The following is a 66,143-nucleotide window of genomic DNA, read 5'->3' as shown; positions in this document are numbered from 1 at the left end:
ACATGAATAAGTACTTGTTTTGCAGTAATGGAGAATAGGTTGGGGTTTTGGAGATGCTCCATCTTTTGAATCTCTGCTTTCCTACTGTCTTCTTCTTCAAGCACGCAAGGCTCCTTCCATGGCAAGCTGTATGCAAGGGTTTCACCGTTGTCAGTGGCTACCTCCCATCCTCTCAGTGGAAATGTTCAACGCACCCTGTCACGGCACGGCTATCCATTGTCGGTTCTCAATCAGGCCGGAATAGAATCCAATGATTTTTTGTGTCTGTCACTAACGCCCCGCCTTCAGGAGTTTGAAGCTCGTCACAGTCATTCAATCATTGAATCCTACTCAGAATACCACAGACAAGGTTTAGACCTTCCGGATTCTCTTGAATGCCGCCATCAGTTCTAGCTTATACCACGAAGATTCCGGTTAAAGAATCCAAGAGATATCTACTTAATCTAAGGTAGAATGGAGGTGGTTGCAGGCCACACGTTCATAGTTGAGAATGATGAATTGTCACGGATCATCACATTCATCGATTTAAGAACAAGTATATCTAGAATGGAAGCAAGATGATTGAATGAAAACAGTAGTAATTGCATTAATCATCAAGACACAGCAGAGCTCCTCACCCCCACCATGGGGTTTAGAGACTCATGCCGTGGAGAGTACACAAAGAAACGTGTAAGTGTCATGAGGTACAGATACAATGTCAAAGATCATATTAATAGTAAACTAGTAACCTAGGGTATACAGAAATGAGTAAATGACGTAAAAATCCACTTCTGGGTCCACTTAATGTGTGCTTGGCTGAGCATTGAAGCTTTCATGTGTAGAGACTTTTTCTGGAGTTAAACGCCAGCTTTTATGCCAGTTTGGGCGTTTAACTCCAGTTTAGCCAGTTCCAGCGTTAAACGCTGGAAATTCTGAGGCTGTTTGCCACGCCGTTTGGCCATCAAATCTCGAGCAAAGTATGGACTATTATATATTGCTGGAAAGCCCAGGATGTCTACTTTCCAATGCCGTTGAGAGCGCGCCAATTGGGCTTCTGTAGCACAGAAAATTCACTTCGAGTGCAGGAGGTCAGAATCCAAGCATCTGCAGTCTTCTCAGTCTCTGAATCAGATTTTTGCTCAGGACCTCAATTTCATCCAGAAAATACCTGAAATCACAGAAAAACACACAAACTCATTGTAAAGTCCAGAAAAGTTAATTTAACTCAAAACTAATAAAAATATACTAAAAACTAACTAGATCATACTAAAAACATACTAAAAACAATGCAAAAAGCGTATAAATTATTCGCTCATCAGACGACATGATGAAGTCGGCCTCCCACAAACAAGTTATAAAAAGTAATCCTAAAAGAGACCCGACAAAGGTCCAAAAAAAGAGGATTACCAGAAATAACGTAGAAGATGCCGACATGATGAAGTTGGCCCCCCGCAAACAAAGTTATAAAAGTAATCCTTAAGAAAGACCTAACAAAGGTACAAACAAATGGATTACTCTAGACGAAGTAGGGAAGTCGACATACAAGTTGGACCCAAACATCCAAAACTCAAAATCAAGTCACAAGTATGAAAATAAGAGGCAATCACAAGAGTCAGACAACAAGGCTCCGACATCCCAAAAAGGTACTAGACAGATGCAGACAAACATGTTATGAAAGGAAACGAAGTTAAATATCAACAAGGCTCAGAGAGACCACCCAAAGTCGACCTCAAAGAAGCCTAAGAAAATACTTGTTTTTCCCAAAATAAAGTAGCTAACAGCAAAGCAACTAAAAGTGTTCAGAGAACAAAATAACAAAACCACAAAACAAAAAGAGTTTGAAGACCCACAGATCGGGTGGTGCACGAAATTGCAATCACACTTTTGCAACTCCGCACAACTAACCAGCAAGTGCACTGGGTCGTCCAAGTAATACCTTGCGTGAGCAAGGGTCGATCCCACGGAGATTGTCGGCTTGAAGCAAGCTATGGTTATCTTGTAAATCTTAGTCAGGATATCAGAAATTATCAGGATTGGTTGTGAAAAAGAACAAAAGAACATGAAATGATTACTAGTTTTGCAGTAATGGAGAATAGGTTGAGGTTTTGGAGATGCTCCATCTTCTGAATCTCTGCTTTCCTACTGTCTTCTTCTTCAAACACGCAAGGCTCCTTCCATGGCAAGCTGTATGTAGGGTTTCACCGTTGTCAATGGCTACCTCCCATCCTCTCAGTGAAAATGTTCCTATGCTCTGTCACAGCATGGCTAATCATCTGTCGGTTCTCGGCAGGCCGGAATAGAATCCAATGATTCTTTTGCGTCTGTCACTAACGCCCCACCTGCTAGGAGTTTGAAGCACGTCACAGTCATCCAATCATTGAATCCTACTCAGAATACCACAGACAAGGTTTAGACCTTCCGGATTCTCTTGAATGCCGCCATCAGTTCTAGCTTATACCACGAAGATTCCGGTTAAAGAATCCAAGAGATAACTACTTAATCTAAGGTAGAACGGAGGTGGTTGTCAGGCACACATTCATAGTTGAGAATGATGATGATTGTCACGGATCATCACATTCATCCGGGTTAAGAACAAGTATTATCTTAGAATGGAAGCAAGCATGATTGAATGAGAAAAGTAGTAATTGCATTAATCCACCAAGACACAGCAGAGCTCCTCACCCCAACCATGGGGTTTAGAGACTCATGCCGTGGAAGATACACAAAGAAACGTGTAAAGTGTCATGAGGTACAGATACAATGTCAAAAGATCCTATTATAGTAAACTAGTAACCTAGGGTATACAGAAATGAGTAAATGACGTAAAAATCCACTTCTGGGTCCACTTGGTGTGTGCTTGGGCTGAGCAATGAAGCATTTTCGTGTAGAGACCTTTTATGGAGTTAAACGCCAGCGTTTATGCCAATTTGGGCGTTTAACTCCAAGTTTTATGCCAGTTCCAGCGTTAAACGCTGGAATTTCTGAGGCTGATTTGCCACGCCGGTTTGGGCCATCAAATCTTGGGCAAAGTATGGACTATCATATATTGCTGGAAAGCCCAGGATGTTACTTTCCAATGCCGTTGAGAGCGCGCCAATTGGGCTTTTGTAGCTCCAGAAAATCCACTTTGAGGCAGGGAGGTCAGAATCCACAGCATCTGCAGTCCTTTTCAGTCTCTGAATCAGATTTTTGCTCAGGACCCTCAATTTCAGCCAGAAAATACCTGAAATCACAGAAAAACACACAAACTCATAGTAAAGTCCAGAAAAGTGAATTTTAACTAAAAACTAATAAAAATATACTAAAAACTAACTAAAATATACTAAAAACATACTAAAAACAATGCCAAAAAGCGTACAAATTATCTGCTCATCACAACACCAAACTTAAATTGTTGCTTGTCCCCAAGCAACTGAAAATCAAGATAGGATAAAAAGAAGAGAATATACTATAGACTCCAAAATATCAAGGAAACATAGCTCCAATTAGATGAGCGGGACTAGTAGCTTTTTGCCTCCGAACAGTTTTGGCACCTCACTCTATCCCTTGAAGTTCAGAATGATTGGCATCTATAAGAACTCAGAACTCAGATAGTGTTATTGATTCTCTTAGTTGAGTATAATGATTCTTGAACATAGCTAGTGTATGAGTCTTGGCTGTGGCCCAAAGCACTCTGTCTTCCAGTATTACCACCGGATACATACATGCCACAGACACATAATTGGGTGAACCTTTTCAGATTGTGACTCAGCTTTGCTAAAGTCCCAATTAGAGGTGTCCAGGGTTCTTAAGCACACTCTTGTTGCCTTGGATCACAACTTTATTTCTTTCTTTTTCTTTTTTTTCTCTCTTTTTTTTTCGAAATTTTTTTTTGTATCCACTGCTTTTTCTTGCTTCAAGAATCAATCTAATGATTTTTAGATCCTCAATAACAGTTCTCTTTTTCCTCATTCTTTCAAGAGCCAACAATTTTAACATTCTCAAAACAACAAGTTCAAAAGACATATGCACTGTTCAAGCATTCATTCAGAAAACAAAAGTATTGTCACACATCAAACTAATTCAACTAGTTTCAAGGATAAATTTCGAAATCCTGTACTTCTTGTTCTTTTGTGATTAAAGCATTTTTCATTTAAGAGAGGTGATGGATTCATAGGACATTCATAGCTTTAAGGCATAAAATTTCAATTTTATTAACTATGAATTAAGAACAAGGCTCAAAGATAAATATAAGATGAGACTAAAAAAATTAAAAATAGAAAACAAAACAAAAAAAAATGCAAAAACATAGGCTCCTAATGATAGAGTTTTTCACAGAGTTAGGACTCAACAACCTTGATTTTGAGAAGTGGATGCTCCCTCAGCTTTGAGAGGAGAACTTTTGGCGTTTCATCTCTTGGAGTTCACGCCCCTGCTTCTCTTGTTCCTTCAGCAATTTGCAGAGCATGCAGTTCTGATTCTGCTGTTCTTCCTTCAGTTGCTCCATAGTCTCTTGCAATTTGGTAATAGATGCTTCTAGGCTGGTCCAGTAGTCAATTCTTGGGAATTCAGGGAGGAATTCCTGCGCCCTCCTCTTGATAGAGTTGTCTTGCATTTGTCCTTCCATTAACTTCTTGGTGATTGGGTGTTCAATGGGTATGAACTCATCTACTCCCATCTTCACCCCAGCCTCTTTACAGAGCAAGGAAATCAAGCTTGGGTAAGCTAATTTGGCTTCAGTGGAATTCTTATTTGCAATTGTGTAGATCTCACAAGCAATCCCATGATGAACCTCCACTTCTTTTCCAAGCATAATGCAATGAATCATCTCTGCTCTCTTGATGGTGACCTCAGAACGGTTGCTAGTGGGCAATATGGAACGCCCAATAAAGTCTAGCCAACCTCTTGCAATTGGTTTGAGGTCTCCCCTCTTGAGTTGGTTTGGGACACCCTTTGAATTGGTTATCCACTTAGTTCCAGGGAGGCATATGTCCTCTAGAACTTGATCCAACCCTTTATCTGCTCTCACCATCCTCCTATTAAAGGAATCAGGATCATCTTGCAGTTGAGGTAGTTTGAAGATTTCTCTTATTTTGTCCAGATGGAAGTACATAACTTTCCCTCTGACCATGGTTCTGTAGGTATGGTAAGCAGTTCCAGTCATTCTCTGCTTATCTGTTAGCCACAGATTTGAGTAGAATTCCTGAACCATGTTCCTTCCAACCTTTATTTCAGGATTGGTTAGAACTTCCCATCCTCTGTTTCAAATTTGCTCTTGGATCCCCGGATATTCATCTTCTTTTAGATCAAATTTAACTTCCGGGATCACTGACCTCAGACCCATTATTTTGTGATAATGGTCTTCATGTTCTTTGGTTAAGAACTTCTCTTGATTCCAAAGATTCTTTGGATTATTCTCTTTCTTTCCTCTTAAATTGGTTTGTTTTCCCTTAGGAGCCATGATCTTGATGAATCTTGGCTTAGTGATCACGGAAAAGCACACCAAACTTAGAGGTTTGCTTGTCCTCAAGCAAAAGAAAAGAAAGAAGAGAGAGAGAGAGGAAGAGGAAATTCGAATGGTGTGGTGGAAAGAGGGATCCAAACGTGTATTTATAAGGTGGGGAGGGGAGTTTTCGAAAAAAAAGAGAAATTTGAAAGGAGATTTGAGAAGATATGGAAAGAAATTGAATAAAGGGTGATTTTTTTTGAACAAAATTTGGGAATGATTTGAAGAGTGATTTTAGATATTTGAAAATTTGAAAGTGAATGATGAGAGATTGAAATGTATTTTTGCAGAAAAATATGGGTAAGAAAGGGAAAGTTTGAAAAAATTTGATTTGAAAACAAAATTGTGGTCCCCCCACCTTTCTGACGTTAAACGCCCAGAATGGCACCCATTCTGGCGTTTAACGCCCATTTGGTGCCCCTTTTGGGCGTTTAACGCCCAGCCAGGTGCCCTGGCTGGCGTTAAACGCCAGAAATCCTTTATCACTGGGCGTTTTTCTGAACGCCCAGGATGCTGCACACCTGGTGTTAAACGCCCAGAATGGTGGCCATTCTGGCGTTTAACGCCCAAAATGGCACCATTCCTGGCGTTAAACGCCCAGAATGGTACCCATTCTGGCGTTTAACGCCCAAAATGCCCCTTACTGGCGTTTTTTTCGCCAGTAAGCTCTTTTTTTCTGCTTTTTGAGCTGAATCCTTCTGTAACTCTGTGAATTCCTTCATTTTTGATACTTGCCTCTGTAAGAACAATTCATACAATCTCCTAATGACTGGGTTGCCTCCCAGCAAGCGCTTCTTTACTGTCTTTAGCTGGACCTTTACTGAGAATCACTCAAGTCTTAGTTTTGAGCATTCCTGCTCAAAATTGCCTTCAAGATAATGCTTGATTCTCTGTCCATTAACAATGAACTTTTTGTTAGAATCCATATCCTGAAGCTCAACATATCCATATGGTGATACTCCTGTAATCACATACGGACCCCTCCACCGGGATTTGAGTTTTCCTGGAAACAGTCTGAGCCTAGAGTTGAAGAGCAGAACTTTTTGTCCTGGCTCAAAGACTCTGGTTGACAACTTCTTGTCATGCCATTTCTTTGCCTTTTCCTTATAAATTTTTGCATTTTCAAAGGCATTGAGTCTGAACTCCTCTAGCTCATTTAGCTGGAGCAATCTTTTTCACCAGCTAACTGAGCATCCATGTTTAGGAATCTGGTTGCCCAGTAGGCTTTATGTTCCAGTTCCACGGGCAGATGACAGGCCTTCCCATACACCAGTTGGTATGGAGAGGTTCCTATAGGAGTCTTGAATGCTGTTCTGTATGCCCACAGAGCATCATCCAAGCTCTTTGCCCAATCCTTTCTTCGGGCTATCACAGTCCGTTCCAGGATTCTTTTTAGCTCTCTGTTAGAGATCTCAGCCTGCCCATTTGTCTGTGGATGATACGGAGTTGCCACTTTGTGGCTAATTCCATATCTAACCATAGCAGAGTATAGCTGTCTATTGCAGAAATGGGTGCCCCATGAAGTCAATGCCCCATACATCAAACAACTCTATCTCTAATATCCCTTGTTGAGGCATGGCATATCCGTGAGGCAAGTTACCAGCTCTTTGGCAACTGTCACAGTTACGCACAAACTCTCGGGAATCTTTATAGAGAGTAGGCCAGTAGAAGCCACATTGGAGGACTTTAGTGGCTGTTCGCTCACTTCCAAAATGTCCTCCATATTGTGATCCATGGCAATGCCATAGGATCCTTTGTGCTTCTTCTCTGGGTACACATCTGCGGATCACTCCGTCAGCACATCTCTTAAAGAGATATGGTTCATCCCAGAGGTAGTACTTGGCATCTGAAATTAATTTCTTTCTTTGCACGCTGCTGTACTCCTTGGGTATGAACCTCACAGCTTTATAATTTGCAATATCTGCAAACCATGGAGCTTCCTGAATGGCAAAGAGTTGCTCATCTGGGAAAGTCTCAGAGATCTCAGTAGAAGGGAGGGACGCCCCAGCTACTGGTTCTATCCGGGACAGATGGTCAGCTACTTGGTTCTCTGTCCCTTTTCTGTCTCTTATTTCTATATCAAACTCTTGCAGAAGCAACACCCATCTGATAAGCCTGGGTTTTGAATCCTGCTTTGTGAGTAAGTATTTAAGAGCAGCATGGTCAGTGTACACAACCACTTTGGATCCCACTAGATAGGATCTAAACTTGTCAATGGCATAAACCACTGCAAGTAACTCTTTTTCTGTGGTTGTGTAGTTCTTCTGTGCGTCATTTAGAACACGGCTAGCATAATAAATGACGTGCAGAAGCTTGTTATGCCTCTGTCCCAACACTGCACCAATGGCATGGTCACTGGCATCACACATTAATTCAAATGGCAATGTCCAATCTGGTGCAGAGATGACTGGTGCTGTGACCAGCTTAGCTTTCAGGGTCTCAAATGCCTGCAGACACTGTGTGTCAAACACAAATGGTGTGTCAGCAGCTAACAGGTTACTCAGAGGTTTTGCAATTTTCAAAAAATCCTTTATAAACCTTCTGTAGAATCCTGCATGCCCAGAAAGCTTCTGATTGCCTTAACATTGGCAGGTGGTGGTAATTTTTCAATTACCTCTACCTTTGCCTTATCCACCTCTATTCCCCTGCTTGAAATCTTGTGCCCAAGGACAATTCCTTCAGTCACCATAAAGTGACATTTCTCCCAGTTTAAAACCAGGTTAGTCTCTTGGCACCTTTTCAGGACAAGTGCTAAGTGGTTAAGACAGGAGCTGAATGAGTCTCCGTATACTGAGAAGTCATCCATGAAGACTTCCAGAAATTTCTCTACCATATCTGAGAAGATAGAGAGCATGCACCTCTGAAAGGTTGCAGGTGCATTGCACAGACCAAAAGGCATCCTTCTGTAGGCAAACACGCCAGAAGGGCAAGTAAATGTTGTTTTCTCTTGGTCCTGAGGGTCTACTGCAATTTGGTTGTAGCCTGAATAGCCATCCAAAAAGCAGTAATAATCATGACCAGCTAGTCTTTCTAGCATTTGGTCTATGAATGGTAAAGGAAAATGATCCTTTCTGGTGGCTGTATTGAGCCTTCTGTAGTCAATAGACATACGCCACCCTGTGACTGTTCTTGTAGGAACCAGTTCATTTTTTTCATTATGAACCACTGTCATGCCTCCCTTTTTGGGGACAACTTGGACAGGGCTCACCCAGGGGCTATCAGAAATAGGATAAATAATCCCAGCCTCTAGTAATTTAGTGACCTCTTTCTGCACCACCTCCTTCATGGCTGGATTTAGCCTCCTCTGTGGTTGGACCACTGGTTTGGCATTATCCTCCAACAGGATTTTGTGCATGCATCTAGCTGGGCTAATGCCTTTAAGGTCACTTATGGACCACCCAAGAGCTGTCTTGTGTGTCCTTAACACTTGAATCAGTGCTTCCTCTTCCTGTGAATTTAAGGCAGAGCTTATAATCACTGGAAAAGTTTCACCCCCTCCCAGAAATCTATATTTCAGGGATGGTGGTAGTGGTTTGAGTTCAGGTTTGGGAGGTTTATCCTCCTTTGCTTCCTCTAGTTCTTCTTGATCAGGCTGAGCATCCTTGAAGATGTCTTCAAGCTCTGATTCTAGGCTTTCAGCCATATTGATCTCTTCTACTAGAGAGTCAATAATGTCAGCGCCCATGCAGTCATTTGGTGTGTCTGGATGCTGCATGGCTTTTACAGCATTTAACTTGAACTCATCCTCATTGACTCTCAAGGTTACTTCCCCTTTTTGTACATCAATGAGAGTTCGTCCAGTTGCTAGGAAAGGTCTTCCTAGAATAAGAGTTGCACTCTTGTGCTCCTCCATTTCCAGCACCACAAAGTCAGTTGGAAAGGCGAATGACCCAACCTTGACAATCATATCCTCTATTATGCCTGATGGATATTTAATGGAGCCATCAGCAAGTTGGAGGCATATCCGGGTTGGTTTGACTTCTCCAGTCAACCCAAGCTTTCTGATAGTGGATGCAGGTATTAGATTGATGCTTGCTCCAAGATCACATAGGGCTGTCTTGGTGCAAGCACCCTCTAATGTGTATGGTATCATAAAGCTTCCTGGATCTTGAAGCTTTTCTGGTAAGCTCTTTAGTATGACTGCACTGCATTCTTCAGTGAGAAACACTTTTTCAGTTTCTCTCCAATCCTTCTTATGACTTAAGATTTCTTTCATGAACTTAGCATAAGAAGGTATTTGCTCAAGTGCCTCTGCAAACGGAATCTTTATTTCAAGAGTCCTTAGATAGTCTGCAAAGCGGGAAAATTGCTTATCCTGCTCCGCTTGGCGGCGTTTTTGAGGATAAGGCATCTTGGCTTTATATTCTTCAACCTTAGATGCTGCAGGTTTATTCCTTACAGAAGTGGTTGAAGAAGCCTTGTTAGAGGGATTACTGTCAGCACTCTCAGGTGTCTGATCATCCCTTGGCGTATGAACGCCAGGATTGGGTGGAAAATGGGCGTTTAACGCCAACTTTTCCCCCTTTTCTGGCGTTTGAACGCCATAACTGGGCAAGGAATGGGCGTTTAACGCCAGCTTTCCTTCCCTCTCTGGCGTTTGAACGCCAATAACATTCCTCTCCGGGCTCTTACTGTCCTCAGAGGGATTTTGAACAGTGGTTTGGTTGTCCCCTGTCAATTGTTCATTGTTTGGCTTTTTGCTACCTTGAGCAGTGTTATTCAGTGTCTTCCCACTCCTTAGTTGAACTGCTTGACATTCCTCTGTTATCTGTTTAGATATTTGCTATTTTGCTTGATTCAACTGCAGTTCTATGTTCTTGTTAGCAACTATAGTTTCATAGAGCATCTCTTTAAATTCTGCTAACTGTTCTGTCATCAGGAGCAATTGTTGATTAAGCTCAATCATCTGTTCTTGAGGATTAGTGTCAGTGACTATTGTCATGACCTCCTCTTTTGGAGAGAACTCATTGCTAGAGTACAAATATTGATTTCTAGCAACAGTGTCTATAAGCTCTTAAGCTTCTTCAATTGTCTTCCTCATGTGGATAGATCCACCAGCTGAGTGATCTAAAGACATCTGAGCTTTTTCTGTGAGCCCGTAGTAGAAGATGTCTAGCTGTACCCACTCTGAAAACATTTCGGAGGGGCATTTTCTTAGCATACCTCTATACCTCTCCCAGGCATTATAAAGGGATTCATTATCCTCTTGTTTAAAGCCTTGGATGTCCAGCCTTAGCTGTGTCATCCTCTTTGGAGGGTAAAAGTGATTCAGGAATTTGTCTGATAACTGTTTCCATGTCTTTATGCTTGCTGTAGGTTGGTTATTTAACCACCTTTTAGCTTGATCTTTTACAGCAAATGGAAACAGTAATAGTCTGTAGACATCCTGATCCACCTCTTTATCATGTACTGTGTCAGCAATTTGTAAGAATTGTGCCAGAAACTCAGTAGGTTCTTCCTGTGGAAGACCGGAATACTGGCAATTTTGCTGCACTATGATAATGAGTTGAGGATTTAGCTCAAAGCTGCTTGCTTTGATGGGAGGTGTACATATGCTACTCCCATATGCAGCTGTAATGGGGTTAGCATATGACCCCAGAGTCCTTTTGGACTGATCAATTCCACTTAGATCCATAATGGATTGCAATAGATATATTTATTTTATTTTTTTTTTTGAATTAAACGAAAAAAAATAAAATAAAATAAAAGGAAATTAAGATAAAAATTCGAAAATCAAAAAGAAAATAAGATCAAAGCAAACTGAGAACTGAATCAATTAGTTAATTAAAAAGATTTTGAAAAGAGCAATTAAAAAGATATGATTGAAAAATTTTTATGAAAAAGATTTGATTTTTGAAAAGAGGAAAGAGAAAAACAACAAAATGACACCAAACTTAAAATTTTTAGAAAATCAAACACTAATTTTCGAAAATTTTTAAGGAAAAACACAAAGAGGACACCAAACTTAGAATTTTTAAAGATCAAAAGGAGACTAAAAACATGCAAATTCAAAAATTAAGAGAAAAACAAAAGCATGCAATTGACACCAAACTTAAAATATGAAACTAGACTCAACTAAAAGACTCTAAACCAACAAAACAAAATAGTCCTAATCTAAGCAACAAGATAAGCCGTCAGTTGTCCAAACTCGAACAATCCCCGGCAACGGCGCCAAAAACTTGGTGCACGAAATTGCAATCACACTTTTGCAACTCCGCACAACTAACCAGCAAGTGCACTGGGTCGTCCAAGTAATACCTTGCGTGAGCAAGGGTCGATCCCACGGAGATTGTCGGCTTGAAGCAAGCTATGGTTATCTTGTAAATCTTAGTCAGGATATCAGAAATTATCAAGATTGGTTGTGAAAAAGAACAAAAGAACATGAAATGATTACTAGTTTTGCAGTAATGGAGAATAGGTTGAGGTTTTGGAGATGCTCCATCTTCTGAATCTCTGCTTTCCTACTGTCTTCTTCTTCAAACACGCAAGGCTCCTTCCATGGCAAGCTGTATGTAGGGTTTCACCGTTGTCAATGGCTACCTCCCATCCTCTCAGTGAAAATGTTCCTATGCTCTGTCACAGCATGGCTAATCATCTGTCGGTTCTCGGTCAGGCCGGAATAGAATCCAATGATTCTTTTGCGTCTGTCACTAACGCCCCGCCTGCTAGGAGTTTGAAGCACGTCACAGTCATTCAATCATTGAATCCTACTCAGAATACCACAGACAAGGTTTAGACCTTCCGGATTCTCTTGAATGCCGCCATCAGTTCTAGCTTATACCACGAAGATTCCGGTTAAAGAATCCAAGAGATAACTACTTAATCTAAGGTAGAACGGAGGTGGTTGTCAGGCACACGTTCATAGTTGATAATGATGATGATTGTCACGGATCATCACATTCATCCGGGTTAAGAACAAGTATTATCTTAGAATGGAAGCAAGCATGATTGAATGAGAAAAAGTAGTAATTGCATTAATCCACCAAGACACAGCAGAGCTCCTCACCCCCAACCATGGGGTTTAGAGACTCATGCCGTGGAAGATACACAAAGAAAACGTGTAAAGTGTCATGAGGTACAGATACAATGTCAAAAGATCCTATTAATAGTAAACTAGTAACCTAGGGTATACAGAAATGAGTAAATGACGTAAAAATCCACTTCTGGGTCCACTTGGTGTGTGCTTGGGCTGAGCAATGAAGCAGTTTCGTGTAGAGACCTTTTCTGGAGTTAAACGCCAGCTTTTATGCCAGTTTGGGCGTTTAACTCCAAGTTTTATGCCAGTTCCAGCGTTAAACGCTGGAATTTCTGAGGCTGATTTGCCACGCCGGTTTGGGCCATCAAATCTTGGGCAAAGTATGGACTATCATATATTGCTGGAAAGCCCAGGATGTCTACTTTCCAATGCCGTTGAGAGCGCGCCAATTGGGCTTCTGTAGCTCCAGAAAATCCACTTCGAGTGCAGGGAGGTCAGAATCCAACAGCATCTGCAGTCCTTTTCAGTCTCTGAATCAGATTTTTGCTCAGGACCCTCAATTTCAGCCAGAAAATACCTGAAATCACAGAAAAACACACAAACTCATAGTAAAGTCCAGAAAAGTGAATTTTAACTAAAAACTAATAAAAATATACTAAAAACTAACTAAAATATACTAAAAACATACTAAAAACAATGCCAAAAAGCGTACAAATTATCCGCTCATCATCGGGCCATACACATCCAAAAAAATTCATAAAAACTACATAGGGTTCAGAGACACTCCAGCGGTAGCATCTCGGGGCGAAGGAGGCCGAGTTTGAAGGGGCACTGCATCTACTGTTCCATCATCTCGGTTCAGAATTTAAACATCGAGATCAGACTCCGGTTGAGCAACTTCAGCCGAAGTAGAGGAGGGCAGAATATTAGAGGTTTTTGCAGAAGAAACAACAGGAGGGCCGACATCATCATCATCATCAGGATCATCAGGAACAATCTTACCATCCGTAACAATGTTGTCCAGGCTAAAAAGGGAAAGGTCAAGCTCCGGAGTAAGAACTCAAACTTGCTCCTTCAGATTCTCATAAGCAGCATTAACACTGCCTACAAGGTGACCTTGGAGTTCGGTATAATCAGCCCGGACAGATTCCAAGCTGTTCCTGAGATCCATCATCTCTCTATAGGTGGTAACATAACTCTCTTTATGTTTCAACAATGTGTCCTCAGCTAATCTCACAGAGGCCACCAAACCAATAGCCCGAGTCTTCTCCCCCTCCAACTCCTTCTCCAGCTTGGTCACTTTCACCTCAAGCTCTTCTTTTAAACCCTTAATCCGGTCAAACTCTGACTTGGCCTCCTCTATAAAGGCCTTTGTAGCATGGATAGGAAGATCTTGAGTGGTCCGGTATAAAACTGCTCCCATGTGTGCCAATTTAATGCCACTCCGAGTGATAAAATCCAAATGATGAAGAATGGATACATCATCAGTAGGCATGACACCATAAGGAGCAATCTGTTGATCAACAAACCCGACAGCATCAAAGTCAGGAGCATCCAGATTAAAAGGCTCGACAGTCCGGGGTCTTTTTAGAGGAGGAACGACAGTAAGAGAAGAAGTAGCAGCAAAGGTTTGGGGAGGATTAACTTAATGGACCTGAGGTGTTGGGATCACCTTCCTCGGCCCAATAGAACTCGAGATTGGTCTCTTAGGAGGAACTTGAGAAGATCCCTCCCCTACAGCCTTGGCCGAGATATTCTGTGCAGCAGTAGCTTTCCTCGCCTTTTTAAAGGCTTTCATGGAATCATTGGTCTTGGCCATCTCTGAAAAAAGAAATCAAAACAAGTTACAAAACTGGAGGAAAAAGAAGTAAAAACAAAACATAACAAAAGAAGTCGGTCTCTACCCAGTTCGGCTCGGACAAGAGAAGGGTCCCCCAAGAATCTCTTTGTGTCAAGATGGGGATGTTCCCCCAAACATCCTCCAACACAGTTACAAAGGCCTGCTCGACCTCATCAAGCATCTCCCACGAATATCGAGACACTACAACATTCTTCTGCCAACACAAAGGGAAAGCAGGTTCACGATTCGCTTCTAGGAAAAAAGGTCGAGCTCCCTCAACAACTCGAACCTTGAAAAAGTAGTTCTTAAAGTCCCTAAAGGACTCATCATACATGAAAAAGACTTTGTGCCCTTGGGCAGACCTGAAAGAAACCCAAAAAGCTTTCTTTTTGGTAGTCCCAGGCTTAGTCAGAACAAAGAGGTAAAAAAAGAGAGTTTGAGAAGGTGTAACATCTAATTCTTGGCAGAACAACTGAAAGATCTTGATAAAACCCCAAGAGCTCGGATGGAACTGGGATGGAGCAACGTTACACGACCATAACAAGTCGGTCTCAAAGGAAGTAAAAGGGAAAGTAATGTTCAGCTAGCTGAAAAAATAGTCATAGGCATAAAAGAAGGGACGCTCCCCCTGAATCGAGGTCGGGAAACAAACCCTCTCATCGGAATCAGGCGCTACAAGCTCATAGTCCTTCTCCTGGGACCGACTACTACAAATCCTATGATGTTTCCTCAGCTCTACGCAGTACTCAGCATTTACCACAGAAACACACATCAACACAAGGGAGTCCAGCCAGTCGGACATACCCTCAAGGACCTTGGAAGACGTCTCAACAATATTTTTACGAGAAGACATGGCCAACTAGTCCTACAAAGCAAGAAAAGAAAATGGATTACTAACCAAAACAGTTCGGGTGAAATCAAAACAACTCGGACAAACATGACTTGGGGCAATACAAGTAGTAAAAAGGAAAACCCCAAGACACACAACAAAGTCTAGGGGCATCCTTTGGAGGCAAAGACAGGACCCAGTAAAACTCCTGGCAAAGAAAAATCCCCTTCCAGCCAAACGACAATACGAAGAAGAAAATTAAAGCTATCCCCACAAGGAAAAACCTTCTTTTAATCAACACTCTGAAAAAAGAACCTCGAACTATAGATTCAATCTACAAAGCAAAGAAACTACCAAGCAACATGCCAAAGCAGAAATCATAAAAATCATAAGCCTTTTACAAGAATCAAGCAAAGCCATTACCCCAGAAAAGCTACAAAATCAGAGGGCAACAAAACATGAAAGCCCTAAAAAGCCTCAATCAAGAGAAATACAAGGAGTACGCATAAAGACGAAAAGGAAGCCAGAAAAAATACATCACAGTGACAAACAAGCACAAGAGTACAAAAAGGAAGCTTTCTATCATACAGGCAAAATCAAAGCTTTACCAAAAAATAATAAGAACAACAAAAAGAAGAACCAACCTGAATAAAGGAGAAAACTTCGAAGAGATTGAAGATGGAGAGACGGAATCGCCTTTCGAGCAACGAAAAACACCAAGAATCACCAAATGACGTCGCGGAAAGAAACGCAAAAATGCAAGTCTCAGGCAAAAACTGAAAGCAAGAAAGAAAAAGGGGAAGTTACAGCAAAGAAACAGAGAAGAGAAACCGTTTTTGTGAAAAGTTCAAAATGAACGAAGAAATGGAGCATTAAAAGTATTAATGAGGTTATTAAACCCTCGCACATTCCCAAAGCAAGGAGACGCGCGTTTTTAAAAGAATAAAAATTAAAAAAAAAAACGTTCCGCATTCAAAGGAAACTCTACAAAGAAGAAGTCGATAAAATGCTCGAGTTCGGCTTCACCATAAAAGGATCGAAGTCCTAAAACTGAAGACTCGACCTCAAAATAGAAGACCGAGCTCAAGCAGAGGCACTGTTCATACCCTGGGTCGAGCTGTCTGACCTGGGATGTTCTACTGACAAGTTGACCGACCTCTTCAGGTCAGGACAATCTGACCTCTTCTCAAAGAGCTCGATCAAATCACCAGAAAAGCCCAAAAAGGGCCCAAACGGAGGACCATGCCCCAAATCCTAAGGCAGCCCAAGCTTACAGAGAGAAGGACGGTTCCCTTGAAGATAAGATGACCTCAATTGAAGATAACATAAAGATAAAATAACTAACTTATCTTATCTAAGAAGGTCACTCTACGCCATTATAAATACATTGGAGCACCCAGGTATAACTCATACTCTGATTCTACTAAAAACCTGCTTAAGACCCTTGCTAACTTAAGCATCAGAGTCCCTTGCAGGTACCACCACCCTCTGGTGATGAAGGATCAGCACCATCACCAAGTCCAACAAGCCGGACACGGCGGCTCCAGTTGCCCTCATCAAGCCAAACTCCACAGCAGTACAAAAGATCTTGTTCGAGATCGACCTACAGTTTCAGGTAACCCTCAGAACAAAAGGCAAGAGCACAAATCAAAATGGCGCTAAAAGGTCATCCAAACAAACTATAAAAGGATTTCCATCGGAACACTACCTAAAAAGTTGTTGGATTATGACTAAAAAGCCCGAACAGTGAAGACAAACAAATCAGAAGAAGACTGAAAAGCCCCGTCAACAAACTAAAAGGGGCAATACCAGACTCGCACAAGGAGAAACTACTCAAAGTCAGGATGCTTGAGCACAACTTCCCTAAAGAGATCGAAGCTTTGAAAGCACGATCTCATGGAAATGTCTGAACCTCTTAGAAAGGACCGACCTCTTAGAAGGACCGGGTTTGAGCTATAAAGGACCGGGTTGGCCAACCTGTTAGAAGGTAGGCCTATGACCGACCTCTTGGAAGGTTGGCCCATGACCGACCTCTTGGAAGGTTGGCCCATTACTGACCTCTTCTCAAAGAGCTCGGCCAAATCGCCATAAGAGGCCCAAGCAGGCCCAAACGAAGGGACACAGCCCAAATCTAAAGGCGGCAAAGCCTAAAGAATGATAAAGCGGTTTCCCTTAAAGATAAGATGACTTCACTCAAAGATAAGATAAGATAACTATCTTATCTCCAGAAAGGTCACTCCATACTATTATAAATACACTGGAGCACCCAGGTATAACTCATACTCTGATTCTACTAAAAACCTGCTTAATACCCTTGCTAACTTAAGCATCGGAGTCCCTTGCAGGTACCACTACCCTCCGGTGATGAAGGATCAGCACCACCACCAAGTCCAACAAGTCAGACACGGCGGCTCCGGCCACATCATCAAGTCAGACTCAACAGCGCCGACCAGTACAGAAGATCTCATCCGAGATTGACCTACAGTTTTAGGTAACCCTCGGAACAGTTGCTCTTCTGGACATATTCCAACGATGGTAAGCATGTGAAGTGCTGGAGCTCACCGGAGATGTCATTGCTACAGGTGGAGAAGTCACTGAAAGCATTTAAGAGGTCAAGAAATTCCTCATTAAGAATGGCTAAAGTGGGCTTGATGACATTCTTGGAGGCAAGCTCACCGAGGCGGATGTATTGAATTGGTCAAGGGTTCAAAATGGAGAGTCTCCAACATGACGTAGTTTTGTAAAAGGATCTAAGGACTAATTTGTCTTCTATGAACATGTGGATATCTGACTACCACATGTACTAGTTTAGGTCTCCATGTCATCATTTTTCATGTGTCATTGACAGAGAAATAAGGCTAGAGACTGATTTGTCCGCCGGAGTTAAAAGTGGGGGAGTTTCTTTTGTATTTCAAAGAGTAAGGGCTAGTACGTAGTACGTATGTCATTAAGTTGTTTCAAAGTGATTTTTCAGGACTCCATCTTTCGATGTGGATCGAGGTATCATTCTAGAATTGAAATTGGATATTTATTGTCAAGGTAGAATTTTATAGTAAAATCAGTTATCTTTTTGGATTTTTTAAATAAAATATTTTGAATATTTTATTTATAAATATATGTAATTTGAACACAATTTATGTTTTTATGTCTTATTACTTATTTCATTTACAGTGTAAATGATTTAATTATGACTATATCTCGTTTACAATCTAAACAAGATAAGTCACATTTTACATGCATAAAACAAGTTCAACTGTGAGTACAATGTAAACGAGATATTACCATGATTAAAACATTTACACTGTAAATGAGATATAGTACGACAGATTTAAATCAACTAAAAAAAGAGCTATAATTATTATCCTTCCTCATAAACATATCACTCTTTTTTCTCCATTCTTCATCTCCGTTCTTTTAATAAGTTTAGTAAAAATGGCTAGTTGTGAATATATTTTTATGAGTGTATATCCTATGATCACACAAGAAATAGTGATAATGGGTTGTATTTGACTGTAATAATTCTATCCTTTTGTGCAGTTGTTGTTTAAGTTTTTTATTTGAGTTAAAGAGCCTAATCTTGAAGAGCATAGTACTAATAGAAAAAAGGAGGTTAGAAGCGTTGGGTATAGGTTGTTAACACCGATAGGAAATAGAGTATTTTGTTTTTGTGTTTTTTGTTCAATGTTGATGAGCATGTACGCATAATATTTGATGTCTACGGGAGAATCATGGCCCAATAATTAATGGAACTTTCTGTAGAGGTTAGTGACATATATGGTAGTGGTTTTGGGCATTCAAATTTTGTCCAAGATGACCCACCTCTTGCACCGCACCTTTTACATTGGCTAGTCCAGCAGAACACATGGACGTGGATATTGATAAGTTGGATAAAGAGTATGTAGTGAAAAACAATGAAAGGATGATAATGAGTTTGTACATGAGAGGTAGGTGGATTAGTTTGATACCTTTTGCTTGTCCCACAACCAATTCTAGAGTTGTCAGTTGTAGCTAACTACTATCACACGTTGAATCTTGACGCAATGCATGAGGATATTTCGTTTTAAAATTTGTGGGAAGATGATTACAACACAAACAATAGCATGGAGTTTTACATTGGTTATAGATTCAAGAGCAAGGAAGCTATCATGCTAGGTGTGAAGAATTACAGCACACGGAAGAGTGACGAGTATAGGATTGTGGAGTCTGATCGAGCAAAATACCATGTGCATTGTAGACAATATACAGCAAGATCTCCTTAGAGTCTCCGTGTTGCACTTCAACAAAATCTTGGATATTGGTAAGCCACATATTGATATCTCAAGTAAGTTTATTGTTGTTTATCATGATTATTGTAGATAAACATATAACGATTCCATTTTAATCTGATAGGGAGGTGAGTAAGTTTAGAGGACGGCACACTTCTCTAGCCTCCACCATATCTCAAAACCATCGACAATTGGACAACAATTTTATTTGTAGTGTAATCATGTCCCTCATACAGCCTAATCTATCTGTTACTATTCCTGTCTTATAAGGTGCAGTTAGACAGAGCTATCACTTCAAATTCTCATATAGAAAAGTTTGGATGGCTAAGTAAAAAGTAATTGTCCATATCTATGATGATTTGGAGGAGTCATATAACAAGTTCACACTAAGATACATATTAAAATAAAATTTATTAAACAATTATTTTAAATGTAATAAATCTATGGTCATTGGTGCACGAAATTGTGATCACTACTTATCACAACTCAATTAATCCCCAGTGATGAACCCAAAAACTTGGTGTTTAATACCATGGCATAAACACAACTTCGCACAACTAACCAGCAAGTGTACTGGGTCGTCCAAGTAATAAACCTTACGCGAGTAAGGGTCGATCCCACAGAGATTGTTGGTATGAAGCAAACTATGGTCACCTTGTAAATCTTAGTCAGGCAAACTCAAATGGTTATGAATGATGAATAAAACATAAAGATAAAGATAGAGATACTTATGTAATTCATTGGTGGGAATTTCAGATAAGCGTATGAAGATGCTTGTCCCTTCCGTCTCTCTGCTACTGTCTTCATCCAATCCTTCTTACTCCTTTCCATGGCAAGCTGTATGCAAGGGTTTCACCATTGTCAGTGGCTACCTCCCATCCTCTCAGTGGAAATGTTCAACGCACCCTGTCACGGCACGGCTATCCATCTGTCGGTTCTCAATCAGGCCGGAATAGAATCCAGTGATCCTTTTGCGTCTGTCACTAACGCCCCGCCCTCAGGAGTTTGAAGCTCGTCACAGTCATTCAATCATTGAATCCTACTCAGAATACCACAAACAAGGTTTAGACCTTCCGGATTCTCTTGAATGCCGCCATCAGTTCTAGCTTATACCACGAAGATTCCGGTTAAAGAATCCAAGAGATATCCACCCAATCTAAGGTAGAACGGAGGTGGTTGTCAGGCACACGTTCATAGGTGAGAATGATGATGAGTGTCACGGATCATCACATTCATCAAGTTAAAGAACAAGTGATATCTTGGAACAAGAACAAGCGGAATTGAATAGAAGAACAATAGTAATTGCATTAATACTCGAGGTACAGCAGAGCTCCACACCTTAATCTATGGTGTGTAGAAACTCCACCGTTGAAAATACATAAGTGATGATAGTGATCATTGGCTTCGGCCCCAGAGAGGGAACCAGAAGAACCAAGATGAAAATACAATAGTAAAAGGTCCTATATATAGAGAACTAGTAGCCTAGGGTTTACAAAGATGAGTAAATGACATAAAAATCCACTTCCGGGCCCACTTGGTGTGTGCTTGGGCTGAGCATTGAAGCATTTTCGTCTAGAGACTCTTCTTGGAGTTAAACGCCAGCTTTGGTGCCAGTTTGGGCGTTTAACTCCCATCCTTGTGCCAGTTCCAGCGTTTAACGCTGCGAATTCTGAGGGTGACTTTGAACGCCGGTTTGGGCCATCAAATCTTGGGAAACGTATGGACTATCATATATTTCTGGAAAGCCCAGGATGTTTACTTTCCAACGCCGTTGAGAGCGCGCCAATTGGGCTTCTATAGCTCCAGAAAATCCACTTCGAGTGCAGGGAGGTCAGAATCCAACAGCATCTGCAGTCCTTTTTAGTCTCTGAATCAGATTTTTGCTCAGGTCCCTCAAATTCAGCCAGAAAATACCTGAAATCACAGAAAAACACACAAACTCATAGTAAAGTCCAGAAAAGTGAATTTTAACTAAAAACTAATAAAAATATACTAAAAACTAACTAGATCATACTAAAAACATACTAAAAACAATGCCAAAAAGCGTACAAATTATCCGCTCATAGAAAATACCTATGATGCTCCATTCAGAAAGCATGTCAGAAGGACACTTTCTGATTAATTGTTTGTATCTTTCCCAAGCTTCATAGAGGGATTCTCCTTCCTTCTGTCTGAAGGTTTGGACTTCCACTCTAAGCTTACTCAATTTTTGAGGTGGAAAGAACTTTGCCAAGAAGGCATTGACTAGCTTTTCCCAAGAGTCCAGGCTTTCTTTAGGTTGTGAGTCCAACCATGTTCTAGCTCTGTCTCTTACAGCAAAAGGGAATAGCATAAGTCTGTAGACCTCAGGGTCAACCCCATTAGTCTTGACAGTGTCACAGATTTGCAAGAATTCAGCTAAAAACTGATGAGGATCTTCCAATGGAAGTCCATGGAACTTGCAATTCTGTTGCATTAGAGAAACTAATTGAGGCTTAAGCTCAAAGTTGTTTGCTCCAATGGCAGGGATAGAGATGCTTCTCCCATAGAAATCGGGAGTAGGTGCAGTGAAGTCACCCAGCACCTTCCTTGCATTGTTGGCATTGTTGTTGTTTTCGGCTGCCATAGGTTCTTCTTCTTTGAAGAATTCGGTCAGGTCCTCTAAAGAGAGTTGTGCTTTGGCTTCTCTGAGCTTTCTCTTCAAGGTCCTTTCAGGTTCAGGGTCAGCCTCAACAAGAATGTTTTTGTCTTTGCTCCTGCTCATAAGAAAGAGAAGGGAACAAGAAAATGTGGAATCCTCTATGTCACAGTATAGAGATTCCTTTAGGTGTCAGAGGAAAAGAAAAGTAGAAGACAGAAGTAGAAAATTCGAACTTATCAAAGAAGATGGAGTTCGAATTTTGCATTAAGGGATAGTGTTAGTCCATAAATAGAAGGATATGAGAAGAAGGGAAGTGGTTTTCGAAAATTAAGTAAGAAATTTTGAAAACATTTTGAAAAACCTTAATTGATTTTCGAAAATCAAGGGTGGAAAGAAGTCAAGTGATTTTTGAAAAAGATTTTGAAATTAGAAATCAAAAAGATTTGATTGAAAACTGTTTTGAAAAAGATGTGGTTAAGAAGATATGATTGGTTTTAAAAAATTTGTGATTGAGAAAATATGATTTGAAAAACATTTTAAAAAGATTTGATTTTGAAAATTAAAAACTTGGCTAACAAGAAAAGATATGATTCAAACATTAAACCTTTCTCAACAGAAAAGGCAACATACTTGAAATGTTGAATCAAATCATTAATTGGTAGCAAGTATCTTTGAAAATGGAAAGAAATTGATTTTGAAAAAGATTTGATTGAAAAATTGATTTGAAAAAGATTTGATTTTGAAAAACTTTGAAAACTTGAAAAAAATCTGATTTTGAAAACAAAATCTTCCCCCTTGTGCCATCCTGGCGTTACACGCCCAGAATGGTGCACATTCTGGCGTTTAACGCCCAAAACACTACCTTTTTGGGCGTTAAACGCCCAACCAGGTACCCTGGCTGGCGTTTAAACGCCAGTCTGTCCTTCTTCACTGGGCGTTTTGAACGCCCAGCTTTTTCTGTGCAATTCCTCTGCTGTATGTTCTGAATCTTCAATTCTCTATATTATTGACTTGAAAAGACACAAATTAAAATTATTTTTGGATTTTTAATAATTAGGACAAATCAAAATGCAACAAGAATCAAATAACAATGCATGCAAGACACCAAACTTAGCAGTTTGTATACCACTGACACTAACAAAATGAGAATGCATATGAGACACACAAAACACTCAAGTCAATTGAATTTAAAGATCAGAGCACGAAAATCATCAAGAATTACTTGAAAATCCTTAAGACACATGAATGAATGCATGCAATTGACACCAAACTTAAGATGAGACACTAGACTCAAACAAGAAATTTTTGGATTTTATGATTTTTTTAATTTTTTTGTGTTTTTCGAAAATTAAATGGAAAAAGTTATCAAAATTCTTAATGAGAATTCCAGGAATCAGTGCAATGCTAGTCTAAGACTCCGGTCCAGGAATTAGACATGGCTTCACAGCCAGCCAAGCTTTCAAAGAAAGCTTCGGTCCAAAACACTAGACATGGCCAAAGGCCAGCCAAGCCTTAACAGATCACTGCTCCAAAAGCAAGATTGATAAAAATCAACAAGCTCTTGTGATGATAAGTTGAAACCTCGGTCCAATGAGATTAGACATGGCTTCTCAGCCAGCCAGACTTCAACAAATCATCATGAAACTCTAGAATTCTTCTTCAAGAATTTCGAAAAAAAAATAAATACCTAATCTAAGCAACAAGATGAACCGTCAGTTGTCCAAACTGAACAATCCCCGGCAACGGCGCCAAAAACTTGGTAGCGCGAAATTGTGAACAATACTTTTCACAACTCTCATAATCCCCGGTCATGAACCCCAAAAACTTGGTGTTCAATACCATGGCATTAACACAACTTCGCACAACTAACCAGCAAGTGCACTGGGTCGTCCAAGTAATAAACCTTACGCGAGTAAGGGTCGATCCCACGGAGATTGTTAGTATGAAGCAAGCTATGGTCATCTTGTAAATCTTAGTCAGGCAAACTCAAATGGATATGGTGATGAACGCATAAAAACATAAAAGATAAAGATAGAGATACTTATGTAATTCATTGGTAGGAACTTCAGATAAGCGCATGAAGATGCCTTCCCTTCCGTCTCTCTGCTTTCCTACTGTCTTCATCCAATCCTTCTTACTCCTTTCCATGGCAAGCTTATGTAGGGTTTCACCGTTGTCAGTGGCTACCTCCCATCCTCTCAGTGACAATGTTCCTATGCTCTGTCACAGCATGGCTAATCATCTGTCGATTCTCGGTCAGGCCGGAATAGAATCCAGCGATTCTTTTGCGTCTGTCACTAACGCCCCGCCTGCTAGGAGTTTGAAGCACGTCACAGTCATTCAATCATTGAATCCTACTCAGAATACCACAGACAAGGTTAGACCTTCCGGATTCTCTTGAATGCCGCCATCAGTTCTAGCCTATACCACGAAGACTCTGATTTCACGGAATGGTTGGCTCGGTTGTCAGGCGAGCACTCGGTTGTCAGGCGATCAACCATGCATCGTGCAATCAGGAATCCAAGAGATATTCACCCAATCGAAGGTAGAACGGAGGTGGTTGTCAGTCACACGTTCATAGGTGAGAATGATGATGAGTGTCACGGATCATCACATTCATCAAGTTGAAGAACAAGTGATATCTTAGAACAAGAACAAGGGAATTGAATGGAAGAACAATAGTAATTGCATTAATACTCGAGGTACAGCAGAGCTCCACACCTTAATCTATGGTGTGTAGAAACTCCACCGTTGAAAATACATAAGAACAAGGTCTAGGCATGGCCGAATGGCCAGCCTCCCAATGATCTAAGAACTAGATGTCCAAAGATGATCTAGAGATCTAAAGTGATCAAAAGATTCTAAATACAATAGTAAAAGGTCCTACTTATAGAAAACTAGTAGCCTAGGGTGTACAGAGATGAGTAAAAGACATAAAAATCCACTTCCGGGCCCACTTGGTGTGTGCTTGGGCTGAGCATTGAAGCATTTTCGTGTAGAGACTCCTCTTGGAGTTAAACGCCAGCTTTTATGCCAGTTTGGGCGTTTAACTCCCATTTTGGTGCCAGTTCCGGCGTTTAACGCTGGAATTCCTGAGGGTGACTTTGAACGCCGGTTTGGGCCATCAAATCTTGGGCAAAGTATGAACTATCATATATTGCTGGAAAGCCCAGGATGTCTACTTTCCAACGCCGTTGAGAGCGCGCCAATTGGGCTTCTGTAGCTCCAGAAAATCTACTTCGAGTGCAGGGAGGTCAGAATCCAACAGCATCTGCAGTCCTTTTTAGTCTCTGAATCAGATTTTTGCTCAGGTCCCTCAATTTCAGCTAGAAAATACCTGAAATCACAGAAAAACACACAAACTCATAGTAAAGCCCAGAAAAGTGAATTTTAACTAAAAACTAATAAAAATATACTAAAAACTAACTAGATCATACCAAAAACATACTAAAAACAATGCCAAAAAGCGTACAAATTATCCGCTCATCATTGCCTGTGCTGTGTTCTTGTATGACAGGTAGGAGAGGAGAGACATCAACTCCTCCATATACCGAACCAGAGAGGACCCTTCATAAACTTAGAACGGAAGCAAGAAAGAAGAGAGTACTGGGAGAAGAAGAATCTGAAGGAGAATCTGAGGACAATTTTGAGGAAGCTCTAGATCTCAACATGGACAGAGAAGTTCACAACCATGAGAGGGCTGATGGAAACAATGCCATTCCCGAGAGGAGGGTTCTTGGTTCATACATAAACCCAACCTCTGGGAATTGTGGTAGCAGCATTCAGAAACCACCCATTCAGGCCAACAATTTTGAACTCAAACCACAGCTAATATCACTGGTGGAGGCTCATTGTTCATTTGGTGGGAGTGCTAATGAAGATCCAAACCAACATCTCACAAAATTCCTGAGAATTTGCGACACTGTGAAGTCCAATGGAGTCCAGGAAGATGCCTATAAACTGCTCTTGTTCCCATTTTCACTTAGGGACAAGGCAGCTAAGTGGCTGGAATTATTCCCAAGGGGGAGCCTAACAACCTGGGATGAGGTGGAAAGCAAGTTTCTGGCACGTTTCTACCCCCCACAAAAGGTCAATAGGCTTCGATCTGAGGTTCAGACTTTTAGACAACAAGATGGTGAAACTCTCTACGAGGCATGGGAGAGGTTCAAGGATTTGACAAGGAAATGCCCACCAGACATGTTCCATGACTGGGTGCAATTGCATATTTTCTATGATGGACTTTCTTATGAATCAAGGAAGGCTGTAGACCATTCATCAGGAGGTTCATTGAACAGGAAAAAGACTGTGGAAGAAGCCATTGAAGTGATTGAGACAGTGGCTGAGAATGAGTACTACTATGCTTCAGAGAGACACAACACTAAGGGAGTCATGGAGCTGAACCATGTTGATACAATTCTAGCCCAAAACAAGGTGTTTGCCAAGCAACTAGCAGAGCTCACCAGGAAATTAGAAAAAAATCAAGTGGCTGCAATACACACACAAGATCAAGAGGAAGTAAGCACTGAAGGAGGTGATTGGGAAGAGGCCAACTATGTGGGAAATCAACAAAGGCAACCATATGATCCACATTCCAACACTTACAACCCAGGCTGGAAAAACCACCCAAACTTTGGGTGGGGAAACCAGCAAATCCAACCACAAAACCACAAACCTTACAACCCCAACCAACATAACAATTCTACATACCAAAACTCCAACCAAAGATCATACCAAGCCACACAAAACACTTACTCCCAACCACCATATCATGGCCAAAATAATCAACCTGCCCAACCTAATCCGAACTGACAATTTCAAGATCAATTAAACAGGATAGAAGGAATGCTTGCAACCATGGGTCAAGACATAACCGAATTGAAAGCCTTTAAGGAAGAAGTAAATTCTAACTTGCAAAACCAAGGAGCTGCCATCCAGAAGCTAGAAAATCAAATTGGGTATTTGTCTAAGCAAACCCCTGGGCCAAGCGTTTCTCATGCTGCCAAGGCTATTGCAAGGGAAGAATGTAAGGCCATAACCCTCAGAAGTGGAAAGAAGCTAAAGGATATCTCAAAGGAAACCACAGAGGATGAAGCAAAGGAAAATGTGAGAGACAAGGAACAGGGACAATCTTTTACACCGTCTGCAACAAAAGAAAAAGAAAAAGAGGTCCTGAAGCCTTATACACCCAAAGCACCATATCCTCAACGTTTGATGAAAAGTGAAAAGGATGGCCAATTCTCCAGATTCTTGGAGATTTTCAAGAAGCTTCAAATCAACATTCCGTTTGCTGAGGCAATAGAGCAAATGCCACTCTATGCAAAATTCTTAAAGGAATTAATGACCAAGAAGAGAAGCTGGAGAAATGAGGAAACTGTGTTGTTGACTGAAGAATGCAGTGCCATCATTCAACACAAATTGCCTCAGAAATTGAAGGATCCAGGCAGTTTCCAAATCCCCTGCATCATAGGAGAAGTCATGGTGGAGAAGGCCTTGTGTGACTTAGGGGCCAGTATCAATTTGATGTCTCTAACAATGATGAGAAGAATGAAGATTGAGGAAGCCAAACCAACAAGAATGGCCCTCCAATTGGCAGATCGAACTTTTAAATTCCCTCATGGGATAGTTGAGGATTTGTTGGTGAAAGTGGGAGATTTTATATTTCCTGCCGACTTTGTGGTGTTAGATATGGAGGAAGAAGCCAAAGCTTCAATAATCCTGGGAAGACCCTTCCTGGCTACTGCTGGAGCCATCATAGATGTCCAAAAGGGTGAACTCACTCTTAGACTACATGATGAGCAATTGGTGTTTAACGTATTCAAGGCAATGAGCTATCCATCAGAATCACTAAAGGAATGCATGAGGGTGGATGTAGTGGACATTGCAGTACAAGAAACCTTTGAGGAAACAACAAAGGAAGTGGCAGAGGAGGAGTTCACCAAGGATATTGAAGTTAGTGACATCAAGGCTGCTGAAACAACTATACCAAGCATGCCAGAGAGAGTGAAAGAAGAGAAGGAAGCACCAAAACCTGAGCTCAAAGCATTGCCCCCTAATCTCAAGTATGCATACTTGGGTAGTGATGAGAGCCATCCTGTTATCATTAGCTCTGCCCTGAGCCAAGAACAGGAAGAAGAATTGATCAAGGTGCTACAAACTCATCAAGATGCCATTGGATGGACCCTAGCTGATTTGAAGGGGATAAGTTCATCCATATGCATGCATAAAATCTTGTTAGAAGAGGATGCTAGACCCTCCATTCAAGCTCAGAGAAGATTGAATCCTGTCATGAAAGAAGTGGTACAAAAGGAGGTCATGAAGTTATGGCAGGCAGGGGTAATCTACCCCATTTCTGATAGCCCATGGGTTAGTCCCATCCATGTAGTTCCCAGGAAAGGTGGCATAACTGTGGTACCAAATGAGAGGAACGAACTCATACCCACAAGAACTGTCACTGGGTGGAGGATGTGCATAGACTACAGGAAGCTCAATGAAGCCACCAGAAAAGATCATTTCCCACTCCCATTCACGGATCAGATGCTTGAAAGGCTTGCAGGACATGCTTACTATTGCTTTCTGGATGGATACTCAGGCTATAATCAGATAGTAGTTGATCCAAGAGATCAAGAGAAAACATCATTTGTTTGTCCATATGGAGTTTTTGCTTATAGACGTATGCCCTTTGGATTGTGCAATGCACCTGCCACTTTCCAAAAATGCATGCTGTCCATCTTTTCGGACATGATTGAAAAATTTATTGAGGTTTTCATGGATGATTTTTCTGTGTTTGGAGATTCTTTTCCTAGCTGCCTACACCACCTTGCCTTGGTGCTTAAGAGATGCCAAGAGACCAACCTAGTATTAAACTGGGAAAAGTGTCATTTCATGGTCACAGAAGGAATAGTCCTTGGCCACAAAATCTCTAATAGAGGCATTGAGGTGGACAGAGCTAAGGTGGAACTCATTGAAAAACTACCCCCACCAAGTAATGTCAAGGCAGTTAGGAGTTTTTTGGGACACGCTGGCTTTTATAGAAGGTTTATTAGAGACTTTTCTAAAATAGCCAAACCTTTGAGTAACTTGCTTGTCTCTGATACACCCTTTGTATTTGATAAAAATTGCATGCTAGCCTATGAACTTTTGAAGCAAAAACTTTCCTCTGCACCTATCATTGCCCCACCTGATTGGAATTTACCTTTTGAACTGATGTGTGATGCATCAGACCTTGCTGTTGGGGCAGTGTTAGGACAAAGGAAAGACAATTTGGTACGTGTGATTTATTATGCCAGTAAAGTCTTGAATGATAACCAAAGGAATTACACAACCACTGAAAAAGAACTCTTGGCAATAGTATTTGCATTTGACAAATTTAGATCCTATCTCATTGGATCTAAAGTCATTGTCTTCACTGATCATTCAGCTTTAAAATACTTACTTGCTAAACAAGAATCCAAACCAAGACTTATTAGATGGGTTCTTTTGTTGCAGGAATTTGACATTGAAATCAAAGACAAGAAGGGTATAGAGAACAAGGTGGCAGACCATTTATCAAGGATACCATGTGAAGAAGGAAGCATACAAAGCACACATATAAATGAATGCTTCCCTGATGAACAACTCATGGTAATTCACAAAGCACCCTGGTTTGCAGACATAGCAAACTTCAAGGCCACTGGGAGTCTGCCGTTGGAATTTAACAAGCATCAAAGGAAGAAATTGGTAAATGATGCCAAATACTTCATCTGGGACGAACCATACTTGTTCAAAAAATGTTCGGATGGCATACTCAGAAGATGCATATCAGAGGAAGAAGGAAGGGAAGTCTTATGGGACTGCCATGGCTCCACTTATGGAGGACATTTTGCAGGAGAAAGAACAGCAGCTAAGGTGTTGCAGTGTGGTTTTTATTGGCCCACTATCTTCAAAGATGCAAAGGAACTAGTGAAGCACTGCCATGAATGCCAGAAAGCGGGGAATCTGCCAAGAAGAAATGAAATGCCACAACAATTCATTCTGGAACTTGAATTGTTTGATGTATGGGGGATAGATTTCATGGGACCCTTTCCCACCTCATACTCAAATAATTACATTCTTGTGGCAGTAGACTATGTCTCCAAATGGGTTGAAGCAATAGCAACTCCAACCAATGATAATAAGGTAGTCATGAACTTCCTCAGAAAACACATTTTTTGCCGTTTTGGGGTTCCAAGAGCAATCATCAGTGATAGAGGAAGCCATTTCTGCAACAAACCATTAGAGGCATTGCTTCTAAAATATGGAGTCAAACACAAGGTAGCCACACCATACCATCCACAGACAAGTGGGCAAGCCGAAATATCTAATAGGGAGCTCAAAAGAATCCTGGAAAAGACTGTGGGAACTTCAAGGAAGGACTGGTCGATTAAGCTAGATGATGCTCTTTGGGCATATAGGACAGCTTTCAAAACACCAATTGGAATGTCTCCTTACCAACTAGTATATGGAAAAGCTTGCCATTTGCCACTGGAGTTGGAGCACAAGGCATTCTGGGCCTTGAAACTCTTGAACTTGGACAGCAAAGCTGCTGGAGAAAGAAGGATGTTGCAAATTCAAGAGTTGGAAGAATTCAGAGCTGAAGCTTATGAGAATGCCAAAATTTACAAAGAAAGAGCAAAGAAGAAGCATGACAGCAACATAGCCCCAAGGAAATTTGAAGAGGGACAAAAAGTATTTCTCTACAATTCTAGGCTGAAGCTATTTCCAGGGAAGCTAAAATCAAGGTGGTCTGGACCATTCCTTGTCACCAAGGTCTCCCAATATGGACAAGTAGAAATCATGGAAGAAAAGTCACAACGAACCTTCACTGTGAATGGTCAAAGACTCAAACATTACTTGGGAGATGTGGAGGAGAAGGATAAGGTTAAATATCACCTCAACTGAGGAAGCTGACCGTCAAGCTAATGACGTTAAAGAAGCGCTTGTTGGGAGGCAACCCAACCTGAGGTAATACTCCTTTGCTGTTTCTTTTATTTGTTTCAATAAAAAGGTGAAGTAGTTTCTGTGCATTGCAAAGAATTAAGTTTGGTGTTTCACACCAAACAATGAATTCGTGGATCAATAATTCAAAGGGGAATGTGTGACTCTAAGTTTGGTGTTCCACCATACAGAGAACACAACAACCTTTGAATTATATGAAAGGAACAACCATTCTAAGCAATCACAGAAATGCTTAAAATCCTTAGCCGCAACTTCATTCCAAGGAGAATTCAAGGATTCAAAGAGCAGAGGAGTAAGTAGGAGACTAAGTTTGGTGTTCACACACCAACTTAAGACTCAGACACGTGCCCATACATAGTTGAGCTAACCACTCAAGTGCTTGAGAAGCAAGCAACTTCATCACTCTTTGCAGGAAAGGAAACAAGGATCTTAGAAAGAACATGAAGCAACAACTAGGAGAAGAAGGAGAAATCAAATTGTTCCTGGCAACAAAGAGAAAACAAGAAATTTCACAAGGTGGTGTTGTTCCTTAACCATTCTTTAAAAGGCAAACAAAAGCATGCTTGTTCTGGTTTAAACTGTAAATGTTGAATCTTTCTGGAATGTGAAGTTTTTAGTATGAGTGTTGGTTTACTGCTTTGAATAAAGTGAATGCCTAGATGTTTAGATATAACTTCACCTTCTTAAACAAATGCTTGCCATGCTTGTTCTGTTTCCAAAAATAAAAGAAAAGTTTGAACAAAAGTAACTTGGCTCAATTAGTGACAAATCAAGTAGAATTAAGTGGTGGTATGCATGCTTGATTGTTTAGTCAGCTCACTGGAAATTGAGTGTAGAATTATCATTTTTGTGTAGAAGTTGAATACTGTCTATGGATCTTGATGAATAAATGTCTTTGGCCATGAAAAAGAAAGAAAAAGAAGAAGAAAAAGCCACTGAAAAAGGGAAACAAAAAAGAAAAGAATTGAGAAAATAAGCTAGGCACCAATGGTTTGAACTTCTGAGACAAATGCCTGTGGTGTTTATGTATTAAGGATATGCTTGGATGAATAGGTTCTGAGGAGTGTTTCAACACTTGGTAACTTGGGTTAACTAACCCGGGATTATCAACCAAAAGTCCATTATCAAGAGCAACCTAAATACAAAACATTTAGTCACACAAAGAGGTGCTGGGCACCAATATCTCAAGAAGAAATGTGAACTAAAATGCCTATAGTGGATATGTGTAGTGCACTGATAAGAAAAAGAAAATGCCAAAGGCTTGTGCAACACATGACACTGAGCAAACAAGGAGCAAAGGAGCTCTAAGAAAAAGAAAAACAAAGAAAGGAAAAGTGCCAAGGACATAAGAATAACAAAAGGCCATAGCAGTGTTTGATGGATGCAATGAAAAAGTGATAATCTTACCTGATAAGAATGAAAAAGTGATGCTGCAACTTTCTGCATAAAACCCTTCTGATGAACTTCAAATGCTTGCTAATATAGCCAATGTAATTGCTTTCTGTTTCATACTTTCTTCTCAAATAACTCAGGACTTGCTTAGGGACAAGCAAGTATTAAGTTTGGTGTTGTGATGCCAAGGCATCTTAGGCTAGTTTCACTAGCATTTTTCTGTTAGTTTTAGTTGTTTTATGCACTTTCTTGAGCTTAAAGTAACCAAGAATGGTTAAATGAATAACAAAGCAATGAACCATCCAAACAGTATGATTTTGATGCAAATTCCATGAGTTTTTAGTTATATTACTTGAATGCTATGCATGGAAGAATTCTCATGAAATTTTGCAAGACTTTGATGCAGTTGTTTGGATGATTTCAGGGAAGAAGAGGCTAGGCAAGGAAGCAACAAAATCAATAAAGGAAGCTTGAATATCACATGTGGAGTTTAAGTTCCAGTTTAAGCTTAAACTGGAACTTAAACTACCAAGCCATATAATGCTGGGAAGTGGCGTTTAAGCTCCAGTTTAAGCTTAAACTAGAGCTTAAACGCCAAAAATCATGAAGGCTGAGAAGAGCTGAAACTGGCGTTTAACCTCCAGTTTAACCTTAAACTGGAAGTTAAACGCCAGAAATGAGAAATGCACCAGGAGCATTCCCACGTTTAAGCTCCAGTTTAACCTTAAACTGGAGCTTAAACGTGTTCGACTATTTTTCTACTCCAGGGTTTGCTTTCTCATTTCCACGTTTAAGCTCCAGTTTAAGGTTAAACTGGAGCTTAAACGTGTTCGACATTTCACCCTCCAGGAAGCATTTCCACATTTAAGCTCCAGTTTAACCTTAAACTGGAGCTTAAACGTGTTCGACTCAATTTCTCCTCCAGGGTTGCTTTCTTCATTTCCACGTTTAAGCTTCAGTTTAACCTTAAACTGAAGCTTAAACGTGTTCGACATTTCACACTCCGTGGTTGCCTTCTTCCATTTCCACGTTTAAGCTTCAGTTTAACCTTAAACTGAAGCTTAAACTACAACTTAAACACCACTATTGAAAAGGTTTCTGGGCCAAAGATATTGCAGTTTAAGTTAGCATTTGAGCACAAACATTAACTTAAACGTACTCTGGTATGAAACCCAATTGAATATCATGGTTTATGGGATTGGGCCTGAAGAATTGATGAGTTTGGAATTTCAATTTGTTGAGTCATGTGTCATTACTTGTTTATCACTAAGTTTGCTCAATGAATGTTACAGAATTGGATCAGCAGCCTCATCAGGATTATGGATCATAAACCCAAAGCAAAAGGAAATCAAGGAAAGGCCTCAAAGCCCAAGAAACACAGCAGAAGCTCAATTTAGAAAGAGTATAAATAGGATAGAATTGAAGTTAAAAAAAACTTTTGACGGGACTTTAGGGATCATTTTTCTAGTTTTCATACTTATTGTAATTGAATTCAGAGCTATGACTCACTAAACCCCTTTCATTGGGTTAGGGAGCTCTATTGTAATTCAATGAATCAATAATAGTTTTTATCTTCTTCTTCAATCTTTTCTCTTGAATTTTGTTAGAAAGCTTCTCGATCTAATTCCATTGGTTAGTTGTCTTGGGAAAGAAACTATCCATAATTGGAATCCTTCGGAACCTTGGGAAAGGAATGGAGGATTCATGCTAGAGAAGCTTTCTCACAGTGAATTGGATTGGGGGTTGGATGGATATTGTGACATGTAATCCTACCAATTTGTGGTTCATGAAACTGTGTGGTATAATCAGTGATCGAGCATCATCTCTTCTTATGAACATTTAAACCAAGGGATTGGGAATTTGTTTGTTTTTAGAGAGAATTGGTGAGCCAAGGGATTGGGATCCAATCATATAAGATTGCCAAGCAAAATTCAATGAATGCATTGGTTAAGGAAGGGATAAAAATGTTTTGATTCGGAGATCTCAATATCTCCTGAAACCCAATGAATTCCCCATTTCTGATCTACACTTTCTCTTTACATTCTGCAATTAAATTCATGCAATCACCCCGATCCCTTTTTAATTTCAGCAATTTAGCTTCTCGCTCTTTAATTCATGCAATTTTACATTCCGCAATTCTCATCTAAATCTTGATTCTGCTCAACTAGAACACACTTCTAATCCGAATTGCTCACTCAACCAATCCTTGTGGGATTCGACCTCACTCTATTGTGAGTTTTTACTTGACGATAACCGGTGCACTTGCCGGAAGGAATTTTTGCCGATTGTGCAACTTCCTAAAATCGTAGTTATCAGTGTGTAGAAACTCCACCGTTGAAAATACATAAGTGATGATAGTGATCATTGGCTTCGGCCCCAGAGAGGGAACCAGAAGAACCAAGATGAAAATACAATAGTAAAAGGTCCTATATATAGAGAACTAGTAGCCTAGGGTTTACAGAGATGAGTAAATGACATAAAAATCCACTTCCGGGCCCACTTGGTGTTTGCTTGGGCTGAGCATTGAAGCATTTTCGTGTAGAGACTCTTCTTGGAGTTAAACGCCAGCTTTGGTGCCAGTTTGGGCGTTTAACTCCCATCCTTGTGCCAGTTCCGGCGTTTAACGCTGGGAATTCTGAGGGTGACTTTGAACGCCGGTTTGGGCCATCAAATCTTGGGCAAAGTATGGACTATCCTATATTTCTGGAAAGCCCAGGATGTCTACTTTCCAACGCCGTTGAGAGTGCGCCAATTGGGCTTCTGTAGCTCCAGAAAATCCACGTCGAGTGCAGGGAGGTCAGAATCCAACAGCTCTGCAGTCCTTTTTAATCTCTGAATCAGGTTTTTGCTCAGGTCCCTCAATTTCAGCCAGAAAATACCTGAAATCACAGAAAAATACACAAACTCATAGTAAAGCCCAGAAAAGTGAATTTTAACTAAAAACTAATAAAAATATACTAAAAACTGACTAGATCATACTAAAAACATACTAAAAACAATGCCAAAAAGCGTACAAATTATCCGCTCATCAGTCATACATTTATTTTCTAAATAAAATATTTAAAAATAATTATTAAAAAACTATTAATATTCAGTAAAATAAGTTCCTAAAAGTATATACCAACAACTAATGAAAATTAAACTAGTACCTAACTTATATTATGTTCCTAACACAACATCTACCCTAGTTATAAATATTACAATAAAGCCAATCAAACTACCACGATTATATCTTCTTTATTAAAAAAAGAATATAACAACACTAGTCTCAATATTGATTGCTGTAGCGATATGTCACGTCATGTTCAGCCTGTTGATATCGTTCTTCTGTACATTTGCACGCACGATAATGTCTAACCAACTCAAATATCGCAAGAACAGATCTAAAAAGGAGAAGAAAAGTGCAACTTTAGTGAAAACGACATTCATGCAGCACTGTGAATGATTTGTATATATTAGCGATGTTCATGGGCTGAGCTGAGCTGGGTTTAAGTAGACCCAGACCCAGTCCTAGCCCTAAAAGGCCAACATGTCTAATTTGACCCGACCCAAAATAAATCGGTTTAAATTGAATTGACCCGATATAAAACTAGTATATACAAATTTGTAATTTTATTATAATAAAGTAATAAAATTTTATTTTTAAAAATTAAATATAACAAATGTTATATCATATGTATATCAAAATAAATTATTTTAAAACAAAAATAACACAGTATAACATAAAAAATATTAATTGAAGTATAAACATATAATATAAATTATTAATTTCACTCTAAAATATATATTTTTTACTGTAAAAAGTAACTTCGGATCAAGACAGGCGGCCCGAAGCATAACCTAAATCCGACTCGTAAATAACAATAGGCAGAAATGATAAATTCGAACCCGACAAAATATGCCTCGGGTCCGAACCGGGTTTCAAACCGGGCAGGTCTTAAACACCGCTAATAAATAGGCTCCTGTTCATACCCTGGCTCAAAGAAATAAAGCCAGACCCAATAAGGATAAAGGCTCACCCAAAAAAAATGACAACTTTTACTTGCCCAACCTATTAAGAAGTCGGGTACGACAAGGGAGTTCTAACTCTGCTTATCTAAATAAGTAACTACCTCCCTAAATATCTCCTACTATCTCTGCCTCATCTAGAAGGTAGATCTCAACAAACTCCCAAGATAAAGGAAACAGTTATCCGCCAACAAAGGTGGAACTACTCCAAAAGGTGGTTATCTATTCTACTATAAATATACTGACACCCCTCAGGTATATTCAAGTCCCAATATACTAAAAACCTACTTAAAGGCCTTACTAACTTAAGCATCGGAGTCTCTTGCAGGTACCACCCCCCACCTCCTCACAAGAAACTCGGACGATGACACCTCGGTACTAAAACAAGTCAAACGCTACCTCAGAAGGAGTCTGGACCTGATGTTTAGGCCCAAATCACCATTTCATGTAATCCTCGGAATATTGGCGCCGTTGTCGGGGACCTGGAAGTTTACATCTGCCTGACAACCAACATGAAGACGGTCACACGATGTTTGAGATGGAACCAACGCCCCATCATGACGACCTGACGCTAGCATTACCTCCACCTCGAGAAAGAACGAATACCCCCCATGGGAAAGGAACACCAAAAAACCCTCAACCGCATCAGATTCATTCAGAGGTCAACCCGCCCAAAGATAAGGAACCTCCTCATCCGAAAAAAATATTGGGATTAGTTCACGGCCACCGTAGATAATTAGAACAACTCAAGCTGGAAGCTGAGTGATGCGTGAGCATCTTTTCTATAATTTCTTAGTATTTTAGATTCGGATTTATTAAGTTTTTATGAGATTTTAGTCTTTCTGGCCTGTTTGGATGCTACTTTGATACGCATTGTGGTTTTATTAATTTCAGGAAAGATTCGGGCGAGTTTGACAGAGTTCATACAGAAGATGAAAGAGGAAATTTGATGCTGTCAAGTTGGCGCTAAACACCACAACTCGACTCGGCGTTTTGCGCCAGGTGCATCGTAAAGTGCCCCCAGAACCACATGCTAATGGCACTAAATGCCAACCTTGGCATTTAACACCAAGAGAACAGTAACTTTCACAATTCTTTATGCTTTATCGGCGCTAAACGTCGAGCTTGGCGTTTAGTGCCGTTAACGTGTTTTGGAGTTCCAAAGAATGCTTCGTAGCTTTAGTTTATTTTTAGTTTTTTATTTATTATTATTTTCTTTTTATTATTAGAAAATAAACCACAATCTTTTAAGTTTTAGAATTTATTATTCTATTTTATTTTCAAATTAATTAGGTTAGATATAAAAGGAGAAAAGATTCAGCCCATCGGGCTCTCAGTTCTTCTTCTTCCTCATTTCGCACTTTACACAATTTTAGAACCCTAGTTTTTCTCTAAGCCATGAGAAACTAAACCTCCTCTATTAAGGTTAGGAATTTTGATGGATCAATGCTATTGTCATTCTACTTTTAATTAATGCACTAATTTACATTCAAGGATTGCTTTCATTTTTCATCCTAGGAATTAGGGTATGTTGGAAGATAACTCTTTTTCTACTTGAATTCTTGTTGAATCTTGGAAAAGTTAACTCACTTGAATAACAGCTTGAAAGTAATTTCTCATAAATCTCTAATTACCTGGACTTAACGTGATACATGACATATAATCATCTTATCTCTTGGTATTTAGGGTTTGTGTAACTAATAAACTAGAATTGGACTTAAACCTTTAATCTAAATTAAGTTACCAAAGAATTGGGGGTTGATCAAGTTAGAGGAGATTAAATCACTAAGGAATTTGGGTTTGATCAATTAAAGTTTGCCATTAATTGAATCTTGCATGATTAAAATAGTTGGTAAGAATTGTTAATTAGGAAAAGTAAATATCTCCAAACCTTAACTGTTTTCCAATATAATTTTCACAACCTCTTTACTGTCTGCTTTCTTAAATTCTTTGATTACTGTTTTATACAATTTAGAACTCGAAACACTCTTTTTTTCTTGTCTGACTAAGTTAATCACTCAATTATTATTCCTTGATACATCTATTCTCGTGGGATTGACCCTCACTCACCTGAGATATTACTTGGTACGACCCACTGCGCTTGCCGATTAGTTTGTGATTTTTAAAATCTACACCACTGAGCAACAACGAGAAGAAGAACAGGAATTATGAAGAGAAGTACGATGACGAAAAGAGTTAGAAGAAAAGCTCTTGAGATTGGAAGCCGATCTTCGAAGACGAAGTAATCACACAGATCGGGAGAAAAGCTCTCTTGGAGGTGAAGATCTATTTGTTGAAGAGATCATGCGAGCTAGGATTCCCAAAAATTTCAAAACTCCCAACATGGATCTCTACAACGGAACAATCAATCCGAGGCGTCACCTCAGCAATTTCAAAAGTCAAATGTATCTAGCTGATGCCTTTTATGTGACTCGTTTTAAAGCGTTCCCGACAACTTTGACTAAAACTGCAATGAAGTGGCTGGATAACTTACCTCCCAAGTCAGTAACTTGCTTTGATAACCTAGCAAGAAAGTTTCTTACCAGGTTTTCAATACAGAAAGACAAAGTGAAGCATGCTCCCAGCCTGTTAAGGGTCAAACAAAAAGTTGGAAAGACACTTCGAGTCTATATGGAGAGATTCAACAAAGCCTGATGAAAAATACAAAACTTACCTACTGAAGCAGTGATAATGGTGTTGGTTAATGGCCTTAAAGAAGAGTCGTTCTCCCAAGCGACACCCGACTTCCTTGTACGAAGTATAAGAGCGGACAGAAAAATACATCAATATGGAGAAAATTCCTAACTTAGAGAGCTTCCCCAGAGGCCCAACCTGTCCTACCCAACTCGAGATAAGGAGAAAGAAGCTAAGAAAAAGGAAGAATACAACTCTAAAAAACCTCGAAAGTATCATAACTACACCCCACTCTGAGTTTCTCTTGTAAATTTTTACAGGGAGATATGCCACATCGAAAAGCTTCCACCTCCTCAGTCTATTAAGTATAAAAATACTGGAAGTCGAATAGAATATTGCAAGTACCATAAGTTGTATGGGCATTCAATCAATGATTATAATGCGGCGAAAATTGGTGAATTAAAAATTATTAAAATGTACGTTGCAAGTATAGTTCTTAACTCACCAGAAATCCACTTATCAATTTAGAAAGGTGTCACAAAAGTTAAAATTAAAATACTGGGAGTATGAATCCCAGGTCGTCTCCCAACGAGTTGCAGAAAAGTGTGCTATTTTATTAATCAGATGTTTTCAAAAAGGTTTGAGTTGAGTAAACAGGAAATAAAATTGGAGAATTTGAATAATGTAAATAATAGCCTTGACTGGGAGTTGATTAGTTGGAAGCCCCGTTATTGTTGGATTACTCTCTAGATTAATTGATAATTAAAGGTTATCCTGTTTAGTTATCTCTTACTAGGTAAGAGAAAGTCAAACAAGTTGGAATGCTATGTCCGTTCACAAGTTGCAACCCACTTAATTAAAAGGGATTGGTGTTAGCGACTAGAGGGCAATCCAACAATAAACCCAATTACAATCTTTCTTTTAAGCCTTCCAACTCAAGGGTTCCTTTCAATCAACTCCCCATCAAGTTAGGGAACTACTCGCTCATTGTGAATGTAAAATTCATAACATATGAAAGGGAATTGAAGAAAGACATTGTAAATGAAAATCAAAATAATCAATTAAAAATAAAAATAATCCTTGTATTAAACAATCCTAAAAATATTCCAATGGTAAAATTAACAACCAAAGGACATGGAAGAGTAAAGCCAAGTAAAGAAAACGAACTAGAATGACGAAGTCTTGATGAGGTAATAACTCTTCTCAGTATCCCAATGCAAAAAGTGGTAGAAAAATAAAATCCTAAGAACTATCAATGTCTCAAGAGAGGAAACCTAGAGGAGGAGTAAAAACTAGATCTAAAACTAAAACTGTGTAGAATGAATTGTTGTTCTGGTTTCTGCATGTTCTCTGGCTCTAGTCTGCTGTTTTGGACCGAAAACTGGGTCAAAATAAGGTCCAAAATGGCCCCCAGCGAAATCTGCAGATTATGCAGATCGCGCTTGTCACGCGATCGCGTCATCCATGCGGACGCATCATTTGCGTTTTTCCCTGCCACGCGGTCGCGTCGTCCACGCTTCCGCGTCACTTGTGCTTTTCCGATCCGCGCGGTCGCGTGAGCCATGCGGCCGCGTCACTGCGATTTCTCCTCTTTCGCGTGAACGCGTGAGCGATACGGCCGCGTCACTTCTCGCTGGTCATCTCCTCAATTTCTCGTGTTCCTTCCATTTTTGCTAGCTTCCTTTTCAATCTCCAACTCATTCATGCCCTATAAAGCCTGAAACACTTAACACACAGATTACGGCATCGAATGGAATAACGGAGAATTAAAATGCATAATGAAAAGTCTCTAGGAAGCAGTTTTCAATCATGTAATAATTTCAGGAAGGAAATATAAATGCATGCTAAATTAATGAATAAGTGGGTAAGGATTATGATAAAACCACACAATTAAACACAATATAAACCATAAAATAGTGGTTTATCAGATTACTATGACTTAAAAAATATCATAGAAAAATTGGTCAGGAAATGTCAGCTAGAAAGGTAACTGGCCGAGAGATCAGATGATCAAAGAAAGAGAAAAATAGATGAGGATGGAGGACAGCAAGAACGTCCCCTGCAAACCCCAGAACAACACATACATATGATAAATGGAGGAATTGTCGAAGGAGGAATCTCAAAATCCTCACGTAAAAGACATCTCAAAGAGGTGTACCAAGTCGGGAAAGATAACCAAATTCTCGATTTACCAACCATCTCGTTCACCAGAGAAGATGCTCAAGGGGTGACACTTGGCCACAACGACCTGGTAGTGATAACAATGATTCTCACCAATACAAATCTCCATAGAACCTTGGTAGACCAAGGTAGTTTGGCGGACATACTTTTTAAACTTACTTTTGACAAACTTGGGCTATGAGAAAAAGATCTGAAGGCATACCCAGATAACCTTTTTGTACTGGGTGACACGTTGATCCAACTTTTTGGATTTATCTCTCTATACAGCACCTTTGAAAAGGACACAAAGTCAATGACATTAAGCATCGACTACATTGTGGTCAACATCATGTCAATGTACAATGCCCTAATAGGTCGGGCCACTTTAAACTGACTAGCAGCAGTTGTCTCTACACCTCACTTGCGTATGAAGTTTCCTACTGTAGAAGGAATTGCCACCACAAAAGAAGATCGAAAGTTGGCACAAAAGTGTTACAATGAAAACCTTAATTTAAAAGGTAGTCTAGGTGGAAAAGAAGTCAACACTATTGAATTCGGCGGTGTCCAAACTCGGGCAGAACTATATCCCCAACTTGAAGAGAAGATAGAAAAAGTACAAATCGGGGATCATGCCAAAAAGACAAGGAGTATAAGGGCCAACATAGAAAGAGGTCTAAATGTACAGCTCGTTGACCTCTTACGAAGAAACTCCTACCTCTTCACCTAGAAAGCCTCCGATATGCCTGGTATAGATCTCGACCTGATATCTTATGAACTCGTTGTCTACCTAGGATCCTGACATGTTCAACAAAAGTGTCAGAAAGTCAGTCCTAAAATGACACAGATCGTGGAGAAACAAGAGCAAGCGTTACTAGAAGCTGGATTCATAAGGAAGGTAAATTATCCATTATGGCTAGCTAATGTAGTTCTGGTAAAAAAAACAGAATGAAAAATGGAGGATGTATACTGATTACATCAACCTCAACAAGACCTACCCAAGGATCCATACCCTCTCCCTAGCATTGACGCCCTGGTTGATTCTACCTCAGGATATCGGTATTTGTTCTTCATGGACGCATACTCGGGATACAATCAAATCCCGAGCATAAGCCAGACCAGGAAAAGACCTCTTTCATCACTCCCAAGGCTAACTACTATTATGTAGTAATGCCTTTTGGACTAAAGAGTGCAGGAGCCACATACTAACGACTGATGAACAAGGTATTTTCCTCCCACCTAGGAAAACTCATGGAAGTATATGTGGACGACATGCTCATCAAGACCAAGGATGACTTAGCTCTTTTGTCTGATCTCTTCGAGGTTTTTTCCACAATAAGAAAGCATAGAATGAGATTAAATCCTTCACAATGCACTTTCACAGTAAAGGTTAGGAAATTTTTGGGTTTCATTCTCACTCAAAGATGCATAGAGGCCAGCCCGAATAAATGCACGACAGAATTAGAAATGAAGAGCCCGACTTGTCTTAAAGAAGTCCAACAACTAAATGGAAGGTTGGTCGCATTATCCAGGTTCTTGACAGAATCAGTATTGAAGTCTCTACTATTGTACTCGATACTAAAAAAGGGGAGCCAATTTGAATGGTCCCAAGAATGTGAGCAAGCCTTCCAAAATTTTAAAGCATTTCTGGACCGACCCCCGATATTAACCCGACCTAGTCCAGGAAAAGAGTTCTTCCTCTACCTAGCAGTGATAAGCCAAGCTATAGCCTTAGCCCTGGTTTGAGAAGATGAAAGTAGACAACAGATCATCTACTTCATAAGCAAAGCCCTATGAGAAGTAGAGCTAAACTATCAAAAGATAGAAAAGTTTGCATATGCCCTTATTTTCACCTCACAAAGGCTCCGACCTTACTTCCAAGCTCACACTCTAAAGGTCTGAACTAACCAACCCATGAAGCACATCCTACAAAAGACAAACATAGCAAGAAGGATGCTACAATGGACTGTGGAATTGTCTAAGATCGATTTGAAATATGAAACTCAGACAACAATCAAGTCCCAATATCTCGCTGACTTTGTGGCCAAATACACTGAAAGTCAGGGAAGTCCGACAACTTGGAGCTTATATGTAGATGGATCATCCAATAAAACCAGAAATGGAGCAGCGGTCATCCAGAAAAATGAGCAAGAAACTTGGATAGAGCTTTCACAAAGGTTCAAGTTTCCTGCTTCCAATAACCAAGCAGAATCTAAAGCCTTGCTTGCTGGCTTAAAGCTGGCTAGAAGCTGGCTAAAAAAGTTGGGACAGAAAGGTTGATAGTGTTAGTGACTTCCAAGTGGTAACTTCACAAATTAATAGCACCTATCAAGGCAAAGATCCCACCATGAAAAAGTACCTAGAGGAAGCCCGGGAATAACTTGTGCAGTTCTTGAAAAGAAAGGACCGACATATAGTTCGGGAATCCATCGCCCGAGCATATTCTCTTTCCAAGTTAGCCAGTATCAAGTCAGGGGAACAATAGAAGCCTCATTCGGAGAACTCTCCACGCCCCGTCAGTATCAAAAGGAGATGACAGCTTGGACATAATGGCCATATTCAACCAAAATTTAGGATGGATAACTCCCATAGTCAACTATCTTAAATTTGATATCATTCCTGAAGATGAAAAAGAAGCATGAAGACTTATAAGGGAAGCACAAAATTACACCTTGGTCCATAATATTCTATACAAAAGAGGGATATTAACACCTCTATTAAAGTGCGTCTCGACCACTAATACCAAAGAGGTCCTAGTGGAAGTACACAATGACATATGTGGAAACCACTTAAGAGCCCGATCACTAACCAAGAAGGTGATCCAAGTCGGCTTCTTTTGGCCGCCTTTGAAAAGAGAAGTGGCCGACTTCGTCGAAAAATTCCCGCCTTGCCAGAAGCATGCCAACTTCCATGTCGCACTTCTTGAAGAGCTTATCAGCGTCAACTCACCACGACCATTCGTAAAATGGGGTCTTGATCTTCTCGGATCATTCTCTCAAGCTATAAGACAAGTAAAATATCTCATAGTAGGAATTGACTATTTTACTAAATGAATTGAGGCAGAACCATTAGCAACCATCACAATCCAGCAAAGTCAAAAGTTTCTCTACAAGAACATTGTCATAAGGTTTGGAGTTTTTCACTCATCACCACAGACAATGGAACTCAATTTACCGACTCAACCTTCAAGAACTTAGTGGCCAACCTCAAAATAAAGCACCAACTCACATTGGTACAATATCCTCAAGCCAATGGACAAGCTGAAGCTACAAATAAAATTATATTGGCTAGGTTGAAGTGCCAACTACAGGAGGCAAAGGGAGCATGGGCAGATGAGCTTTCTCACGTCTTACGGGCATACCGGACAACTCCTCTTTCCACAATAAGAGAGTCACCTTTTCGACATGCTTATAGCATAGACACCATGATTCCTATAGAGATTGCTGGGGAATTTCCAAGGGTTATGTTCTACAATGAAGGAGTCAATATCCAAGTACAAAAGGATGAACTCGACCTCCTCCCTAAAGTTCGAGAACAAGCTCGGATCAAAGAAAAAGCACTAAAGCAAAGGATGGCTTTAAAGTATAATCAGAAGGTAATCAAAAGAAGCCTTACCACGAACGACCTTATACTGATCCAAAATGATATCGGGATTTAGAAGTCGGGTGATAGAAAGCTGGCTGCAAACTGGAAAGGACCTTACAAGATTGTTGAAGTCTTATGAAAAGGTTACTACAAAGTGTCCGACTTACAAGGAAAGGAACCTCCTGAGGTCATGGTTGAAGAAGTGTTATAGTTAGGAAGCGCACCTTGTTACAAAGTGTCTGACTTCATGATTTTTTTCTCGGAAAAGGTTTTTTTTTTTGAAGGGGGTTTTAACGAGGCACCATAACAAGGGCTAAGGGTAGACAAAACTCCTTAGTAGCAAATTTATATAAGGAATTTTTCATTTATCAATGATAAATCCACCTTTTCTTTAAGGTTTTCTATACAAATGCATTAATTTAAGCTCGAAAAACCGCAAAAATCATTGCCCGACCTAGAGTGGTGGTAAGATGAAGTGACGAGGTACAAATTAATGTAAGAAGTTATATAAGCAATTCGTGAAACCGACCTCCACAATTAAGTCAGAACAAAAAAATGTGAAAGTAACTTGGCAAAGTCCGATTACATGAAATTAGAACTTATAAAGGGAAAATGCAATATTTTGTGCCGATTTATTTCGTCGATATCGCTTTTAACTTAGCAGAAACACAACGTTAAAAGTTGTCGAAGCAAATTTTCCAACTAAACACCTGTATAGGCTAGGATATATTTAAAAAACGAAGCAATCACTTAAAGCTTAAAATAATTATCAAAATGAAGAAAGGTTTTTAATAATATTCTAAAGTTGTTTAAAACTACAACTAAGGCAAAATGAAAATTGTTTAGCCAACTACTACAAAGACCCTCAACTCGGGCCATTCAAAAGCTATGAAAACAAAGTTTACAAAGGATTAAGTTATTCCCCTATGACAGCATCCTCAGTTTGAACAGTGGAAGTCGGATCATATTCAGAGACTGGCACGGCGGGAATTAGACGAGTTGGAGGAGGAAGGAGTTTGCCACCAATGACCTCACCTTCAGGTTGAACCTCGGGATCCTGAAAAGTCTAACCGACCTCTGTCCCCCCTCCCGAAATCTTCGGGTCGGACAAAGGAGTATGATCATCATCCTCGGGAACAGGAACAATCTTCCCATCTACCACTATGTTGTTCAAGCTGATCAGGAAAAGGTCCACCTCGAGAGCGATAACTCGGAATTGGGCCTTCAAATTTGCAACCATCTCGTCCATACCTTCGGCTACAAACTCCTCGAGATCACCATATTTGTCCTGGGAATTAGTCACTTCATCCACAAGATCAAGCTTCTCCCCAAAGACGCGGGTATAACTCTCCTTCAACTTTTTTTTCAACCCCTCTGACATAGCCAAGGCAACCTTGGCCTATTTGATTTTGGCCCGAGCTTTACCAAGGTTAGAGAGGAATGCGTCCCTCTCCTCCTCGAGCTCTTTCTTAGTCTCTTTCAACGAGGTAACATCGGCCTGAGAAGCCATTAAAGAAATGTGAGTGGCATTGAGGGGAGTCTTCTCTAACTCCATGACTAGGGATACACATATGCCCGCCATCTGAACTCTACCCCAGGCTAAGAGTTGAAGGTGACTTTTTATGGCCATGTCATCCATGATAATGTAGCTGTGAGGAAGAATATGCTTTTCACTCCACGCAAGGCCGTCAAAGCTCTACTCATATATGATCCCCGACTCTGAGGTCTTACCCCTCTTAGGAGGAGGGTCGTCAGCAATAGGGGGAGGCTGAGTTACTTGTTTAGTCGGATTGGGAGGAGGAGTCGATTGAGAGACTGGGTCAGGAATAATCTTCTGAGAAGATGAAGTTCCTAAGTTCAACTTCTCTCGCGAGGAGAGGACAGTAGGGTTACCAGCTTCTTTCAGTTGAATGTTTCGTGCAACAACGTTCTTTCTGGTAGCACAGAGCATCTTCATGGCAGCTGACTTAGTAGTTATCCTTTCTGTAACATCCAACTAAATGAACAATAGTCATCAACAAAAATTTACAAGTAGAATCTATATAGGGAAGAGGAAAAACTACCTAGCTTGGACTGAAGCTGGCTCGGGTTCCCTAAATACCTCTTTGTGTCCAAATAAGGAGCTCGACCCCAGAACTCCTGGAACACCCCAACGACACTCGACTCTACCTCATCTAAATCGTCTGAGTTGTACTTAAGTATCACATGTTTGTCTTCTCAATACAAAGGGAAGATAGGTTCATCCTCTTCATTCAAGAAAAAAGATCACACACCCTCAATAGCTCAGACCTTAAAAAAGTAAATTTTGAAGTCATAAAAGGACTTATCATAGATGGCATAAACTTTTCTACCTTGGATAGCACGAAAAGATAACCAACCTAGTTTCTTAGAACTAAAGGGTTTGGTGAACACAAAGAGGTAAAAAAAGACATTGAGAGAAGGTCGGACATCTAGCTCCCGACAAAGAAATTGATATATTTTCAAAAAACTCAAAGAATTAGGATACAATTGGGAAGGAAAAATGTTGTAGAATCTAAGGATCTTTGTCTCAAACTCAGAAAAAAGAGAAGGTAACACCTAACTTTGTGAAAAAATAATCATAGACATATGAAATATCATTCCAACCTATCAAGTCGAGGGAAGCAAACTCTCTCCTCATGGTCGGCAACAACAATATCATAGTTCCTCTCTTCCTCTTGACTTAAACATAGCCTATGATGCCTACAAAAGGCCTCGACATATTCATTATCAACAACAAGGACAGGGGTAAGGACACATAAATCTACCCATGTCAAGTCAAACGGAGCCTTAGTAGACATGTTGTGAACTACTGAACGAGACATACAAGCTACACCTACAACACAATAAAATAAAAATAATCACTATAAATTGAGTAAGGCAAGCTAAGCAATTAGAAGGTTGGGTCAACATCACAGGTCGACACCAATAACTTGGATAAAGACAACAACAGCACATGCATCAACAAAATTTAAAGAAGGTCGGGTAAGCATTGCGAAACCCTTCTAGAACTCAAATAGATATACGATACCTCTAACACAGAAATGAAGCCACCTTCTATATAAAAATGACATCATTTGGGGGCATTATAGAACCCCATAGCAATAGTGAAAATGACAATCAAATCCACAACAGTAGTAAAAAGTGAAAATCTTTTCAAAACCAAAAATCAAATTTTCAAGAACGCAAAACCCCAAAATGGCAATCACAAACAACACTTCACAACTATCATGGATACAACCTAGAAGACAGAAAAACAAAAAAAAAGATAGATAAGAATACCAACCTTGAAGAAATGCGAAAAAAGAGGGCACATCAAACTGCAAAAAATACAAACGGTCCTCTCCCAGAGCGCGAATAAGACCTTCGAGAGCCTCAAGATACAGTAATCTTGACGAAAGAAATAGTCACACAAATAACGAAGAATGGAGGAAGTAGAAAACAAAAAAAGTGAAAGAAGGAAAGAAAACGAACATTTTAGAAACGAAACAAGTAAAAGGAGAAAAAAAGTGAAGTATTTATAAGAAATAAGGGGTAAAAAGAGACATTTCACACCCTTCTTTTATGGTACGCACAAAGCCCAAGGAAACTGTAGCGTGACCCACGCTATGTCATTAAACGGCACAATGATTCAAATTTTTTGAAACACATCGAGTACCCGACCTCTCGAAGGCGACGTACCCAACAAAAGGAACTGAAGCCACAAATGCTTGAGCCCGACCTTATAAAGTTCAGACTCAAGCAGGGGAACTGTTTATACCCTAGCCCAAAGAAATAAAGCCAGACGCAATAAGGATAAAGCCTAACCCAAAAAAAATTGGCCACTTCTACTTGCCCGACCTATTAAGAGGTCGGGTATGACAAGGGAAGTCCAGTCATACTTATCTACTAAAGTAACTACCTCTCTAAATATCTCCTACTATCTCTGACTCGTCTAAAAGGTAGATCTCAACAAACTCCCAAGATAAAGGGAACGGTTATCTGCTAACAAAGGTAAAACTACTCCAAGAGGTGGTTATCTATTCTACTATAAATATACTGACACCCATCAGGTATATTCAAGTCCCAATCTACTAAAAAGCTACTTAAAGACTTTGCTAATTGAACCATCGGAGTCTCTTGCAGGTACCATTCTCACCTCCTTATGAGGAACTCGAATGGCGGCACCTTGGCACCAAAACAAGTTGGATGCTGCCTCAGAAGGAGTCTGAACCTCACGTTTAGACCCAAATAACTGTTTAGATAACCTCTAGAACAACTCTCATTTGAGTATATCTCATTTATAATATAAATGAGATAAATTCTATTACTTAATACGTGTGCATCTACGATACATTTACAGGCATACATGTCTTATCTTATCTATAATATAAATAAGATAAATAATAGAATATAACAATATAAATTATATCTAAATTATATATATTTATAAATAAAATATTTATTTTAAGAAAATTTCATCTTTTTCTTTCCAACTTAATATCCTTTATTTTTCAAAAGTTAAATAACCACATGTGATATGTAAATAACTGCAACAACATAAAACTAGATCAGGTATTTCTTAATTTTAAAAAAAAATGAATTGAATAATTTCTAATTTTAGCTATTACATTACAAATTCACACATCTACCCTCCAACACGCAATTATATAAGTTTTTATATTCCATTGCATGAATTAAACTCATTTTAGATGTAGCTGCATGACGGCCAACAAATCTATTGCTTGTGCCAAGCTTTTTTTGTAATTTGGATTTTACTAGGTAGATAATGGTTTTTGTGAATAATATAAACAATAGATTTTAAAATTGGCCCAATAAAATAAAAAAGTACTACACCCCAAAATTATTCACCTAAATCTTAATATTAGGATAACCATCTGCATATTTAGGTAGCGTTTGATAGAGAGACAGAGACAAAAAAACTAATACTGAGAGATAGATACTTAGAGACAGAAACCGAAATAAATTTCAATATTTTGTTTGGTGCAAAGTGAGAGATAGAAATTGAAACAATAATAAAGTTCTAATTTAATTTGTACAAAGGGTAAAATTAGAATTAATTAATTGAAATGAAGGTATTTTAAGTATAAAATGTTATAAAAATTTCAGTCACCGTCTCTAAAAATTTCAGTCCCATGTGTCTCCACTTTTTGAAAGTATTAAAATACTGAAATTTTAGAGACAGAAACAAAAATTTTAATACTAGTTTCTGAACCAATAAATATAATATTGAATCTCAGTCTCTCAATCTCTGTCCTGATACCTCAAAACAAACACCACCTAATAAATTGAACATTCACATTATTTAATATTTTTATTGTCTTCTTATACTTTTCTTTATATTTTTCTATACTTTAATACTGTAAAACTATCTTTATCCTTAAGAAAGTACTAGATCATTAATGTGTCTATTAATTTATTCTTTCTTATTCAATGTGGGTAATACATAGTAATAAATTTGTAATAAGATTTATTATATAAAGATTAATATTTTAGGGAAGAAAAACTTGTACATTGATTTTTCTTCAACTTTTTTTATGTAAACGAACAATTATTTACAAATTTATGAACTTTTATTGGTTATCACTTGTCATGTTTGCTTAAAATTAATTTTTTTTTCTTTATTGTAAACACTAGTTTAGATATGAAATTAGACGGGTGAATGGCATCTAACAATTGCTTTTTGCCATCTCGCACTTTACTACGAGGAATCAATTAGTGTTTTCTCTTGTCCTTTTACAGTATAATGTAAAGTTTATTGGTTTTTCCCATATAATGATTGTAAATTTGTAATTTATGGCAACACTACTCTATGATTGCAAATAATCCAACTCTAATGGTGTCTCTCCCTAGTAGGCTGCATTTGAAAGGAAAACTAAAATCAAATTCAAAAAAATAAAAGATAAAAATTAAATTAAATTTTTATATTATATTTAATATAAAATATATAAAATTAAATTATATCTTAATATTATTTTTAATATAAAATAAAAATTAAAAAATAAATTTAAAATTAAAAAATTAAATAAAAATATTTTTAAAAAATGTTAAAATTTTCATTTTCATTTTAAAAAATTTCAATTTTTTATGTCTTTATTCTTTTAAAATATTAAAAAACAAAAATTTTAGTTTTTAATAGCTAATCCTCCAATTCCGGTATGAGTCCCAAAAAAGGAATGGGAATTAGGTCGCATCCTAAACCTTGAAATTTTAATTTTTTGAGGCCTTGGAAGCGCACAACCAACTTTTATCACTTCATTTGCTCTCCCCACTTCCCACTCTGCTCCGCCTCAACCTTCAACCCTCTCATCTTCTTCACCATCCATCTCTCTCTCTCTCTCTCTCTCTCTCTCTCTCTCATCCACCAATTAAGTACCTTTTCACACTTTCTTTCCCTTCACTGCTCCAATCAACCACAGAAAAGTTTTTCTTTTCTTTTTAAGAAAATAAAGACAAAAACAGAGAAACCTACTCCCCATTTCTGATTTGTATTATTCTCACTCTGTTCCACACCCAATGGCAGAGATTCAGCCGCCGGAGGCTCAGATTAATGGCGGCGCCGGAACCCTAATTTTGAATTCCTGCGAGCCTCTCGTCTCCAAGCGCCAGAGGAGGCCCAGTGTTCGATTGGGCGACATCGGCGGCGACCACCACTATGAATCCCACCACCGCCGCGCCAACACCACGAAGCAATGGAAGCTCCCCTCCTTCGACCACCACCGCAAGGACCACCCAACCGCCTCCGCCGCCTCTTCAGGTAAACCCTCTAAGACCCGACCTTTAACCAATTTGAGCACTTCCTCTGCTGCCGCCGGAGAGTTCGACGAAACCCTAGAGGGCGACGACAGGGAAGGGAACCATAACAACATCGATGGTGTCGCAATTGGTAGCTGGAAAGTGAAGGAATCCAAGAAAAGGGGTTCCAAGAGGGTCAGATCGAATTGGATTCCAAGAATAGACGAAGGTGGCGGTGGCGCTGGCACCGGAGGTGAGGAGGAAGAGAAGTACAGTGGGGGCGACGAGGGGGATGACGGGTGTCGGGAATTTGATTTTGAAAATTCTGAAAGCCCTACGAAGGATCAGAGCCCTGTGAATTCAATGGAGAATTTTGGGGTTGATGGGAACAGGAGGTCCTTCAAGGGTAGGGATCACCATAATAATCAAGATGGAATTGAGTTATCTGGGCCCTCAGATACTAATGGAAGGGATTGGAGAGGGGCTAGTTTTGATAGGAATGGGAATGGTGGGAGGGCGAGGTTTGGTGAAGATGGTGTTAGGGTTTGGCTTAATGGGTTAGGATTGGGTCGTTATGCACCTGTGTTTGAAGTTCATGAGGTCGATGATGAGGTTCTTCCAATGTTGACACTTGAGGATCTCAAAGACATGGGGATTAGTGCTGTTGGCTCAAGAAGGAAAATGTACTGTGCAATTCAGAAGCTTGGAAAAGGATTCTCCTGAGATCGAACAATTTTTTTGGGGGGGGGGGGGGGTGTTAGTGCTCAGTTTGAGAATTCTGATTCTCATTCATAGCAAAATTAGATTTCTTTTTTTTTTTCTTTTTTTTTTTAGGCATGGAACCATTTAGGTCCCTCACATGTTTTTATTTGAGAAACATCCTTTTTGTTTTTTAGTCCAAGTACATATATGATATAACACTGCTACGAATTTTGTTGCTGTAAAATTCATTGATGACTCGGGAAGAGTGATATTACGAGCAAAAAGAAACATTCGTTTCATGCATAATAATACTGAAGGTTTCCTCTCTAAACAAAAGGGAGATTTCGTATAATCTGTTTAGTTTTGACTTTTGTGTGGGTATCATAATATAAGGTGTGTTTGTTTTCTTTTGAAGAACTTTTCATTCCACAAACACCGAAATGCTAGGAATATTGAATACTATGATGATGATTGCAAGTTAGCTATATTAAACATTATGTTAGTACTCTACTGACTACTATATTTTTATAATTTGGAGTCTAACTGTTCAATTATGTGAAGTATTAAATTGGTATTGATGGAAGTCGCTGAACTGGTGTTTGTTTACTGCTGATTATTATTTATTGGTGCTGCCAGTGCCTCCAGAGCTTTTATGACAGCATATTGCAATTCTTCATTTCCATTGAATAGCGCTACAATATTGGGGATGGTGGTTGGTAATGTTTGTTAGGTAGAAAGAGATAAAGCTTATGATATTGTAACTAAATGAATTGTCTTACACAAATACAAGTGATGGTGGTACCAACTGAAAAGGCATATTTTGGTAGGCTTAGTGGATCAAGTGCGAGTATGTTTCCAAGTTTGTTGATGTCCCATGAATCTGAGTGCTTCTTGGATTACCACATTGCAGAGTTTGATGATTACCACTGTGCTTAATTAGTGGGTGCTGCCTCTCAAATTCATTCATATTTTTATTTATTGATGTGTTCGATGGTGGTGACTATATATGTTGAATGAAGAAGGCATGCAGCCACTATAATGAAGCCACGTTATGTATGTGCGCTTTGCTTCCATCATAGTGTAGCGCAGACGATCAGCAATTCAATGTTCAGGCTGTCAAGTCTTCAAAAAATGGATCAAAAGTACATTCCGAACTCCTGAGTGTCATGATTACAGAAAACAGAATCACAGATTTGTATCCAACCTCGGCTGCAGTGTAGCGGCATATGATTAATTAGATTTTGAACAAAGAGGGTCTCCCATGGCACCACATTTAACCTTTACCTGTATATACGTAACTACCCATCATACCTCTTTAACCTTACTATTATAGTAGTGTGTGTGGGGCCAATATGTTCTTTTTTTTAATGTTATTATTTAATATAGTCACTCTGATTCTTCTTATGAGCTTGTTATAATCCATAAAATCAATAATTGACAATCATCAATTATTGACACACAAAATAATAAATTTGGCAGTGCAAGAATAACTAGTTGGTAGAACAAAATAAATCCCACTAAGATGTTAGACTTAACGGATGTTTAAGAAATTCAAATCATGTCTAATCTTTATGTGAGCACCTATATCGCAACATAAAAAGGACGTGAAGTGAAAGAATACAATACTTTTTTGCAGGATTGTAAAGCATATTATATCCAACAATTTCAAAAATCAATGTTGTGCAGTTCTTGGCATGAAAAATTAAAGTTGCTATCTTAAGTTTATGAACTAGTCATCCAATGAACAGCCAAGAGGTTGATATCAACTTTAATGCCAGAAAATAAATATTTCGAAAAAAGGTTGCTTAGTAGATCATCCATATTCTCATCATGATGATCACTGTGGTTGTAAGAGAGATTTTACTATATGCTGAGCACTATAACACGTGCAATTGACAATATTAGCATGATTTGATTAATATGATTTGTATTGCAAGAACATTGATTACCACAAACTATTATCCCATGAATGATGATCGAAGGTAAGAAGATACAGAGCTTACAGAATTTGTTCCGAGAACTTATGGAGCTGGAGGGACCAGCTATTTATTTATTTATTTCAATTCATCGTCATATCAATAATGTTGAAAATGGCACAGTCAACTGCATGCTGATGAATTGAATTGAATCAGGTATTCTTGTTTTGTCAACACATTTCACTTTTTTGCGCTGCTTTTCTGATGTTGAAAAGTTGTCACTCTTTAAAGTGTACTAATGCAATTAAACAGGACCCACGAATTATGAACAAACAACAACAACAACAACGTTATCCATCTAACCTTTTTTGTTTATGAGACAATGCTAACAGGTTTAAGAAACTGGCATGTTAGTTCATTGTAACTTCAAAGATAAAGTGCCTTATAATCCGAGTGTCCTGTTCAGTTTAGTTTGAAATCTTTCTTGAATCAAAGTTTAGCTTCCTGAGAGAGAGTTGTGTGAGAAAGTGCTCTCACCTTTTTTGATCTGGTATACACATTTTCTTATAAGTCATTGATTTCAAGTTGTTCCTTTAAGAATATCATTTTGAGTTCATCAAGAAGATTCTCGAATTCAAAGTTCACTTGGTAAATAAAATTAGGAGGGAACGAAAATCAATTTATTCCAGTTGACCTCCAAAACAGTGGTCACCGGAACAAAATTTCAACTGTGTGATTGCAAGTATATAGTTCTAGTTCCCAACTTTATTCATTATTCCAAGCTTCCTAGTTAAGACCGTATGTATATATACTTTTTGGAAAAGTATATGTAACCAACTCTTAACCAGCTAAAATTTAAACAACTCAATTATTTATAATTATCTTATTTAATTTTATTTATTTATAATTTAAAATCTTTGTTATTAATGGGTTTTAACGCCAAAATCTGGTTTAAAGGGATACGTTCCTTCACTTTGGATGGGAATCACGGGATACTTTTCTAGTCTTCACTTACTCTCCTTCTCGTCAACTCTCAGTGAATCCTTTGCTCTCATCCAAACAACAAGCACCAACCTTCTTCATCCAAGGCATTCTCATGGCGCTCCCTCACTCTTCTTCTGTTTCGTTTTTTTTTTCCATGTAAGTGAATTGTATTTGGTTAGTTTCGTGTGAATGTTTTTTTTTTGTGTTGTTTCTGTAATGGTATTATTGTTATTTGAGTGTTTAATGATGAGGTTTTTCTATAATTCTTATTAGGATTTGGATGATTCTTTTTATTAGTTTTAGATTTTTTTTTCTTATGTTTTGTATGTTTTTTCTTAGAATTTGAATGATTCTTTTTTATTAGTTTTGGATGTTTCTTTTTCTTATGTTTTATATGTTTTTTCTTAAGATTTAGATGATTCTTTATCTTATATTTTGGTATTTTTTTTTAGAGTTTGGATTTTTAAAAAAAAAAAGAAATTAGAATTTGTGTGATAAATAGTAAAAGGTAAATTAGAGTAAGAAAAAGTAATTAATAATCATTAATTTTGTATCTTTTAAAATTAAAATTTAAATAATTATTAATTAATGACAATAATGAATATGGAATACAATTCAAAAATTTTTGTTGGCTTGTTGTTGACTATACCCCTCTTAGTTGCCTAGCAGAATTCATATTTTTTTATTGAGTTCCCACTAAGGAGAAAATAAGTTATCTATACAATATGTATAATGGGCTATTTTTTTTTTCCAATATGTATTAATAATGTAAATTAAACATCCATTATCCCTAATTTCTAGTTGCATGTTCAGTTTTGTGATATCTACCCCTAATTTATCCCAAATTCTTTTACACTAACCCTTCATCACCCACCGTAACCCTACTCCCAAAAAATCCCATTGTTTGTTATGTAAAAAAATCCCATTTCTCCACGGCCCCGCCGTGTGCGCACCAATTGCATCCCACTGCTCTGTTTCTGCGTGACGTGTAGCCTTCGTTCTTGCCGACAAAACTATTGCGCTCCGCCTCTTCGCGCCAACGCACTCGCCGGAAGAACTTCTGTCCTTCCTCACGCGACCGAACATCCGTGACCTGCAACTACCAGTGTCGCCGACGTGAGTTGCAGCTCCGAACCCCCGCGCTCGCGTCATCCCAATGCCAGCCTGCTGCCTGGGTCTTGTTGAATTACTCGAAAAATAAATATCTACGAAAACGGAGAAAGTAAACATCCAAAATCATACAAAAAAAAACATCTAATGTGAACTGATGATTGGATTTTTGACGGTTTAGAATTTTACAAATAAAATCTCGTTGCAAGTATAGTTTCTAAACCAATACTAACCCTTTCATACAAAAGATTTTTTGTCACAAGTAACAAACCCCTAAATTTATAAACCGAAGTATTGGAACCTCGGGTCGTTCTCCCTAGGAATTACAATAAAGTGTCTTGTTATTGGTTATGAGTTATTTTAGGGTTTTTGAGGTTTTAGACAAGAAATATAAATGGCAAAGGAAATAAACTAACAACTAACAAAGCTCTTGGCAAGATATGAGAACTAGAAGTCCAATCCTAGTTATCATCCTCAATTGTGACCACAAATTGTTCATTGCTACCACTTAGTTAACCTCTAACCATGGAGGAAAGTCAAGTGGATGAATCAATTTGATTCCTCAAGTCCTAATCAACTCCTAAAGGAAAGACTAGCTTTAGAGGCATTCAAATCAATTAGCAACTTCTAATTATCAATCAACAAAGGAGTTAGATAGCTCAAGAGTCACTAATTACTCTACCAAAGTCAAGAGGAATAAAATCTATACTATATCTAGAAGAGACATTTCAACAAACACATAAAAGGCAATAAAGGTAAACATTACTAATTGCAAAAATTAAAGGAATCTACAACTACAAAAGCAAGAGATCAACAATAAAAAACCAAAGAAAACACAATTATTATGAATTACCTCAAATTGAATTGAAAGAAAATAGAAGAAACAAGAGTAGATCTACAATAAGATATAAGAACAACATAAAGGAACTTACAACAAAGAATTGAGAAGTAGAAGTTGAAGAAAGAGTGAATGAAAACCTAGATCTAAGAACTAAACATAATCCTAATCCTAATCCTAGAGAGAAGTGAGAGCTTCTCTCTCTAAAACTACTTCTAACTAATCCTAATGTGTAAAAAAGATCAAAAGTCCCTTTGCTCTTCAATCCTTGGCTTTAAATAGCATTTTTGGCGCCAAAGTTGGTTGGGATTGGGCCCCACAACTCCTGAGAACTTGCTGGGCGCGAATTCTCTTAAAAATCAAGTATCAGCATCGACGCGTACGTGCACAGCACGCATACGCGTCCATGGGCCATTTCGCAAGGTGCGTGTAAGCACCTGGTGCGCGCGCGTCCTTGGGCGAGTTCAAATCTTTGGCTTTTTTCATGATTTCTCCACTTTGCATGCTTTCCTCTTCACTCCTTTGATCCATTGCTAGCCTTTTCAATCTGAAATCACTAACAAACACGTCAAGGCATCTAATAGAATCAAAGGGAGATTAAAATCATCAAGTTAAAGGCCTAAAAAGCATGTTTTCACACTTAAGCATAAATTAAAGGAGAATCACAAAACCATGCTAATTCATTGAATAAATGTGGGTAAAAGGTATTAAAATCTCCTAAAATCAATACAAGATAAATTCTACAAATGGGGTTTATCAACCTCCCCACACTTAAACCAAGCATGTCCTCATGCTTAAACTAAGAATGAAGTAAAGGGCATGACATTTATTCAATGGAAACTAACTAAATGCAATCTACCTATATGCACTATCTAAATGAATGCAATTGCTTGGTCAAAATAAATCAATTTCTAAGAAGCATATATGCACAAGGGCTAAGGACTAGCAAGTCTAATCCACAATTGGATTGAGTTATTAAATATTTTTACAAACTTGCATGAAAAATGATGATTGTAGGTGAAAACATGTAGTTGAGCATCAAACCCTCACCGGATGTGTTTGCACTCTATTCGCTCAAGTGTTTAGGGTCGATTCACTCAATTCTCTCATATTTCATGCTTTCTAAGATTTGTTCTTCTTCTAACAATCAACATTTATTTCATGCATGCATACAATTATCATGAGGTCTTTTCTTTAGGTTGTAATGGGGTTAGGGTCAAGGTAGGATGCATATATGGTCAAGTGAGCTTAAAATTTGAATCTTTGATAAGCTTAAACTTCCCACCTAACCTATGACATCCTATACAATTTCAAAGCTAACCTAACTACCCATTCTTCTCACTTTTTCACATACTCATGTATCCCTTTTCATTTCACAACACTTATGCATTGATTCTTATTGAGCTTCACTTTGCCTTGGGGCATTTTGTCCCCTTTTTATTACTTTTTTTTCTTTTTCTTTTCTTTCTCTTTTTTTTCTTTTCCATATTATTTTTTTTCTTTTTTTCTTTTCTTTTTTTTTCTCATTTTTTTCTTTCTTTCAAATTATATACAAGAACATCAATGCATAAGGTTTTACATTTGATCAATACATGAGTATGTACCCAATTTTCAATATTTACAACAAAAATGCACAACTACCCTTTTATTCAACCAATGTCCCAAGATTTTCCACACTTGAATGTTGCACACACACTAGCCTTAGCTAATCAAAGATCCAAATAAGGACATTTATCATTTTTTACTTTAGGGCTTGTAATGTGCTAAATTAAAGAACAAAATGGGTTAATCGTATGCTCAAATTTGGCTAACAAAGGAAGATAAAAGGTAAGGCTTTTTGGGTAAGTGAGCTAATGAAATAATGACCTCAATCATATAAATGCATGAATACACAAAATAATGGAAATAGAGAATCAAACAAATCAAAGATTACAATCATAGGAGGAGAATAATGCACACAAGAAGGAAAAATAAGTGGTTATAAGATGTAACCACACCATTAGGCTCAAATCTCACAAGCTTGTGTTCTTAGCTCAAAAACATGATCCACAAGATATATAATTCAAGTAAGTTCTATGAAAAAGTTTTCACTCAAATCAATTGAGGTGCCCTATAGATAGAAATCTTGAAAATTTTCGTTATTTTGACTAAGCTTATTTTGTATATGTATGCAAAAATAGAAAAAATGCAAAAAATCCTAAAAAACTAAAATGAAATGCAAAAGTGTTGGGATTAGAAATTTGTCACCCAAAATCACTGATTGGTCGGACGACCTCCCCACACTTAAAAGTTTGCACCGTCCTCGGTGCACTCAAAGATGAGCAAGGGGGTACGGCAACTCTCCGGATTGCTACCTTCAGCTGGTAGGTCAACCGATGCTGCGTGTTCTTTCTTCCACTTCTGTTTTTGCTTGCGGTGCATCATGCAAGAAAAACAAAAAATATAACACCATAAGATGAGAAGATATAAAAGCAAGGAAGCATACATTGTTGGAATGAGGTAAATCACTAGAATTGAGTGAGTGAATTAGGGTGACATTTATGAAATTAGGGATGTGAATTCTAAATTGTGCGGTTTAGAACACACATTAGCATAAAAGTTATGTCACAAAAGAAGTATACACCTCACTTATCCTAGTGTGCTTGAGATGCTTTAAGTAAACTTGTAAGATAAAACAAGCATTAAAGAAGCATGAGAGAATTCAAGCTAAAACATAGGGATGCATATGATCATGAAATACAATGCATTAAGGTAAATACGCAACATCATCCATCAAGAGATTGCCCAATAGAGGAAAAAGATTCCAATTACATGATGGCTAGCTACAACATGCAATTCAAAAGAGTTACAAGCTCGAAGGCAGTTCTCATCACTTGGTATTTTTTAAAAGGTAAGCATGAAAAAACTCAAAACCAAGTAGCAAAATACAACCTCAATCATAGAATCCAACAAAAATTATCTAAAAACATTCATGCTAAAATAGCATTTAGGCAATAAAGGGGCAGAAATGCATAGTAAACAAAGTCAATAATCCAACACTTATAATGAAAAGAGAGAAAATAAAATGAAAACTAAACTAAAACTAACTAATTAACTAACCAACTAACTAATTAACAAACTAAAATAAATGGTTATCGATGGTGTTTGGGAGTGTTGGATGAAGAGTGAGAGAAGGGAAGAAGAAAGAGGAAGGAAAGAAATGGAAAGAGGAGAAGAAAAGAAATATGGTGGAGGAAGGAAATACAAGCATACGCGCGCATGGCGCGCGCGCACGGATGGTGGTGTAATGGATGTGACGCGGACGCGTACAGGGTGCGTCCGCGTCGATGGCTTATTCCGAGAGTGGTGCGTACGCGTCATGTGCGCGTGCGTGCGAGTGGGGTTGTGCCAAAGGTACAACGTTGGCGCAGCGTGGGCATAACTCTCTGGAAAATACACCAGGAGGGCAGGTGGCACTATCGGTGCGCACGCGCATGGTGTGCTTGCGCGTCAATCTGCAAGTTGCCAAAAGGGCGCGTACGTGCCAAGTGTGCGTACGCGTGAATTGGTTTGTGCCTTAGGCCTAATTTTCGCACAGTGCAGGCCTAACTCTCGGGCTTTTGGCTAGAAGTTAGAACTTCTACACCCACGTGTGCACGCCATGTACGCGTGCGCGTGGGTGGTTGAAAATGCTTGGGCACGCGTACACGTGCAGTGTGCGTACGCGTGGATGGTGCTCTGTTTTTTAAAAATTTTCTATATTTTTGCACCAATCTAAGCATTCTAGACCTCCAAACAGCTACCAAAACACCATAAAACCTTATTTAACAAATTATACTACCAATTATACTCAACAAATCAACCAAAAACATGAGTTTAAACTAATTACTAATATGTACAAAAAGAGAAAATGAAAAGAATTTACCATGGTGGGGTGTCTCCCACCTAGCACTTTTGTTTATTGTCCTTAAGTTGGACTTATGGGGAGCTCCTCTCAAGGTGGCTTGTGCTTGAATTCATCTTGGAACTTCCACCAATGCTTGGTTCTCCATTGTGTCCTAAGATTTCTTATGGATTGAGCCAAATGTTGATGGAGTTTTTCACAAGCTTGGGGCTCCCAAAGTTGATCCTCTTTTTCTAATCCGGGATCCCACACTTTATTTTCACACCCGTCTTGAGGTTGATCATCATTATTAGTCCAACCGAGTGGTGAGTAAGGTGAATTCTCTATATAGTGGCCAACAATCCTCCTAGACCCATCTATTTGAGCACTATTCCCACCTTTGTATTCAACTCTTGAAGTATCAACCAAAATGAGCCTTGATTTGCAACGCCAACCACGAAATATCTTTCGCTTACGCTTCATCCCACAAAGCATCCTAAGTTGACCATCCGTTTCAAGCAAACCATACTCAAGTGGGACAATAAAGCTAATAGAAATGAATTTTACCCACTTAAGTGAAGGAGTAGATGGAAACCTAAGCAAAGATGCTTCCAAAGATCTTGACAAAGCATAAACAACTCCCGTTCTTCTATTTCTAGGGACTTCCACCTCTTCATAAGATCTCTTAATCTCAATCCTTTGTTTAACAATTTTATCTAAACATTTTCCCTTACTCAAATCATAATAGGGAGGGTGAGAAAAATTTACCTCCTCAACACTTTCAAATCCAACGGGAGAAGGTTTTTCATGCTCAAAGGATTCTTCACCACTAAAATTTGATGCTTGCTCTTCATTGCCATGGGAACTCAATTCTTGTTCTATCCCATCCAAGTCTTCATATGGAATATGCCTTGGAGGTTGTGCACATCCCTCCTTAACATCAATTTCAATCTTCTTGGAGGGGTCTTCTTCAACTCTAGGTTTCCATGGAGGTTCCGCATCTCCTAAGTCTTCAACCATTTCTTCCTTTTCTTCGATAATCCTAGCTTCCTCCAATTGTTCCAACACAAAGCAACTTCCCTCATTTCCCACCGAAGTTTTCAATCTTTCCTTCATGCTATGTTCTTCATTCGATTCTCCACATGTAGCCATGAGAGTTCCTTAAGTGTTCAAGCATTGGGAGGCTAATTGCTTTGTTACCGCATCTAAGGCGGCAATAAAATTTTGTACATCCCTTTTCATCTCTGCTTGCCCTTGAACAAGAACACCAAGGGTTTCATCCATTAGAGATTGGGGTAGGTGGAAGGGTTCATCATTTTGGAAGAAGGGTTCATGATAAGGAAGTGGTTCATCATAGTAATGATGTGGTAGTTCTATGTACTCCATTTGTTCCATTCATTGCTCAACACACTCCAATCTATTGTTCTCAAGTTGAGATTCTACAATCCCCTTCATGCTTCCCTCTTCGGTTGCTCCTCCACAATCATCCTTGGACATATGGTATGAGTCCCATGCATCTAACTTTTCATGGACGGTTGCTTGAAGCCGATCCATTGCTTCCTTGAAGGATGGACATGGATATTCTTCCATGGATGGTTGTGGCGGAAGGTAGAATTCATCTTGTGGTTGAAAGTTCTCATACATTGGAGGTGGTTCATCTTGGTTTTGGTATGGAGGGGGTGGTTCTTGGAAGTGTTGATATTGTGGTGGTTCCATGTATGGCTCATATGGTTCAAAAGGTGGTTGGTATGGTGGATAAGAATTAGGGTCATATGGAGGTGTTTGGTGGTATGGGGCTTGTGAGCATGGTAGTTCAAAGCTATGTTGAGGAGGGGGTTCATAGGCATATGGTGGTGGTTCTTAAAAGTCACAAGGAGATTTACCATACCCATTGGATTGATATGCATCATAGAATGGCTCTTCTTCATAGTGCATTGGTGGAGGTTGTTGCCATGAGGATTGATCATATGCATATGGCTCCTCCCACCTTTGGTTGTCCCATCCTTGATACACATCTTCATTATAGTTCTCATTTCCTATAACATAGTTAGAACCAAACTCATAGCCAAAGTGAGAATTCATGATAGCAAGAGAAAACACTACAATAATATAGATTATTTTTTAGGATTATAATCTGTAAAAGAAAATTAAAATTTGTCAAAAAAACAAATTTTGACACTATTTTAACTATGAAAATATGTTAATAAAAGTTTTATCAAAAATAGCATTTTTAACATATAAGTGATTGTGAAAAAAAATTAAATCTTATTTTGATAAATATTGGCTGTCAAAAATAATTTGTTAAAAAATTTTGAGAACATATTTTCTGTGATACTTATTAATTGTCAAAAATACTATTTATTTTGACACTTATTAACTATAAAATATTCTCAACAAAAACTTTTAACAAAGAATGAGATGAGATCTTGAAACTAAAGAATAAATTGAGATTTTGAAGATAAAGAATGAGTAGTATAATCCTAAACTGAGAGCAGTGTAATGTCAAAGTTAACAGAGCCCAAAGAAGAAGAAAAATAGTGGAGTAAACTGAAAACAAATGAGTGTCAAAATTGAGGAGTAATTTTCTACGGTCAAATTATTCATCAAGAAAACATAGAAAATTTGACATTTGTGATATTTGTCAAAAATATATATTAATTTAGACATTTAATTATGGTGTTAAAAAATAAAGTGTTAAAATAATTCTATTTTCTTGTAGTGAAATGAAAATAAAATCAAATAGGAAGCAAGAAAATTAAATCCTAGAACTAGCAAGAACTAACAAAAGCAAACATATTCACACTATTCACATATATACAATAACCAATAACATAACACCATTGCAATTCCCCGGCAACAGTGCCATTTTGATTATTGAATTTTTGACGGTTTAGAATTTTACAAATGAAATCTCGTTGCAAGTATAGTTTCTAAACCAACACTAACCCTTTTATACAAAAGATTGTTTGTCACAAGTAACAAACCCCTAAATTTATAAACCGAAGTATTGGAACCTCGGGTCGTTCTCCCTAGGAATTACAATAAAGTGTCTTGTTATTGGTTATGAGTTATTTTGGGGTTTTTGAGGTTTTAGACAAGAAATATAAATGGCAAAGGAAATAAACTAACAACTAACAAAGCTCTTGGCAAGATATGAGAACTAGAAGTCCTATCCTAGTTATCCTCCTCAATTGTGACCACAAATTGTTCATTGCTACCACTTAGTTAACCTCTAACCATGGAGGAAAGTCAAGTGGATGAATCAATTTGATTCCTCAAGTCCTAATCAACTCCTAAAGGAAAGACTAGCTTTAGAGGCATTCAAATCAATTAGCAACTTCTAATTATCAATCAACAAAGGAGTTAGATAACTCAAGAGTCACTAATTACTCTACCAAAGCCAAGAGGAACAAAATCTATACTATATCTAGAAGAGACATTTCAACAAACACATAAAAGGCAATAAATGTAAACATTATTAATTGCAAGAATTAAAAGAATCTACAACTACAAAAGCAAGAGATCAACAAAAAAAAAAAGACCAAAGAAAACACAATTATTATGAATTACCTCAAATTGAATTGAAAGAAAATAGAAGAAACAAGAGTAGATCTACAACAAGATATAAGAACAATATAAAGGAACTTACAACAAAAGAATGGAAGAATGATGAATGTAACAACAAAGAATTGAGAAGTAGAAGTAGAAGAAAGAGTGAATGAAAACCTATATCTAAGAACTAAACCTAATCCTAATCCTAATCCTAGAGAGAAGTGAGAGCTTCTCTCTCTAAAACTACTAACTAATCCTAATGTGTAAAAATGATCAAAAGTCCCTTTGCTCTTCAATCCTTGGCTTTAAATAGCATCTTTGGCGCCAAAGTTGGTTGGGATTGGGCCCCACAACTCCTGAGAATTCGCTAGGCGCGAATTCTCTTAAAAATCAAGTATCAGCATCGACGTGTACGCGCACAGGACGCGTTGCGCATACGCGTCCATGGGCCATTTCGCAAGGTGCGCGTAAGCGCCTGGTGCGCACGCGCGTCCTTGGGCGAGTTCAAATCTTTGGCTTTTTTCATGATTTCTCCACTTTGCATGCTTTCCTCTTCACTCCTTTGATCCATTCTTAGCCTTTTCAATCTGAAATCACTAACAAACACATCAAGGCATCTAATGGAATCAAAGGGAGATTAAAATCATCAAGTTAAAGGCTTAAAAAGCTTGTTTTCACACTTAAGCACAAATTAAGGGAGAATCACAAAATCATGCTAATTCATTGAATAAATGTGGGTAAAAGGTAATTAAAATCTTCTAAAATCAATACAAGATAAACCCTACAAATGGGGTTTATCAAGAATGTGTATAAATAATAATGTAATTACTTTATAAAACGACTAGCTACCAAACAAATGACCGTGTAAAAAACTATTTTGAAATCGTGATAATCAGATAAATCATAACTAGCAATCATCGTCTACAACTAAGCACCCAAGAATAACCATCCACGTTCACATAGAAAGTGAACATCCGGCGACGGGAAGAAGGCACAAACCGGCTGCGACGGAGGCGTTGGACATCCGGATTGCTACGGTGGCACGAGCTCTACTCACACAATATGCACGTCCTCCCAACATCCGGTGGCCTGTGCGGACGACGATGCCAGTCGGAAGAGTGTCGGCGCGATGTCCGACGGCGGCTGATAACCATAGCGGCACTGTACCGACTTTTGCTTCGAGGAGAGAATAAGAGAAGAAGTTCACACCATATTGAGAGAGAGAGAGATAATCCTAATTTGATTCCATAACTGACAGAAATCATAATTTGATTCAAATTTTAAATTAGAAACTACTCAAAATTGATTAATTGTCTCTAATTTAATTAGGTAATCCTAATTTGATTCTATATATGACAGGAATTATGATTTAATTTAAATTTTAAATTAAAAACTATTCAAAATTAATTAATTACCTCTAATTTAATTCTAATTTCAATTTAACCCAATTGTATACATCGTATAAAATATACATTATCTCCTCATATTTTTTTTATTAGCATATCACGTGCACTCAACTTTATAAAATATTTTGTATTTGTATCTACGGCGAAACAAAAATGTCAATTTTGTGGGTTTTTTTTTTTTTTGTTGACTGATTTAGCGTGTGTATATACAAACATATAAGAAGCTACTAGGAAGATGTATAAATTAAATTGTTACTGGTGACTGGTATAGAGCAGA

The 66,143-nt window shown here is 38.7% G+C and overlaps 1 protein-coding gene and 2 non-coding genes across 3 annotated transcripts; 2 read left to right on the top strand and 1 right to left on the bottom strand.

The window, feature by feature from the left end:
- The first annotated feature begins 21,466 nt into the window (after positions 1 to 21,466).
- On the top strand, positions 21,467 to 21,574 carry LOC112793441 (small nucleolar RNA R71). Its single transcript, XR_003198132.1, has one exon. It is a non-coding gene; the product is annotated as a small nucleolar RNA R71 (small nucleolar RNA).
- A 4,515-nt stretch (positions 21,575 to 26,089) lies between these two features.
- Positions 26,090 to 26,193, bottom strand: LOC112793962 (small nucleolar RNA R71). The gene has a single exon (XR_003198646.1). It is a non-coding gene; the product is annotated as a small nucleolar RNA R71 (small nucleolar RNA).
- A 24,733-nt stretch (positions 26,194 to 50,926) lies between these two features.
- Positions 50,927 to 52,550, top strand: LOC112790976 (uncharacterized). Its single transcript, XM_025833620.3, has one exon. It carries the CDS (start codon positions 51,278 to 51,280, stop codon positions 52,217 to 52,219), a length of 942 nt encoding a protein of 313 aa, XP_025689405.1. The 5' UTR covers positions 50,927 to 51,277; the 3' UTR covers positions 52,220 to 52,550.
- Positions 52,551 to 66,143: the final 13,593 nt, after the last annotated feature.

Source organism: Arachis hypogaea, chromosome 3 (genome assembly GCF_003086295.3).
Source record: "Arachis hypogaea cultivar Tifrunner chromosome 3, arahy.Tifrunner.gnm2.J5K5, whole genome shotgun sequence".
NCBI classification, from domain to species: domain Eukaryota; kingdom Viridiplantae; phylum Streptophyta; class Magnoliopsida; order Fabales; family Fabaceae; genus Arachis; species Arachis hypogaea.
Note: the sequence above shows the minus strand (reverse complement) of the source record. Positions and strands in the feature narration are given on the sequence as shown.

Excerpts from the sequence above, each read along its gene's own strand:
- LOC112790976 (XM_025833620.3), top strand. The coding sequence starts at position 51,278 with ATGGCAGAGATTCAGCCGCCGGAGGCTCAGATTAATGGCGGCGCCGGA.